We start from the raw sequence: 72089 nt of genomic DNA on the forward strand, positions 1-72089 counted from the left end.
GATCTCTTCACAAAAGGGAGTCTGTTGGCAGGATCAGGACCTTTTGAATAATTCTGAAATGACAACACAGCTGGAGTGAGGAGCTTGACATGTGTTCTGTGTCTATGGGTGGTCATTGATTGCTTTTGGTTTTACACAGAAAACAAAAACATCTGAGGTCATTCTCCCCACCCCTCTCACTACACAATGCTAAGCTACCCTCAAAACCAGGAGATATCCTAGTATTTTACCTTAAGACCCTGGGCCCCAGAGTCATGGTAACACACATGCTTTTCTGCCTTTTCTGCCTATAACTACTTCTATAAATAGCTAGCCAGATGACTTCTAGATTTCAAACCTTCTAGGAAAAGTAAACCCCATGAATACTAAAGCTTGAAAAACACAGATAATATAAGAAAAACACAGAAAATATTTATATTATATTATAAAAATTATATTATATATAGTCCTACTTTCTAAAAAACTACATCAATTAATGTTGTCCTTCCAAGTTTTTGCTGCCTATTTTTAATATTGCAGTATTTAAGTTAAACTGATAACCTGTGAACAGCTCAGGTCAGCAGGAAGAGAATTGGCCTTGCCTGATGGGAGAGTGCACCAATCTCTGGCATTTAGAGTAGAATTAATCTCGTTTAATAACATTTAGATTTGGAAGGTATCCATGGCAGGGGGTTTGGAATTAGATGATCTTTAAGGCCCCTTCCAATCCAAACCATGCTGTGACTCTATGATTTGATTCTGTGATATATAAAAATAAGATGTCTGCTAAAAGACAATCATTAAAACCCTCATCTCAACTATTTTAGACTTTCATATCAGTTAGGTTGAGCTGCCTTCTGCAAATGTGTGCTGCTGTCCTTTGACTGCAGCCAGTGTTAAATGAGCTGCTCATGCAGTTAAATGCACTCTCATTTGTTTGGATAAATGGCTTCCATCCACAGGCTATGACTACACTGTAGAGTGATGTAAAAATAATAAGTTACCTTCAAACAGATGGGTTTTGTCAGCATCATTTTAACTATTTGTACTTCCTGGAAAAAAAAAAAAAGTGAAAGATTATGGCTTCTTCATGAAAGATAAAGTTTTTAAATGATTTATATTGGTGTATTTATTGCTCTTAAATAGATGATATTGTCCTTCAGGACAGGAAAAAAGAAGAATCAGCTGACCTCCCATGTGACGTACCCAAAGCAAAATGGATCTGGCTCAGAGAAGTATTTAATGGGGCTGTGAACTCTCAGATGCAGGGATCAACTTCTTGTTTTGCATTTGTGCTGTGTGTGAAACATTGGATTCTTAACCTATGACTGATTGCAAGTAGTGTTATAGTAACAATGTGTAGTCAGAATGTGTCTCTCCCTGTAAAAAATAATTTAGCATAGTTCATGGAAATGAGACATTGTCTGAATAGATAAACATGTCAGCTTTGTTACCATCTCCAGTGCTGGATATATGAAATCATGGAAGTAATTTATCTCTACCTTAGTTTTGATTTTATACCATTTTTTTTCTGCTGGAGATCGACTTTAGCTCTCTGCTAGAAAAAAATAGCATGCAAATCTGATCCAGAGAATCTTAAAATTAGGAAGAAACAACCTAATAAGAAGAATTTATTATATGTGGAATTCCTGCAGTATTGCTGAAGACTTTTCTAAAAACCACAATTAAAAGGAAGTCCCAGCCAAGTGCCAGAAGCCTCTTTTGTGTTTGTCCACTCTCAGAAGTGACTCATCTGCCAGCCCAGCCCAGGAGAGTGTGCTGGAACACAGCTCCTCCATTATTCAGATTATATCAGCTGAACGTTCAGCTTTGCTAACAAAGGAGGTGGCAAATGTCTCTCCCTTTCCCATTAAAATCTTCTACAATTGCCTCAGTGCGTGTGAGTAGATATAATAAGCAGATTGCAGAAATTAATTAATTATGAGAGTTAACTTTTCACTTTCACCCTTCGCTGAACCTCCTTTGTTCCTTAGCCCTGGCTTTTGTAAAATTGAAGTAATTTCCCAGGGTGTGTGGCTTTTAGGATGGCTGTGTCCTGTGTTTAGCTGCCACAGCACACCAAGCATGTGGAATGTTTTAACAAGGAGTTTTTAATGAATCTCTGTGAATAAAACACCCTCAAAACCAAGACTTCAGTATGTGAATAATTATATTCACTGCAGCAACAAAACTACAAAAAACTACCAAAAAACCCACCACAACCTCCAAAAAAACAACCCAAACAAACCAACAAATATTTCCTATTACATTTGAAACCATCTTTAATCACAGCCATTTGCTGACAGGCAAATTTGGATAACAGCTTCTTTCTGCAAGGCTGTGAGTGAATTATTTCAGACTTTTGGATGATTTGCTAGAAGGATGTGTTAAAATGCTGGTAATTTGAACACCAGCAAGCAGTTTGCCTACTCCTGGCAACTTTTTAAATAAATGCCATCACCTATTCTGTATTGCCCTCAGCTTCTCACACTTGTGTCAGAAGGAAGTGAGAGATTTTTAACACAGCCAAGGAGTTCAGTGCAAAGTGGAGAGGGGCAGAATTTCCCTCAGGTCTTAATCCCACTAAAGGTTCAGGGCACTGCGTGGTTGTAATCAGTCACTTGTCTTTCTGAATTACTTTATTCCAAACCATGGGCAGCTCTGTAATGTCTTCTTTTTCTACCATCAGATGAACATTATGTGGCAAGAAAGCAAAATTAGAAAAGGGGCAATAAGGAATATAAAGACAGAGGATTTATACCTAGAGTTTCTGCTTGTAGGCCTTGCTGCTGACTTTATTCAGTATATATTTAAATTATCAGCATTCGTTCCCTGTGGCCTTGTCTCGACTGTTTTAAGAGTTAGATGAGCTGGTGTTTGCAAAGAAATTTCCTTGTGGAAAGCACTGCCATTTTCACAGAGTATTGAAGGCTGCAAATGAATTTCTGTCTTGAAACTGCTGCTTCCCTTCTCCCAAGCTCCAGTTTTAATTAGTCCTGCTGATTGCACCACCACCCCTGCCCTGGCTGAGGCACCATCTCCCTGCCTTCCTTGCTGATAGAGAGGGTGAGGAGAAATTGGGTAACAGACTGGAGGCTTTTAAGGCAAAAGAATGAAGACTGATGGTTTCAGACACAGAAGTCAAAGCCCCTTTTCTGCTGCTAATGATCTGTCTGGGGGACAGTAAATTATGTCTGTATTTCAGCCAGAGCCATTCCACGACTTGTAAGGTGAAATGGAAATCCCTAAACTAGGAATAGGTGTAATCACCAAAGTCTGAACAAAACTTTTTGCATTTGTGGAAGGTTCTTTCAAGGCTTTGTCAAAGCCACATAAAAAATCAGGACAGGAACAAAAGTGCTATGAACTTTTCATATTTGAATTTAGACTAATTTTTATATCCCTGAATCCACAGAGGATTTGAAAAAGATACTAATGGACAGGTCAGCTTTCAAAAAAGGATAAAAAAACTAAACTGTCTTGTACAGACATAGGAATCTTCAGCTCTAGGCTGCAGAATAATTCCAAGACATAGTAAATACAGAATAATATTAAAGTTTTATGCCAGATTTGTGTGTGAATTCCTGTGCATTCACACACACACACACTCTTGTGTATTTACTAACTCTGGACTTTGAGACAGTGGATCAGAGTCTGAAGGTGGTTGAAATCCTTCATTCCTGGTCAGGTTAAAGCTCCAATTGTCCTTGCTTTCTCTGTCAATAAGTGATAGAAAATGTCTGTATGACAGCAAGATCAGAAAGGGCTAAAATGGTATTACTTTCCAGTTAGAGAAGTCTAGAATGAGAAATTGTCTCTTTTATGGTTCTGTGTACTACATATTTGGCTTCTGACTAAGCCAAGCAGAAATCCTGCAACCATCTGGAATTCCTCCATAATACCAGACTTTGTGGCAGCAGAAAATACCCTGAAGAACAAAGAAAATCAAAATATTTTCCCATTTTCTGTTTTCCTTCTTGGTCACCAAGAAAGGGCTGATTATGAGCAGGCTGCAGAGGCTGGTCCCAGTTAATATATATGCATTTATACAGGATGGATATATGGAAGCTTACTAGGATGAGCTAGAATAAACTGTGATCTGCTTTTGGAAAATGTGCATAAAAAACTGAAAAAGCATTTAAACAGAGTTTTCCTGCAATGTGCTGTAGCTGTCCTCTGACTGTTTAGGAAACATTTGCCTTCCCAGTTTGGTGAACTTAATTAAATTTTTTTTGCCTAAACCATTTAGCAAATTCAGTTTAAAATTTGAAGATAGGAGTTAGTCAGAACTACGATTTTAGAAAGAAAATTGTTCAAATGAAAATTGTTTAAATAATCTTGGCCAGCTCTCCAGCAGACTTTGCAGTTCAGGTAATTTTGTAGATTAATTTACCACTTCAGACTTTGGAATTTTCCCCAGAGATCTTCAACACTGACAGAGTTTTTATGACCACAGTCACTGCAGATTTAGGACATAGTCCAGCACCTATTAATTCAGTGGAAAAACTGACTTTCATTCAGAAAACACTGACTCAGAAACCTATTAGGACTGATTAGGAACTACAAACTCTTGTAGTTTGTATGGTTCTGAACCTGCAACTGTAAAAAATATAAGTTAATGTCCATCTAGTTCAAGTATGCTGGTGGAATTAAAGAAGTAAGAGCTCCATCTGAAAAGGGCGTTTGTAGCATGTTTTTTGCAGTTTCACCTTTGTTGCCAAAGGTCTGCAGTTCCATGAATTAAGGTGACTTAAAGCTCCTTGCCAGGCTGCAGACACAGGATAAGGGCACCTATCCATCAGCCCGTGACTGCAGCCAGATCCAGATGAAAGAAGGAAGACTGGGTGTTTAACAGATTACATTGCTTATTTAATTTATATAGCCTTGACCTTAACTGCTTCCATGAAGCAGCTCCTGTCCCTGCCACCAGCAGGGATTTGTTTCCCCCAGCAGGTTCCCTTGCAGAGCTGCAGCTCCACCACGTTCAGCAGCGCTGCCACCTCAGCCTCAATTCCAAGGGGATTTTCAAGTGGGATCAAACACATCCTCTTTGGATGGCGCTTGTTGATTCACAGCTGGCAGTGGCACAAAGAAGACTGACCTGGACAGAAGGTTGAGATCACATCCTTGTTGCCTGCCAGTCTTTTTCACCATGATAAACAGGGTGTAAAGCCCTTATTCCGGAGAAAGGAACCCTCTCACCCTCCTTGAACTCTTCTGAGAGGTGGCTGCTACCACTGAATCTGCCTCTGCTGCTGCTGCAGTGGCATTCAGCTCTCAGCTAAGCAGAAAATACAGTTTTGTAAATAATTACAATGTCTGCAGTGTAAATGCTTTCCTTAAAATAAAATCAAATGTGTTTTGTTGGTTGTTCTTCTTACAAATAATTTGAGTTTGGAGAGCTGTTTAGCACTTAAGTGCTGCCAAAGAGAAAACAATTTTTGTTCTGAGTACGCAGAGACATGATCTTGAGCAGGAATTTTCTCTCTTCAAAATGCTAATTAAACAAAACAATGAATTTTGATAAATAAGTACATCTACAAGTTCCTGGCCTCGGGGAAGTGTCACCACAGTATTTATTGTTTGCAAGAATGAGTATCTCACATAAACACTTTCCCCCATTAAAAAATACAAAGCTTGTATTTGAAATTAAAACAGCTGTGAGGGGTTGTTTGTGCGTGAGAGTGTTTTTCAGATGAGGTCTGAAAATAGATAGAGAGTCAATTAAATGGAAGAAGACAAGGAGATGGATGCTGTGAGAGGAGAATGTGCAGTGCAACTGGGTTGGAACTGGGAAACCCAAAAAAGTCTGGGGAGGTTGCCTCCCCAGCTGTGTCTCCTTGCAGTTTTCAGGGCAGATGCAGCCATAAGTAAGATCAGATATTTACTGGAAGTGGTTCATAAAGGCATTTAGAAATGCTCTGTATCTGCCTTGTAATTCCAATATATTCCTTTCTCCAAAGGTCAGACCCATGTTTGCTAATGTGGAGGTTTTTGTTTGAAACTTGGATTATTGGGCACATGTACAGCCACACTGTACAACAGGATAAAAACCTCCCTGCATGGAACCAGAAAGACTTAAACCTCATATAACAAAGCTAGTTTAACTAAGATATTTACCTTTATTAAACAAAATTAAATGCTTTCAGATTTTAGTAAATGGACTTGATTTTCATGGATTTTATTGTGATGGGGGTGGGACACCCCAAGGAACTGCACAACCAGTGCCATTAAATGAGTCCCTTCAGATTGATGTGACACCAAGCAGCAGCACACAGAACACTGAGAGCCCTAAAACAATTGCATGTTTAGTTACTTATTTTCAAGTAAACATCCTGGTTTTGTTTCACAGAATCATTTAGGTTGGAAAAGGACCTCCTGAGGGTGTCACCCCATCTATCACAGGCATCCAGTCCCAGAAATTTCATAAAAAGATAAGATGTTAACACCTTAAGATGAGCTAGCACTTCTACACTTTTCTATTCCCTAATAAGAAGCAGATCAATATTTATTCAGAACTTTTATATACACCTTTCATTAATATTCATTAACATTTGCATCACTTTATTCTTTGTACTAACAGTAGAGAATATAAATATTTTATATATGCACATATACATTTAAATAGAAAAAGTAAAAGCCTTTAAGAGATGTAGAAAACCCCACTATTGTTATTATTTTCATTAAAATATTTTCTCATTCCCTTCCTGATCTATCATTATCATCTTTTGATAAGCACACTGTACTTTATCAGATTATAGCCATAAAGGCCTACATGTGGCAATTTTAATGTTATTTATGAGAAGAGGAGGAAATATCATGAGAACCTTATGGTTTCTATGGCACAAACTTCTTTTGGACTTCCCTGATGGCTCAAGAGGGAAAATGAATATGTTGGTGCTCCTCGGTGTGACAAAGGACAGATCCCTCACGGTGCTGTAGAGAAATCCTGTCACCGCTCTGGTAATAAATTGCCATGATTTAAACTTATCAGAGCAGGACTCTCCAAGCCTTAATGGAGAGTGTATGGGGTTGATGTAGGACCCACGTGCAGAGCTGTCACAGCCTGACCTCTCTCGCCACAACAGCAGTGGGCTTTGATTGCACCCTGCACACTCCAGGCACATTTTTCTCCCTGTCCTGCTCCCTGCCAGATTTGGACTCCAGAGATGCTGAATGTCAGCACACATTTTAACTCCTGACAGCAGGCTAAGGGCAGCAGTGTGAAAAGGGGGTGTAAAACCTGCTTTGAAATATTTCCATGGGTGGGAAAACGGTAGTGGTTAGAGGAAAAGGAGTGTTTGTCTCCCTGGGGCTGGATGAGGTCTGGCACTTGTCATGACTGAAGATCACTAAGGACAGATGGGTGCCCAGTGACCCCACCCCAGGTGGGTGCCCAGTGACCCCTCAGATGGGTGCCCAGTGACCCCTCCAGGTGGGTGCCCAGTGACCCCTCAGATGGGTGCCCAGTGACCCCTCCAGGTGGGTGCCCAGTGATCCCACCCCAGGTGGGTGCCCAGTGACCCCTCAGATGGGTGCCCAGTGACCCCTCCAGATGGTGCTGGTCTCCATCCAGCCCTGTGGACAGGTACCTGTCTACAGCTGAGGTGTACAGAGACTGAGCTGTGCTCTCACCCTGCTGCAACAAGGCTGAAATAAATTGACAAGAAATCCTTCCCTTATGCTACCTAAATGTGGATTTTGTACCTTGTGTTTCTGGTATCTTCCCTGGGTAATAGACCCTTCAGAAAATATGATGAGTTTTATATTTTTTGCAAGAGCTTCACAGACTTTTTAGCAATGTTTGTCTGTGTATTTCTCAAAGAAGCTGTGCTGAGAGATCCAGAGTTACAACTGGTTGGGTTTTAAATTTACTCTCAATTCTACTTTGCATGCTGTAAAAAGAAAACCCAGCATATCCTTCTCATTATATTGACATAGAGGAAAAAAAAGCAGACCCCTCCCAATTCCTACAATCTTCCACAAAATAGTGTTATTTAAGTATTTATAAAGTATTTTCAGGTACTTTACCTTAAATAACATGTCATGAAGGGAACTGTATTAATGGAGAAATTTTGCATTAAAAGTCAGACTGGTTTTGACACAGACAAAATCAGTACTGAAGCAACACAGATTATTATCTGAGTGATGAGCAGAAGATGAGAAGCAGCCAGAATAGATTTGTCATGAACAAATCACATCAAACCAATCTAAACTCCCTCTGTGACAAGCCAACAGACTTTGTGGATGGAGAGGAGCAGGGGATATCATGAACCTTGGCTTTAGGAAGGCTTTTGATGTGGTCTCAGGTGGAACTCTCATAGGCAGCCAAGGTCTGGATAAAACTAACAGGTACAGAAGGAAAAAAAAAAAAAAAATAACTGCAGCTGTGGTACAGATACTGATGGGAAGAGACACTGAAGGAGGTTCTGCAATGATCTCTTCCAGGGCAGTCTCTGTCAGTGTTTTTGTTAAATCTAACGAGCCAGACACAGGAAATATATTTTGGAAGACAGGCTTAGAATTCTTAGAGATGCAAATAGATAAAAATGAAATTCAATTAATTTCATGGGGACAAGTGTAATATTTTACATGCAGGTGGGAGTAATTATCTTCACAGACAGAAATCAGGGAACAATCAGCAGTTCTAAATTCAGCCTTGGGATTATGGCTGATCACAAGTGGGAAGCAAGGCAATGATGATGTGCTGCTGCAGGTACCTTCTCTTTTTACTCAGCAGCAACTCACTGGGGTTTAGCTGAGCTCATTTTTGTACAGGACACACCTGCAGAAAGGAGGAACAATTAGAATCTGTAGGAGATCAGTGGAAAATCTGAGCTGGGGAAAAAATATCTGATAGAAAAGGATCAAATATGGTCTTTTAGTGTGAAGATATGATGGAGAGAGCAGCTTTTAATTAACAAAGAGTCTGCTGTTTAATGAATTCTTCATGGGTATAAACTGTAGCGAAACAGATTCATTTAGATGAGAGGGATGTATTTCTAGCAGTGTGGAGAGGCAGCGTATTTTTATTGATATTCTTCTGGGTGGTCTATCATGGTTGTCTTCCTGCACATGGCCTTCAGCTCATGAGTGAAGGTTGGGACACTCAGCTGAGGAGCCCAAGAAGGGATTTCCCAGCTTGGTTTTTGTATAAAGCCTATGGATGAACCAGATTTACCTCCAGACAGCATTTTTGCAGCAAAGTTCGTACTTCTGTAACTCAGAGCACCACTGAGGTCAGCATGGCTCATGTATTTTACCTCATTCCAGGTGTTTCAGGCTCCTTACAGGTATTTCAGGAATCAGTTCCTTCTTTTTCTGTGGAACTAATGCATATCAGTGCTGTTCATGCTGTGTGGTCTTACAGCAGGCACTGCTCACATGTACATTTCACTTCAATAACAGAATCAGCTTGAACAGGGAACTACACACAGGGACAAAGGCAAAAAAAATGGTCAAACAAGTGAAAATGGAGTGAGGAATCACTGAAATTGTTGAATTTTACAGAAGGGATTAAATAGAGGTGTGACTTTAAGAAGGGTATGTGAAAATACACACAACTAATGCAAATCTAGACAGCAGTGATGTGCCAGGGTAATCTTGTTCCCACCTCTGAGTTGCACTGCTGTGTCACATCCTGCCTTAAACCAGGTTAATGGTACCTGGTGAATTCCCACACAGGTCTCACAAAGGGCAGCCAGGTTTGGGAAGTTTTGGAGCCTTGCAGTGAATGTGACATATGAACACACACTTGAACTGAAACCTCTTCAGCTGTGGGATAGCTAATCTCACACTTCTGCACTTAATTCTGTATTTAATATCTTCTGTTCACAGAGGAGAAGGAATGTGCTTTTAATGAAACACAAATGTCAAAAATCCAACACTGAAATACTATCTTAGATGTTGCTGAAAGTGTAAGAAATACTGGTGACACAGCAATGTGAAATTGTATCAATCTTTCCTTACATTATTTATTCCAAATAATAATGAAAGAATCATGAAGGGTATGAAGCTACTGCTGATATTTCTCTCTGACAGAAAAAAACCCACAACAAACAAACAAAAACTAAACAAACAAACCCCAAAACAAACAAACACCAAAAAACCCCACTAATTATGACTAACCACTGCAGTCAGAATGGGTGAACAGTGCCAGAGAGGTGGAGGAGGTGAGGTCAGATGTTCCTCCATCGCTTGACTAAAGGTCAATTTTCAGGTTTTAGGCACCTAAATGCAATGTCTGCATTAAAATATAATCACCAAAATTTACAAATGTAATTGCTGTATCTGCAAGCCATGGTCAATGAGGAGATACTGGCACATCTTTGGAGCATTTTGGAGATTATGGTGTAACCTCTGAGTGCTTTAATTTAGATTTGAGTTATCCACTGTGGATTCTCAGTTGAAGTTTATCTCTCACTCTCTCTATACATACCTAGATCCCTTCCTTTCTCCCTGCCTAAGATGTGTGGTACTTGTTTGCCTATTGGGCTTAAACCACACCACATCCAAGTCCAAGAAATTTTATTTTCACAATTTCAATAGGAAATCAAGTCCATTACTTTCTTTTATAGAGCTCAGACAATTATTTCAGATTAAAAATATATTTTTATATGTCATGGTCACTTCCCTTCAAATACTACGAATTGTGATTTTTTTATCAGCCATGATCAGAGCTGTGTTCTCTCAATGAGTAAAAACTCAGTAAAGGATATATCTGGATTTTTATGGCCATTGACCATCTTTAACCATCTCACATTGCAGTCAGACTCCTAATACACAATTTCTTGTGGCACTCATCATGGGACCCCTCCCTTCAGTGGAATAACTAACAGTGTCACTGCTAATTTCAGCCTAATTTCTATTTACCTCAGTTTTGTTTTACAAATGCCTTGGATACTTTTGCCCTCAAAGGTTGAAAGGATTAATTGGAATCTTTCAATTACCTTTTCCTTTCGTTGAAATGGAGAGGACAAAAGCATCATAGTGACTCTGAATATAAATATGTTCATTGAAATTATAATTAAAATTATATCACTGCAGGGTTTTTTCTGTCTTAGCTGTCCATCTTCCCTGAAAATACATTTATTTTCATTTTAAAAGCTTGTTTGTGGATGTTTGTTATTTGCATATATATGACTTTTTGTAAAACACAAATACAACAAGGTGCCTTTTATTGTTATGGTCTCTAAGGTTTATTCACATGCCTGTTAGCACAGTGGGAAAAGATTTTTTTTTCCTATTAATTCTGCACCCTGAATCCTGCAAATGTTGTTGAACCTAAAACAACTGCTGAGGGCTCTGCAGTCCTCTGCAATTTGCTACACGTTGCTGGAGCACTCAGCACTTTCTATAGCTCAAAATACCTCCAAAAGTACAAATATTTCTTATTTATGATCTGCAGCTATGAACCAAACAAAGGCCTAAACCATTTTTTTAGTCTCCTTATACTGGCATTTATTTTAAAACTGCATCTCCCTTTATACTGTACCTGTTTGAAATAGGGTGTTTATTCTTTAAATGGTCACTGTAACCAAGATGATGGTCAATTGTGTGGAGACAGCAGTGCTGTGATGATCTCATTTTTGGTGCTTTTTTCCCCATTTTGAGGAGGAAAGGGCAGAAAATCAATGCAAGACAGATACAGTGGGAAACCCACTGTTCATTTTCATGATGAGCCTGTAACCTCTGAGACTTAGGAAGTAACACTGAAAGAACAGCCAGAGAGGAAACTGGTGAAAAAGTTTCTATTTTCATCTGGTTCCAGGCTTTTTGTCTACATGGAGATAACTAGCTCTGCCTTGGAAGAAAAGTGTCTTTTATTAAAAAAAAAAAAAAAAAAAAAAAAAAAGTTTAATTCTAAAAGTCTAGTGGAAAGAAACAGCACATTAAAATGTTGTTTTAACAAGTGCTGTCCTGGCAGGATATTCCTAAATAGTCATGGGTGTCTCTCATCATTATTATTGGACCTTGAAAAGTAAAGATCAGCTATTTTTATTTTTCAGTATTCTTACATTAGCTAAAGATCTCACATAAACAACAACAAAAAAATCTTTATTTATACTAAATTATACACAAGGTAAGTATGAATCCATGTATCCAAAGCTCTGTTAGAATTTTTAAAGGGAAAAATGCATTTAGAGACAGGTGCAGATTCAGTGTTCTAGTCAGATATTAGCTGTTATTTTATGAATGGCTTTATTAATTAAATAGGCATTCCTGATTACTTGACCATTTCTACTTGGCTTTTTTTTGGCATTTTAATGGACTTTACAACTATGATCACAGAGGTTTCAAAGAGATATCTATAAAACTTGCAAGAGGTTAAATCTGTCAGAGGCCTATCCAGAGCCAAGCTTGGCACGTGTTTATAATCTGGGATTTCCCCTCCTACTTCACACTTCCATCCTGAAAAAAAGCAATTGAGGCTGGTTCCAAACAAGCTTTTGGAGCTGTTTGGATGTGAGTCTGCACTGACTTTTTTAGGAGTCTTTATCTGCAGGGGCAGCAGGAACCAGGTTCCCACCTCAGCAGGAGAAATCTCAGGTCAGACTTTCCCAGCTCCTGTCCAGGATGGTGGCACAAAATTGGTTCTTGATATAACAATGTAAATTGAAACCTCTTAAACAAGGAACACACCAGTTCTATACTAAAGTTTCTATATTAAACAGTCTGTACCCTGCTAGGTATGTCAAGCGAAGGATTTCCTTGCTAAGAGCATCAGGGTCTGACTGGAAACAAAATGCAGCTATATATTTTAATAATTTTGCAGAAAATATGGATAGAGAGATTACAAAATGTTCTTGTTTCAAGAAATCTGTGTAACAGTCAGTGAATATTTATTTGCATTCTGGTGGTTCAGTGGAGGAGACTATAAATCTCATTTTAGCTTTCCTATTTAAGCCCTCACACTGCCTGTAAACCTTATCTGTGATATTTTTGTAAGGTAAAGAAGTCAGCACAGCTGATCAGAAACCCAGGGAAGGATCCTAAACTGGCAGGAGCAATTGGGTTATGAAATTATTGTGTTCTTCACATCATTCCCTGTGTATTCAGATTTGAGGACAGCATTTCCTTCTTTGACATACAGAGATGAAAATATATTTTCACTTCTTAACTTAAACATGAACCAATTAAAATGTCACAGCTTTCAGAGAGCAAGTTTGTGAAAGAGTTGATAATGAGGGTTTACTTGCTTTGCATATTCTGCCCAATCAGTACCAAAATTATATTGGTGTGACCCTGCTCGGGTACATTAGGAACGTTGCCCAACTGAATAAAATAATTTGGTGGTCTTTAGGTGAAAAGTGAAAATTCTCTACAGAGAGAAAGAGAGATAGCAATGTCAAGGCAAAAAATTGACACAGGAAACTAAGATCAGGTGAAGAGGGTCATCAAAAAGGTTTTTTGATACCTTCAAATATTTAGCATTGTAGGATGGAATTTTAAAGAATAACTCCTGTGGGAAATGAGGCTCCATTTGAGTTAGAAAAGCAATCAAGAAATAGTCAGGTACACAGAGATTCTGCATCCTGAGCTGCACGTAGCCCCACAGGTATTTCTCTTGCTATGTTTCATTTCAACACTAAGAAGGGAGGTCTTTAACCATTTGTCCTTACTATGATATCAAACCAGCTGTTTCCAGCTGGGGATGTCCTGCCATGCAGATCTCTCCTTGCCCTCTCACAGCCCTGCTTCCAGTGAAACTGAGCCTGCCTGACCCCTCTCCTGCCCACAGGGTCCCAGGTTTGACAAGGTAAAGTACTCAATGAAAAGTTTACACAATCTTCAATTTTTTTCACCCCTGCAGTTCTACCTTAGCTCAGCTTTACATAGAACTAGAGCTGCACCCCCTTTGAACAGAGTAAAATAACTATAGAAAAAGTCAAGAGAAATCTTGTATTTTGGGGAAGTGGCTGAGCTTGTGTTCTGTGGTGAAATAAAAGAAGGATTTTTTTTGTTGTTGTTTTGGTCATGTTTCCCCACAGCAGAAACCTGATCTGCAGAAGTACAGCCTCACTGTACATACTGTGACATCATTTACACAAAGAGAATGTTTCTAAGTTATTTTGAATATATAGTCAAAAATTGTCTCCACTGCATATCACAAGAGAGTAGGAAAAAAAAAGTCACTCAGCTGAGAATACATAATAAATGAAAACTCCCCATAGGCTGAATTTTTAAAATAAATAAATAAAATAAAAAACCCTTGCATCACCTGAACAGCATATGACATATCTGATTTCTAATTAAAACTTCCATGTACAGTCCACAGAACATAAATAAGGTTTGGACATTCCTTAGGCAGTTAAAAAGGCTCCTTTTCAATTTATTAAATTCAGCTAATAAGTTTTTTAAACAAAAGCTCTTATGCTGCCTTGTCACTTTAGATTATTAGCAACACACCCTGTGCAAGTGCAGTGCAGCTTGAAGACCTGTGTTAAGTGCCTGGATGGCTGCTGGGAAGGCTGGAATGAAGCTCATGGACAGAGAGATCATGAGAAATTGCTCTGACAGCAGAGCAAAGTTGGGAGGAATGTTTGTCACTCAGTTCTTCATCACCACGTTTGCCAGCTTATTTTTGTTACGCCCCAAAGGACTCCCTTTTGCAACCAGGTCGGGGCTTAAGCAGAGCAGGGAAAAACATGTCCATGGCTCAGGAATATCCTTAGGAGTAACCTGTGAGGCTGCTGTGGGTCTGACACACAGTTCACACTCTTTCATTCTCTCTATGCTGAACCATTAGTCTGCATCAATAATTCCTGGTGAAACATAACCCAGTGTGTGCAGTCTTGTCCCCTGAGTGCTCAAACCACGTTGCTGTGACTTTCCCAGGCAATGGTCTGGAGAATGGGTGTAATCAATCAGTAAGTTGTCTTCCCTGGGGAATTATGGGGAGAGGACACTGCTGGAAAATCAGCTGTTGGAATAAATGAGCCTGCATGGTCACCCTGAGCAGACAGGAGTGGCAGGAAACCAAGAGATGAAAGCTGAAATCTGATTGAAATCTCTGTCCTCGTGTTGGCAGGATGCTGGAATAGGAATCTGTGAACAGGAGTCTGGGAATAGAAAGGTGGCTGAATTAAAAGCAGAACATTAACCTGGGTTACCTCTGGTGGGTTTGCACCTCCAGAAAATGGAGTCCTGCTTCCGTCAGTGTTAACTGGGGTGGGAGGAGAAAATCTCCTTCCCTCATCCACACAAAGTGAAGAACCTGCACTCTGAGACAAAGCTGAGGGAACTTCAGGTCCATGCTATGCTTGAGCTATTCTTATTTATAATGAAAAAGTAATGAGCAGCAAAAGAGATGGAATACTTGCTGATTTTAAGAGGCAAAGCCACAGAGACTCCCCAGGCAGGTGCAGAGCAGAGCTGCTTTATTGCAAAATCCAGGCCTTTTGGAGCAGTTAGGCTGTTCTCAGTTTACATAGTTTTAAAACATAACAAACATAATTCAGTCAACTGGGCAGCACAAGACCCTGGCCAGGGCTACACCCAAGGTGGACCCAAAATGGTCACAAAATGGATGACGGGTCACGAGATCTCACACTTTAATAAATTGTGTTCCATTTGCCTATTGGGGTTTAATTGTCCAATTACAACTGCAGATGATGAAGTCCCATCCTTCTTGTTTTCTCTCTTCAGCCCACCATTGTTTGTGCTTTTGAGCCTAAAACTTGTACCAGTTGTCCTTGGTCTGCAGAAGGAAAAGGATTTGTTTTGTGTCCCTGCTCTGTGAAGAGCTGAGTGACCCTGAGTGTGAGCTCAGAACTGCACCCCTGGGCAGCACAGAGTCTGAAAAACATGAAAGATAAAACTTAAGGCATCAAACCCACCTCTCATTTCAGTAAGGAAGAATAAGGAATATAAATGGACTCATTTGGGTTTGAAAGCATTCATTGCTAGATTCATAAAATAGTTTAGTTTAACAGGGAACTCAAGAGTCACCCACTTGCCCCCGACTCAGAGTCTATCAGAGCACGTTATTCTTGCATATTTTCTTTTCCTGCAGAGATGTATGAGCTCAGTTATTACTGATGAGAATTCTACTCATCCAAACATTCAGGCGTCAATATTCACTGAATTCACTAAAATGGATTTCCGATAGCATAATGGAAAATCTGCAATTCCTGCTGTGTTGCTTTGCTGTATAAATCAAGCTGCTAAGTAATAGAAACAATGCTCTGTGCTTACAAACCTCATAAAAAAAAGGAGAAAAAATGACAAATATCGGCTATGTACTATTTGCAAGGGATCTGCAAACTAAGAATTATTCAGTAAAGTCATTTATGAATAATTTCACATAATGAGTAAATATTCACAGAACACCAACAGGAAAGACAGCAAAATTCATCAAATGAAATTATTTGCTGCAAATCACTCATAAGACTCCTGCCTTTATCTGAAACTTCCAAAGCATTTGCTGTGCTGTATATCATTCAAGCTGCTTTATATTACTGATTATTTCATTCTAGTCCAGATTTCCTTAAATTTAAAGTATCTCTTAGACAATGCCACAGAAAAATGAAGCTATTTCAAATGAAATCTCTGTTCTGAACATCTTCTGTTTCCATTATTAATCAGATTACTCACAGTGCAACTTAAAGTTTTCTGAGTTTCTTTGTAAATGCTAGAAAGATGTGAAAAACTGAACATTGGGGTTGAAGAGAATATCAGGAAACTCCATGGGGGAAACAAACAATAGGAACAGCAAGATCCAGACTCATTGCACCTAAACTAATTCAAAAGTATTTTTCCCTTATCCTTCTCTCATCAGGGAAGAGACAACTGACACTGCTGAGGTTGAATCAGGCCAAATGAGGAAACCCAGAGATATGGAAAGCTTTTCTTGGAAACAGTCAGAATCCAACCTTGGATTCAGCGAAAGTAAGCTGAGACTGTGTGTCAAGAATAGCATTTATACATCACCATTTTTGTCAAACTCTTCGTGCTATATTTTCACTCCTAATTAGTGCATTTTTGCTGGGAAGCCTGCATGCAAAATGACTGCTCATGGTGTATTAAAAAAAAAAAAAAAGTAAAGGAAAGAAAAACAGAGAACAAGGACTTGAAGAACATACAAGGTAAACAGGAAAGTAAGAAAATTAAAAAAAAAACACAACATAATGAAAGAGGAAAAAATTGTAAAAAAGGAAAATAACAACATATGGCAGAGGTGGTGTTGGAGAGGAGCAAGAGATCAAAGAGGAAATGTTGGAAAGTTTCACAAACCACAGGGAGACAGAATCCCAGCAGCATGTAGTTTGCTCATTAGTGGGATGTGCTGCCTGTCCAGCTACAACAAAGCGGGTCAGTCCTGTGTGCTTCCAACCCCAGGGATGTTTGGTCAGACTGAGAACTTGGCTCTTAAGGACATGGAAAAACTTTATTCTGTATCTGTCTACATCTACAGCAAGGACCCATACATGTGAATGCACACCAATATCTTCAAAGTTCTTCATTTTTTGAATAAATTTCAGCTGTTCTGATGACTTTGTTGCAACTGTTGAAAAAGTCAGTGGATCCATGGAGTGTGTGTTCCACCTGATTGATCAGTGTTATTAGTGAACCCATCCATGTTTTTCTTCTCAGGTCCTAGATAAGATGTTTTTAAAATTCCCGCTGAAAGTTGGATCTATTTGCTGGTTTAGGGTTCATTATGTTTAAAGGGAAAAGTAAAAAAATTCTAAAAATATAATATAATATGAGCAAAATCTGAAATGCAATTAGGTTCAGGTTGTGGAGTCATAGAGAAGTGATCAGACAAGTAAAACATAGATTTTTCATAAAATAGTATTTAAAATATTCTGATATTAAAAAGTGGTAGCAATCTTCTTAATATGCTTCAATCCACATTTTCCATATGAAACTTCCACTCAGAATCTCAATTAGCCACAGAGAATTTTAACAATCCACTATTTTCCAAACTGTAATCCCTGACAAGACTCAGACCTAGATTAACAATAACATTTAGTCCAGCATTAAATTATGACTATACTATAATATTTAGAGCCTGACTAAGCAGACTGCTGATAGCAATGCAGATAAGGACTGTTTTTTAAATAAATAAGACCTTTTATATGAATGCTATACAACTTCGGTTACCTCATGGCTTGGTCACTCAAAGAATATTTATGGCTAAAAGTTCATTGGTACGAGTGAGGAATCAGAACTTTCAGCACTGGACGTGTATCTCTAATCTCTGTTCTTGGAAAGCCATTAAGTTGCTTTTGAGTGACAGAAGAAGTTAAAAGGATATTCACTGCTCTTTTTTGAAAAAATCTGTGGAATAAATAATAAAGCTTGCAATAGAATAAAGCTATGACATATGTAAGTGAAATTCAAAATGTGGAGCATCATGCAATTGCAAGTCCAGATCTTCAGTGATGTAGCAATTTTTAACCCCCTCTAAAATATTGAAGGATTTTGTGGAAAAGAAAATTCCTAACCAAAGAACATTATTAAAAATGGTACTTTTAAGAAAAGGAGTGGGCTAGAGAAAGGAAAAAAAAATGGGAGAAAGAGAAAGAAACTTGTCCTTAGATTCTGTGAAAGAGAAGGGGTGAAATGAGTCCATGAAGAGGAGTGTCTGCTCCCTGCTTTGCCCACAAGCTGGGAAATTGCAGTTCAGGGTGAGTTACACTAAAGAACAGTGATTAAGTGGGTATTTCTGACCCCCAGGATCCTTCAGCTCAGCCTGAATCCAGCCCAGCCCATCCCTCACTGCTGCAATGCACAGCCCAGCTGGGTGACCTCCCGGAACTCAAATTGGCACGTTCCTCACAAAAGAGAATGGCTGGGAGCTGATTCATTTTTACCAATAAACTGCTCTTGGTTGACAACTACCTCACAGCTACATGGGGTATTTAATACTGAAATCATAATGAAGTGCTCCATCAGCCTCAGTTGCCCTGCAGTCTCCACTCTCATGGTGTTTCCAAATCACGGTGTGATTTGTTTCCTTTCACCCCCATAAACAATATGCAATTCCTGTAATACTATTTTTTTCTATTACTTTGATTCCCCTAAGGTCCTCAGACTCCTTCCACATTCACTCTGTTGGTATCTTCAGCTTGTTTTTTTTTTTGTATTTTTTTTTTTCCTTCGTAGCCTTGGCAGCATATTTCAAAATCTCATTCCTGTGTTGCCTCAGTTTGTCAGCAGTGAAGGTCCACACAGAGAGAGCACATAAACCAGGCTGTTCCTGCTGTTATTATTATTTCTATTACTGCTTTAGTGGCTTCCTGAACTGGCGTGCTCTTTTCAGAGCTGCTAAGGCAGCAGAGCTCCGGGGAAAGGCTCAGAAGCAGGGCTGAAATAGTTTTTCGTCTTTGCTCATGCTTGTTTTCATTTCCTCACACCATCTCATAATGTCATTGCTTCTCCACTTAGCAGCAGCGTTAGGGAATGTCACAGCTGCCCCACCAGGAGCTTGCATCTTAAAGCATCTGTGGTGCAGGTGAGATGATGCTACAGATTGCAGCTGCCTGTTCAAATTCAGCTGTCTTTTGTCTCTCTCCTCAGTGGGTGCTGTGAAAAGCCTCTGGGATCCCAGCTACAAGATTCCTCATCTGTGGCTTCAGCACGTGTGTTTTCATAATCAGATTTGATGTAATTTATTGAGTCAGTCCTCAATTGCCTGCAATTCACTTAAATCACTGTCTCTTCTCTCCCTTTATTGCCTCAAACCTGGGTTATTCCTCCTTTTTACTTAGTATTCCAGGATGCCATGGACTGAGTAACAAACACTTTTATAATGGAGTACTGTGTGAAAAGTTTCATTATTTTGGCATTTTTATTATAACAAATGCTTTGCCTTCCTTTTTTTTTTCAACTGCTTATATTCTTGGGAGACCAGTGCTTTTAACAGCTTTATTGTTTTTTCTTTATAGAGTGCAGATTAATGCCTTCTTTTTTTTACTAAAGCAGTAACTACATAACTCACTTTCACTTTGCTGATGCTGTCACTGATGGTGTAGTGCTGTAAGCAAATATTTCCCTGTCTTCTGCCTTTGGTCTTTGCTCATGCCTTGGTGTCAGTTTTGAATTATCTGGGTAATTCTCTTGCCTACAGACTGTTGCACAGCCTTAAGCACTACTGTTTTTATTATCCCACATTACTGCCTCAAAAGGAGGTTGTGTTATTCCTGCTAAACTCCTTGAGCCTTAAAGTCATTTAAAAGCAACTCACAGGGCTTCTCTGCCACTTGTTTTGCATCTGATTTGATTTGGAGTTCAGCAGGTGAGTGTCTTCTGCCACTGCAGTGTCCAACAGTCCTGGCTCCATCAGCTGCAGCCCAAAATCTCTTCTACAAGGCAAGGTAAAGGGAAGAGCATCACACAAACCAGTTCAGAGGTAGGAGGCAAGAAAACCTTCTCAGAATTCCCCACCATGACTTGAATTTGCTACGAAATCTAAGTGTCGTCCAGCTCTGTGAGTCTCAGTGGTTCCCGTGGTTTTCTTCATCTGGGTATCTCCATTATTTGGTGGTGTCTCCCCTAGTGCCAGTGGCATCCTGCAGAGATCAGTTCACAGCTGGAGCAGGGAAGGTGGACTTGAGCTGCCTCGAGCTGCGTGTGGTCCACAGGCAGCGCTTGCCCATCCTCCCTCTGTCGTGTTACCCCAGCCCTGGGAGCACAGGGCTCTGGGTTATCTGCTCAGCAGCAGGCTCTGATTTCTCTGGCTGAGTGCACTCTGTGTCTTTGATTCTTCCACTCGTGGCAGCTCCCTGGGCTGCCTGGCACCTGCTCAGCTCAGGTGCATTAACTCTTTCCACCCCCCCTTGCCCTCCACAGTGCTTGCGTTGGCCAGCCCCACCAGTGGCATATTCCTGTGTTTCCTGAAGGCCAGATTTTGCTTTTCCTTCAGCCACTGCCTGTTTTCTTAACGGAGACAGCTCACAGAAGAAGGGACCCACACAGTCTAGACCTGTCATATTCCCATCAGGGTTTCACCAGACATGTGCTTTGGGATTGATGCGTACAAGTTCAGAGCTCTGAGGTCGGCAGCTCAGCTGGGCCTGCTTGCCCATATGAGCTGCCAGATGCCTGGAAATCCCAGAAAACTGGGCAAAGCACTTAGAGATCTAGAGAGAAAAACACGGCATGTACAGATCTGCTGGACATATGGCAGCCCCACATGGGGCTGGGCAGACAGGTTTGCTGATAGCAAGGCATTATCTACATAAGTGCTGGTCAGCCAAAATATGCTCAGCCAGAACCAGCTCCTAAATTCACTCTCTGTTTTTGAACAGATTATGTTGCAGGAATACCGTGGATTTCTTGTATCTTTCACTCTGTAACCTTTATACATAAGAATTTTTCCTGCTACTGAGCCATATTGTGTTTTGCCACTGGATTTCTCAACAACCAAGTCCCTGATTATTCATGTTGCCTTTATTTTGCCCATACCCTATTCTGAATCAAACAACATGTCTCAGTGAACAGGGAAAATTAAATATAGAGCTTTACTTAAGGCAGAGTGTGTTGATGCCAGTGTATGATAATTGAAACTCGTGACTGTCAGATTACAGCTGCTTGTATCACATGTCCTCAGGGAAAACTGAAAGGGGGGGAAAGAGAGTTCTTGTTCTAGTGGTCTTCAGGAGGATGAGGTGACATCTCTCCAAATTTGGTTCTTTGGGTTCAGGTCTCCTTGCTTGAATATCCTCAGGCCAAGAGGAAAATTCAGAGCATTTATCTTTTAGATTTGCATGTTGAAGCCTGCACGATCCACAGTGCATCTGTGTCAGTGTCACCATGGTTACCTTCAGTATAGTTTGTTTTCTGATGCTAACACATAATTCTGTACCAAGTGCAGAAATGCAGTTTGTGATATTTGAGGTACACAGGTGTGGCACTGAAGAATCTCACCTCCAGTGCATCCATGGTCATGCCAATGGATGGTCCTACTCCTCAATAAGCATCAGCCAGATTTAGAGATGCTGGATAAAATAAAAACCTTTTCTTCTTTTATGAGTGTCACCTGCATCACAAACTTGCAGGGTCCTCTTGCTCTTTAACACAGGATGCACACTTGCCTCCTTCTTGTTAGAGAGGGGACAAAAAAAACCCACTGACACTGTAGGGCAGTTCTGAAGAGAAGAAGACTTTATCCTACAAGGGCAACACAATCTGGATCACAGTGTTCTGCAAAATTAGTTATCAGCCTTCTGCCCGGTTTTGAGGAATATTTTTTATTTCCACAGGAAAATGATGTAAAAAATAATAATGGATGCAGTAAAGCAAAGCTTTTAGTAGTTTGAAAATGGCAATGCTGTTTTTCTGCACATCTTTAATTGCAGCTCTCCAACTTGGTTTTAGGAGCCTTTTTATTCTTTATATTGTCACCTTCTGTTTCTTGAGTTATGCAGCATATAATATCAGAGTTAGGCTACTTTTATATCACCTCAAGGACATGTGTGAACTTCATACATATCACAAAGAATTAATCAGGATCCCCAAGGCTAAAGAAAAGTTATTTCATATGCTTAAGAATCAGGTGTTCTTTTTACATTTTACATCTAGCAGGATGTGTGCCAGTTTTTGTGGTTAGAAGAGTGGAGCAGAGCTCAGCACAGTCCTGTGTGTGTTATTCATAGACCCACCAAAGCAGCAACAGCCAGGAAAGGGGAAGGGCTTGGCAGAATTTTGTTACTGGCTACAGGGAAAAGAATTGCTCCTTGTGCAACAGGGAGCCAGAAAAGGCAATAAGAGAGAAAAATATAAAGAAAATTAAAGGGCTGTTATCTAGCAATATATGGATTTTCTTTGTTTCTAACTAGAAATATACATCCACGTGGAGCCCAGACATCTGATGGCTTTCTTATCACCCTTTACTCATACATAAATATTTTTGGGGCACTGTTTTCTACTGTTTTCTCCCTTCATAGGACTTACTCAACTGTTCTACCCAAAGCACTTTGGCCTGTGGAATACTGAAGAGTTTCAACAGAAGGTCAAGACAGGTTTCATTTCATGAAATGTCCTTGGCAAATACTATTACAGTGCCACTAATTTTATCTGAAAGATGGAGTCAATTCTTGGTGAAACAGCATAATGTCCTAAATTACCTATTTCTGTTAATTAACTAAATAGTTGGCCTAGGATGGCTGCCTCAGCAAGATATGTCTATGATGGAAACATCAGCACTCAAAATTCTTGATCTGTGCTTGACCCATGACTCATGTCTGCCATGTGTCACAAATTAAATCACCCCTTCTAATTATGGGGCCAATATGCACAGCACTTTTCTGAATTAATAATTTTTTAGGAAAAAAAAGAAGAAATTAGAAAACCCACAGTGTATTCTGTTTATTATAAGGAGAGCCATGTAATTCTTGAGTATGTCAGATATTAACATGTTTAAATATTTGTTAGATAAATAAACTCCTTTTATCATCAAGAAACAAAGCTCATTTTCCCAAAGTGAAATATTAACCTCCTACTTATGTATTTTGCATTTATCTCTTATAAATATTTAAAGCAATTGCTAAAATGTTATTTTCAGTCAGCAAAATGTGAGTGTTTGTTTTTGAAGACATGGGAAAAAAACGGTTTTCATATCTCTCTTTTTCTTGTTTCTCTCTTATCTGTGAGGATGGATGAGAAATTCTTTCTTGCAGACTAACTTTTCTTGATTTTGTACATTTAAGAGCTGATTTTGATTATTCAAGTTCAATCACATTAATTTTGTTAAATTGTGCAGTGGAGTAAGAGAAATAGTTATTCTTTCAGTGGAGTCTTTCAATGGGATGTAAATAGTGAGTTGTTTGAAATGTAAGTAAATTCAGAGCTTTAGTGAGAATACAACAGAAAATTTGAAATGGCAAAACAAGGCAGAAAAGGTTCCATGTACTCCTTTACACTGAGTTTTATTTTGAAGTTGTTTAGTGATGGCTGAGGCATTGCATAAAGCAAAAGTTCACAAAATACCAAAAATTCATTAGAAAGAAAAAATGTTCTAAAAAAATGCACCTTCAATTCTTCAAACGCATTTGTTAAAAGGAGGGGGAAAAGGTTGACTGGAAAAGAAAACCTATAAAGTCATAGCAAAATAAAATTGTAGGGAATGGGAGATGGACACGATCAATAATGTGAATTTCAGTGGTTGAGTTTTGGATCAAAAGAGAAAAGGTGGCCTGTAAGTCAGTGAAAACGAAATGTGAGTGTAAAAACCTCTTGAAAATCGATTGGAGGAGGAAACCACTTTTAGCAATCAAAGTCAAGAACTTGCCTTAGATCTACACTCTGCTGGGAGGGAAAGAGCATTTGAGAGTAACTCAGTGCGGGAGCTGGGTGAGACGAGAATTTTGGTTACCAATTTGAGCAACAGAACAGATTGAACAATGACCAGAACAAGTGGAAGTCCCTGAAATTGTTCAAGGCTGGTCTGGACAAGGTTCTGAAAAACCTCTCTAGTGGAAGTTGTCCCTGCCCATGGCAGGGGTTGGAACTGGAAGATCTTTAAAGTCCTTTCCAACCCAAACAATTCTGATCCAATGACTCTGTGGCTGGGAGAAAAATATGATCAGTTTGAGTGCTTGGTTTTATTAAAATGAACAAGAATTTCAAGCACAGTGTAGAAGAAAAAATGTCAGTAGGAATATGCCCCAGGCCAAGGTTCTGTAGCACTCTGTGTTTGTGTGTGTATCACACAGTGTGATTTTTAACAGGAACATAAAAAACCTGTTATTTCATACAGTAAGGCTATATTTTTCTTTCTCTTGCTTCACTCCACACAAATGATAAATACCTGTAAGATCCTGTCAGTGTTTAGACTCACTGCTCTGCTGGTGAAAGCCTTGTTTCTGATAGACTGATTAGTAACTAATCAGTTAATTGAATGTTTAGACCTGAAGAGAGAGTCTGAAACTTGTGTTTATCTCTACTCAGGAGCTCTTTAGACAGTTGCTAAAATAAGGAGTTAATAAACAGTTGAAATATTTTTGATGTTTCTAAGCCTGTTTCCTGCATTATAAAGCAACACAGGAATCTTGCCTGAGCTGGTGTTTGTAAAGTGAAACAATGGAGGCAAATCCCAGCCATCCCAAACCAGTGAAATAAAAAATTCTGTTGCTGTGCTGAGAACTTGCAGGAGCTTACCCAGAGAAGAATGAAGTACTGTTAAATTACCTGCTTTGTAAACACTAAACATAAACATAACCTAGGTTATGTTTATCATATCATATAATAATAATATCATATTATTAATGATATAATTGGCTTTATATCATTAATTTCAAAGAGCCAGATAGTCTCACCTGGCTAACCTTAGAGTTTCTTCCTAATATTAATAGAGAATTTGGCAGTGAACTGTGTGGCAAAAGCATGGAACCTGTCTCTAGTGCAGTGTGATTCTAAGGTACTAGGAAACATTTGGGCAGTTGAGTTCAGTTTTAAGGCATAGGATGCAAACTTTGGGCATATTCTAAATATTTTATATGCTACAGAACAACTTTCAGGAGTCTTGGTTCATGTCCCTCTGTCAACTATTTTTTGGAAGATTATCTCTGATCTAGATACCAAATCTAAGAGTCAGCAAATGATCACACCTGTGGCTGGTAATCTTTCTGTTATGCTAGAAAAAAAAATTAAAAAGTAAATACGCCATTAACTAAGATTTTTTTCCAGAGTTATCACAGGAGTTGAACCTGCCAAAAGCACTGCATGTGTGTCTGCAGCAACTGAGGAGGATCCAGTGTGCAACCCATGTGCTCTGTCTGGTGAGTAACGTGAAGATACCATGTTAGTGTCATGATTTAAAAAGCACAAAACATCAATTAAGTAAATTTTTTTGTTAGAATTGGTTATCATTGCACACAATATGCATGAGATGAGCGATATCTACTAATCTGTCACCTTTTGTGGTTCAAACTAGACCTGCTTTTTGCTCCTCACTTACCCAGCACTCCAGGTAGGCTCTCACAAGGGCAGAGTAGGGGGGGAAAGATTTAAGTTTTGTTTATTGTCTCAAAAAATATATTATAAAAATAAGATTATGAAAATTACATCTAAAAGAATGAGATGGGCGAGAAGGGGAGAAACCTCTTCTTGAGGCTGATTCCCATCCTCAGGCTCAGGAGCTGAGGATTTAGGAAGCAGATCAGATGTCTTAAGGTCTGTGATAAAGTTGTAAGTTAACACAGTGAAGTGACAAAGAAAAACAAATCATGTTCAAAATTTCTTTATTTGCTAATTTATTTGCATCAGAAGAAAATCAAAGTCTTTCTATAAAGCATCAGACAGGATCAAAACGTACCTGTGATTTATGCATGAATTCTTCTGAACTTTAGGGTTTAGGATTAGCTTGCTTGTAACTGTCTAAATCCTCTGTCAGCTTCTGCTTAGCCGCAGTCATAACACTGCATGAAAAAAAAAGGAGATTAACAAATATTCTTCATATTTTTTTTCTCATCTCGCAGTATTTTTACACCTCAGAGCCGTACTTCCTGGGGGCTATGAATCCATCAGATCCCAGGCAAAAGCCTGGCTGGGTGAGCTCTGCAGGTTCACAGAAGAAGGGAACCTGTGAGCAAGTTCTGCTCTCAGTTAATTATTCAGCAGAGTGCCCTGTGCAGGGCTGCTGACCCTGGTGGTACCCAGCCGTGCCTCCTGCGTGACAGGAAAAATTGCATTTCTAATCACTGATGGTTACCAAAGGACACGTGGCGTGCTTTGCAGAGGGGAGATGATGAGCTCCGTTGTCCTGGCTCGCTTCCAGTTGGAAAAGCTTCATCCACTGAATACAAATCTACAGGGTAATTTCAAGTACAGCTCCTTCTCCCCTCAAATGTCATGCAGCGAGTTGCTCTGAGCTCTGAACAGCTGCCATGCTCCTCTGTGGAGATGGCTGCTGAGGAACATGTAAAATCATTTTAGAGCTCTGGGGATAATAAAAAAATCAGTATTAAAAAAAGAATCATTATTATTAGAGGGATGAGAAGAAGGGTAGAGAGGGACAGAAAGATTTCTGATTGTGGTAGGAATGAGAGTGGAAAATGGAAAATGCATCAAGTAGTGAATAAGGATAGCTAATGAAATATTCTGGAGTATAATGTAAATGGCAGGGATTGGGGACAGCTGATTCCTCAAAATGTTGGTTTTTCTTTTTTTTTTTTTTTTTTTAGAAATCAGAATAATTTTTAGGTATTCAGAAGTCATCCATAAATGCTTACACTGACACATAGTTTATTAATATTTTTAACTCCAATCTTGAGAGAGAAAATGTCCTATTTCTTTTAGAATGATGGCTTTGTGCTTAAAGAAGTCAGAATCTGGATCACACCACGCACATCTTCAAAAGGATGAAGAGAACTTGGGAAAGACCCAAAATCCCAGAAAAGGGGCGGAAAAAAGTGGAAGTCTGTGTATAATGGGCAGTTGCATATGAGAGGCACTGCTTGAGAGCAGCTTTATGTCCAAAATGAGTGGGTAGAATTGGCTGCTTCAATTCTGCAAACTCAGGGCCTCTATCAGTGTGTGATCCCCAACCATCTCCAAAGGACATTTCACATCTCTGGGCCACAGGTGGCACTGGAGCCATCCTCCCATCCTCAGGTTTCTCTGGGTCGATGCAAGACATCATCCCAGAGGAAAAAAACTGCTGTAAAAATGGTTTGGACTGAAGTATGGACACAGAAAATCTGCTGCTGACAGATCTGAGGAGTGTGAGGAGGTGAGACACATTACGCTGAGTAAATTTTTAGCTGCTAGGGACAGTAAATTCTTTATGTAGGTCAAAGAATCATGGAAGGTTTGGAGTTGGAAGGGACCTTAAAGATCATCTAAATTCAACCTTCTGCCATGGGTAGGTTGCCACCCACTGGACCAGGTCCTGTCCACCCTGGCCTTGAAGACTTCCAGGGATGGGGCATCCAAAACTTCACTGCATCCTCTATATAACCACACAACCACAATCTCACAGGGGGCTAAAAAGCAAGGTACTTGTATGGAAGCAGCTAAGAAATGAGTCTGTGCACTCAAATTATTTTAATTTTACAGATGTTATTGAAAATCAAGGAAAAGATGATCTGACTGAAATATGTAGAGTCTCCTTCTCTGGAGATACTCAAAACCTGCCTAGACATGATCCTTTGCAAGCAGAATTAGATGAACCAGCTTCAGCAGAGGATTCAGTCTAGATGAATTTTAGAGGTCTCTTTCAATCCCAACCATTCTGTGATTCTGGGAGACTTTTGTCACTATTTTTGCTGTTTCGATTTTCAAAATTTTATGTCTTTTTTCTGAAAGTTATTTCCCCTAGGTAAACATCATTTATTTTGGCTTTGCACAAAACACATGGGAAGAAGAAATAACTTCAACTATGTGTTTAGTCCTACCATAAGTATGCTACACAGGTAAAAGACTGTATCAGGTATGTGGTTGATAACAGGGTTTGAACATTCAGATTTTATATTTAGGATCACTGTTTGATCCAGATAACGATTTTTAGAGTAGGATTTAAAACACAGGATACCCAGAAGTTTGATTGCATTTTTACTGTTCAAAGAAACCCCAACAAAAACACAACCTTCAGTTAATGCCTGATATTGAAGACAAAGAAAACAAAGCAGAGAGAAATAAATGTTTGCTGTTTGCAAGGGACAGATTTCCCAATAAAGTCCAGAATTCCTGTTTGTTTCCTGTCATCCTGCTCTGATGAGGATTGCTGAACAGTTCTCATGCAAATACAGTGGTTGCCTGTGGTCTATGATCCATGGTTTTTTCTTTTTTTTTTTTTTTTTTTACATAAATCAGGCCATGATTATCCCCCCATCAAAGCTGGGGTGTGCTAAGCATTCCCATTACAAATCCCTACTGAACTGCAGAATCCTCCTGAAGCCACTGTGACAAAGCAAAGAGCACTGAATGAAGCTGAGTTTCCAAAATTCTCAACAAAGTGTCTTGGTGCAGATACCAGACCAGTGGCAATGAAGTGAGTTTATTCAATCAATAAACATCCTTTTGATAAAATGGCTGCAACACTGGGAGTTATTTTGCTAGAAGGCTAAATAGGGTTTAAATACTTAAGGATTTCTTTGAAACAAGGGCATTGTTCCTAAAATGGTTTATTTATTTTCCTTTTTTTTTACCCCTCACAAAGCATCTACTGTGTTAATTCCACAATGTCAGTGTTTGGATATTGCTTGTGTGGATTCCCAATTTCCAATCACAGTCTCCTTGGAGACAACAGTTTTATTTATGTATTTATGTTTCATTCAGATAGGCTTGGATCCTGAGACAAATCTCAGAGGTACAAAATGGTGACACCCCTGAGTGAGAAGGCTTGGGAGGGAGAACAGAGGAATAAATAAAATGTTTCATGTCTATCATTTTAGCTTAGTGTCAGTGCACTAAACAGAGTTTTACTGCAGGTATGTGCAAGGATAACCTTGTCCTGTAGCATTACACCTGTATGTGAATATATGTTTGTGTACATATGTGTGGATATAAACACCCACATACATAAGGTGAGTATTTAAAGATCGTGGAGGATTGCAGAGTTGGCAATGCCACATTTCTAACTAGGCAGCTCAAAGAATGTAAATCAGCTGTGGGAGCTGAGGGTCTTTTTCTTTCTTTTATGTCAAAATCCAAGGGCTGCACAGAGAGATCTAGTGTGAAAAACCAGACCAGGACCTCCACGGGTGCTGCTCATTTAAAGGATTCCCACTTTGTTTTCAGAGGATGCATCCAAAAATTACATGACAAACCTGTGTCCTGAGTGCCTAATATGAAATAAGGGGAACGCCTTGGCTTTCTAAAACAAAACACAGTTTGTGGAAATGCAGCTGATAAATGTGGTTTATATTGTCCACTCCAGACAAATGGAGCAGCTGAAGGCTTGGTTGAAGAATAGTGTGATTTAATATAGGGATTAAATCAATAATTTGAGGAAAACCAGGAGAAATAGGATAAACTGATAAAAAAGCATTGCTGTGAATACAATTTCAAGGCTATTCCACCATATATCCAGTCCAGGACTCATTAGTTGTCCTGTCTTGTCTGCCAGCTTCTCTTTTTAATATATGTATGAAACTCACTTTTCCTAACAGTTTATTGAAAATAAGTAAAATTGTTAGAAATGCATCTTTATAGCAACTTTAATATATTTTCAAGCACGGGGATCACATTTGAGTGACAGATGATAAGCTGCATGCCTGATTTCTACCAATAATTAGCTTGGGCAAATAAAGTAATTGCATATGCTGGTTCTGACAGAACAATTTATTTTTCTCCCTTCTGTGCAATCATGATGCAATTGTGGGGCCAGTTGTGATTTAAGGCAGGGACTGCTTTCTATTCCAGTCTTGCACTCTTCCTAAAACTAGAGAGATGCATTTTGGCTGGTCCCTTGCCACTTCCATGATTAACTTGATTAGATGGAATAATTTCACAGCATTTCACTTAACAGAGGGAGTCTATTGGTGCTTATGGAATCATAATGGGCAATGCTGGACGTTTCCACCCCCTAAAAATCCCCTGTGATGTAATGAAACCTGCTGGATTTGTATTGTTAAAAGAAATGGGTGTTACTGAAAATGATACAGAAGACATCTTTTAAAAATTGAGTACATATGGGGAGAAGAGTGATTGGTTAGATATTCCTCGAAATGTTGGCTTTTCAGAGTTTCTCTTGAAATGGAAAACTAATTCTAGCAAGAGCTTTGTGGCCAGCAGTAAAACTCTCCAATTTGTGATGTGTTTTGCTTCACAGAATGTATCTCACAGGAGCACCACTGCAATCAGTGCACTGCCACAGTTATGCTTCCTAAATCCTGCTTGCAAATATGAAAAGGGTCCTCCCTTTTAAAATGCCTGTCTTTGACCTCTCTTCTGCAAAGGCAGCTTCCAAAAACTAATTCTCAGCTCAGACAAAAGATGTCCATAAGGATGAACTGTTTCTCCTGTGATACTGAAAAACTGGGGGTGGAACTCTGACCCAGGCTGAGCAGAGATATCAAACTGAATTTCCTACATGGCCTGGAGTGCTCATCCACTCATTCTCCACCTCATACACTCCTGATTAAAAATGCATTTTCTGCTGGAAAAGAACTGTCCCCTATGTGGGAAAACATTGTGAATTCTTAGAGTATTTCCTGAGGATGTCTCAAAAGCAAACAGAAACCTGAAAGATCTTGTGAGAAACAATTTTGATTTCTTGATAAATGAGCACTTCTTTTGGAAGGTTTCCCTTGGGATGGTGTTTATAATGTGGTCTTTTGGCGCACATCTTTCCACCACAACTTGTAGACATCTGAAAGGGAGCTGGCAGCTAATATCAATTATCCAAGTTTCTTCTGCCATCAGTAATGGGGTAGGTAACTCCATAGAGGGATTTACCTTGTCCTGAGATAGTTGTCTGAGATAGAGGGAATAAATTGGTCTCTGCATCAATTTTCCTTGACTTAAAATGACACCAGACAATTATCTGTGGTATCTGAAGTTAGGTGGGCTGTGATATTAGGATCATATCCTTATCCATTAAAACTGCTTTGTGTTTTTATAGAGAAGGCTCTGCATAAGCAAACAGAAAACTCATATTTTTTATTTTAGTTTTATATTTTTATATTATATTTATATTTAGTTTTATATTTTTTCTGATCTGCCTCACAATCTTGGGTAAAGTCATGCCACTCAGTATGTTCCAGTGTTTGAGTCCTCACTTTCTAGTTTGCTTACTTAGTCAACAAATGGGCTGGGGAAAAAGAAAAAACTTTCTTCATAAATGTAGGTAGGGCTTGATTTTCAAAGACACAGATTTTAGAGTGGAAAGGGATTAGTTAGCTGGGATTTATATAATTTTGGTAATTTAGAAGTTTAGCAGATTTATGGTAATCACCCATGGCCCTTCTATTATCCATGGAGAGAGACATGGAAGTTTGTGGAAACAATGCATGTCATCTATAGCACATGCATTTAAAGCTAACTGAAATGAATCCAACCATAAAAGATAAAAATCTGTCAAATTGCCTGATTTTTATTTCTAACACACAGTTGTTTTCATTGCTACAGCTCATTTGAGCTGTTGTGACTTTAGTTATTATTTACTCCTCCTTCAATAGATGGAAGTTGCCTTCACGAATCCAAGAGGTTAAAAACAATTGTGAAATCACAAGAACTTGGAGGTCTTTCGTTTAGGACATAAGAGGGAACAAAATTAAAGCACCATTTGCCTACTGAGCAGGAACTTGTCTTCATTAAGTGAAAAAATTCTGAAGATGAATTCAAGACAGGGCATGTCCCTTGGGCCTGACAAAAGCAGAGGGAGAACAATTAGGATTAATGGGAATAATGTGAATGTGTCAGCAAGAGCAGGAGCCTGCTGCTGTCTGGGGTACAAGTGTGCAAAGTTCCCCCATCAATAAAATTCAGCCTCTGCCACAGCACCAGGAGGAATTTTTGTCCTTTGTCACAGCAGAGACTCCCCAGTCAACACAGCAGAAAAAGTTCCTCACTTTTGCTGTGGGTTCTTGCAGGCTCACAGAGAGGAAAATGAACATATCCAGAGCACAGACAAGTCCCACTGGGCTGACAGGAGGAAAACTGTTATTTCCCACTGGAACTGAAAATGAACACAAGCTTCATCACTGTCTGGTTCAAATGCAAAAATATTTTTTTTTCCTCCTTGTGTAATGGGAATATGATAAATATCAGACTGGTAAACCCTTAGAAAACTGTGCAGAAAGAAGAGCCTTTACAGAGTTGAAAATAGCAAGGAAAAGGCAGAAGATAATGCTAGTGAAGGGAGTAAGCCAGTCTGACAAAAGCTAAAGCAAATGAGTTTGGCAGCAGAAAATAAAAATAACTCAGAAATAAAATATCATTTAATTTCAGAAAAATAAACTTTTTGGACAGGGATGCAAGTGCAAGTGTCCCTTACATAGCATGGGGGACATCCACAGGACTTTTTTTTAGGTTGTTGATGAAGAATCACTGAGGTAAATGCCGTCTGCTTAAATCACCATGAAGAATATTTAGCAGACATCTCTGCTATTACCTTCATATTTGCTATGCAGCATTTTTGGGGGGGTGAATTTATTTGGAAGGGTAGGGGTTTTTTTTTGTACTCATGGTGGTGAAGGCTTAAAAATTATCAGAAGAGACTGATTTTTTTTTTTTTTTTGGAAGCTGTTGGGAATTCAGGAATTCTTGAGGTGTCCATGAGAAGTTTCTATGTCAAGATGTTTGCATGGTGGTTTTTCTCCCTCTCTTACCCCTTCAGCAGTACCAGAAGGCACCAGAAACACTTCTCACACAGCCTGACACTCACTTTGGGATGAGTGACTCTCATACCCCTTTAGTAACTTGGCCACTGAAGGAAAAGAACTTGCAGAATGAAAATCAAATGAGAGCCACTTTGGCACAGCTGGTTAGCAGAAGTGTCCCTCTCATGGAAAGATGGCACAGCCTGCATCTCTCCCAGTGAAGTGGAGCGTGCTTGGGAAGATTCCCTGGCACTGGAGCAGCATCATTTACTCCAGTAATGTTTCCTGGCATGATTTTGGCCCACTCAAACAAGCTCTTTCTCTGAACAATCCCTGGACATGCTTTGGCAGCTGGAGGCCAGGAGCCAGCTCCAGCAGGCAGTTTGCACACAGACACCCTGCTCCAGAGCCTGGAACAGTTTGTTAGGAAAGATAAGAGATGCCCTGTACCAGTTGGCCTCCTTGCTTTGAAGATATCTCTGGATACATTTAATTTGCTGCTGCTGTAGATGTAGCCCTTGAGAAAGTTGTTCTGACATGTTTCCGAAAAAGAGAATAAACAGACAGAAACAGAGTAAAAATCTTGGCTGAAAAAGATATCCTCAGAGGAAGAAATGCTCAAGATAATGTTGCATTTGAGATGACTTTATTGCACTGCTTATTTTAAAACCTCGAAGTCTGATCAAGAGTTACATTAAAAAAAAAAAAAAGCATTGTGAACTCAGTTCAGGCAGTTTTGCCATTGTTTCTCTAAAATGGAAACTGATTTTTGGAAGATGGCACTATTTGGAAGATATCACAGTGTACACTGATTTTACTTCCTCAGAGTTAAAGACATTTTTCTGCACAGCTTATTGCACCTATAAAAAAGAAGTGAAATAAAAATCATACATGCTTACTGAAAGGGATTGAAATATAAATATGCCTGCATTTGATGTAGAGAATTTAATGGGGTTCACTGAGCAGAGTAAGGTGAATATAACAGCCAGGAAAAGCAGATAGATGAAGCAGACAAAAAGAACAGACTGTACCCAGCAGTCCTGAGGAAACAAACAACTCTCCCAAAATAAGTAGCCGGTGCTGTATATCGTGATCTCATGGGAGTAATTACTGCAGCTGACTTGCATTCTATTAAAAACTTCTGCATCAAAATCCTGTCTGTCACTTCTGAGACTGCACCAGGGGCGTGAAGGACACGCTCAACTCCTAGAAAAAACTCTGGGTGGTTTGGTGGGGGCTCCAAAGGGGCAAATTCCTGAGCTGTGGTGAGGTCAGGAACTTCTGTAGCCCCAGCCTCCACTCTGAAAACCCACAGAGGAGTGGAGGGATCCAGTGAGCATCCGTGCAGATGAGCTTGGAACAGGGACCGTGCCATTAGCACGTGGATAGCAGGTGGCTTTTCCAAGACCCATTCATCAAGGAACAAAGAAAGGAGCTCCAACACTCACTGCAATTTGAAAGTTTCTGTTTATATCATATAAAGTTGACTCTACCCCCTGCTATCCCTCAATACTGACCACAGGGTTGTTTTTATGAAGTGAATTTAAAAAATGGTAAAATATAGATTACTGAGGAGAAAGTATCTCAGGGGAAACAAAGCTTTCAATAGACATATCTTTAAAATGTTTGCACCACTGAGATAAGACAACACAGTTTAAGGTTTGGAAGCATTCTGAGACATTTATTAGAGGATAATGATTTTCTGAAGGAAACAGGCATGAGTGTTACTCTATTTCTGGTCACCATGGCATTAAAAAGGTATTATATCACTTACAAATGTGTGGTGAAAGCAACAAAACTAATTTGCTATAAGGACTTATTACATTTATTTCCAGTGGAGTAATTTAAGAGGAATTAAAGGGAAAGAGGAGTTAAATATGAGAGTCAATTGCTTTCTGGAACACACAGCTGCCATGAAATAGGTATCAGTCATCATGCCAAAGAACCGTGCAGTAACTTTGGTGTCATGGATTGAAAAATGTAACCAAAAAAGTGTATTCTATTTTCATCTGTTGAAGCCAGTTGGGAGATATTGTTCTTTCTCTCTTGTAACTCCAGGGATGGAAAGAGGGCGGATGCCTTCTGTTAATGGACACCTGATAACAGCAGATAAGGCAGGGCCTCCTTATCTCCTCCTCCACCCATCCTCCTCTGAGGGACATCCCCTGTGAATGGGCCATTGAAGGCTCTCACAGGACTGATAACATCACCTCATCCCATTGGGAGATGCTCCACCCAGCGGGAAGAGCCAACCATTCCCTACCCAGATAAAAATGGGGACACAGGGACCCCAGATCAGCTGGTTTTCCACTGATTTCTTAGAGGAAGACTGGACCCATCTCACCAGCACTGGACACTTTGTTCTACAGGATCATTTCTACTTCACAGAACAACATCTGTCACTCCAGGAAGATTTATTTGGACTTCAAACACCCTGACAGCAGGGTGCCAGGTTGTATTCCTGATTCTGTCAGGGTTTTCTAGGATTTTTGTTTGGTTTTTTGTTTGTTTTTGGTACTACTCCATTTGTATTCTTTTTTATATTCCTCGTAAACAACTGTTATTGTTCCTATTCCCATATATTTGCCTAAAAACTCCTAATTGCAAAATTGTAATAATTTGGAGGGAGGGGTTTTTATATTCTCCATTTCAAGGGAAACTCCAGTTTTCCTGACAGATACCTGTCTTTCCAAACCTAGACATTTGAACATGGAGAAAGGGACATGGAATGGAATGTCAGTGGAAATCAGTGGTCTGAGACACAAAATCAAATGTTGCATATTAGTGTGTACATTGACCATATCTGTGTATGTATTTGTAATTTGTGTTATCCCTTTTAATAAATATCCCCCAGAAAACACTCAAGGAAATGCCTAATTTCCCAGAATGTTCTTTTCTTATAATTTATTAATTACTCACCTTTGAGTGAAGACCAGGAAGTGCCAGAAGATGTTTTGTAATGTACATCCTGTAGACACTCACAGGAGTTTGAGCAAGAGCTCATGGGAGGCTAAAGTGTTAGGTAAAGATTAATTCAATGCACTAACTTTAGTTAGTCCACGCTGACTTTATAGGCAAGAAACTTCCAAATGTTTCTAAGACTCATGAGAAGCCATGAGTGAAGCTACAGGTGCTTTTGGTCTCAGTAAACACCTGAAGAAAAAGAGGATTGGATGGCCTGGCCCCTGTCCACTGCCCCTGTGAATTCACAATGAGTTTATTATTGGCAGGGTGACCTTTGAAAAGAGTTTCTTTAGGAAAAAAAAAACAAAAAAAAAACAAAAAAAAAAAACCAACCAAACAAAGCTGAGGCAGAGCAACAGCTGTGCCAGGCCCACCTGTACAGCTGGCAATGCCAAAAGTGTATTCAGAATTATTGCTTAGCTGTCATTTATGTCTTGTGAACTCTCCATGTTGCCTCATAACTAATGGAAGGGGAAAATGAGTGTTTTAATAACAGTATAGCATAAATTACCACTATTCTTAGCCCAGATGAAGAAAAATAAAATTAGAATAAGTATTATTTTATGTTCTTAATCACATTTTGATCTATAGAGCTCTCAACATTACTCTTGGGATAGCATGGTTAAAGACAACAAAATGCTGTCAATTATTATGTATAAGTTATTTTAAAAGAATATAATTTAAAAAAATAAAAAGGGAATGCAAACAACCTTAAGGCTTTCATGTTTTCCTCATAAAGAGCTTTCAGTTGGGATTAGTCCTTTGAGACAATTTTCTGCTTCTTTTTCTTTTGAAAAGCAAATTTAAAGCATAATTTTTTTTATTTATTTATTTTACTTTATCTTTGCAAAGCAGTAGGGTGCATTAAAAATATCATGATATCCTTGACAACTGGGTATGTTACACAAAGAGACAAAGAAATCACTCATGTCAGGAAATCTGTGTACTTCTTAGTACATCATCCATATACAAAATTGCTTTTGGAAGAGCAAGCTGCATTCTCCAAGTCAATGAAAATGTTAGCACAGCTGAGTGGGTCGGGCCCCAAAATTCTAGAATTTTTCATCAAAGGGCTATTGTTCCCCTTCCAGCTTCCAAAACAATGCATCCAAATGAATGACTCAACAGCACGTTCATGAGGCACTGGGGTGGTTTGTGTGGAAGGCATTGTTGCAGGTTCTGCACAGATTTTATTTCCAGCAGGTATTGGAAAAGCTCAGATAAAATGAAATAACCATGATCTAATTCAGGATTGAAGGTCAGCTTTTTCATCCTAAATTTTTATATAAAAGAGGGCTATCACCTACTTAATTTTGGTTATTTTCACGTCCTCATAAGGGTTTGGGGTTTTTTATTATTATTTTGGAGATGGCCAAGGCAGAGAAGACCAAGGCTCAAGGTGAGCAAAGGACAAGGCTGCTGGGAGCAGGGGTTGTGTGTGTTTAGGTGTGTGTTTGTTGGGAATGCATGCTCAGTCTCCCTTCTGGCTGGACAAGGGGCAGGGAATTCCAGCCTGGCTGTTTTGGGTAGGGATGTGAGGGTGCTCCTGGTGCAGAAAATCTGCTGCTTTTTGTCTCTGCTGAACTGGGAAAGAAAAATTCCCCAGGGCTTGAAGCCTTCTAGAGGTGGAGTCCCTTACAACACAGAAGCATAAAGAATTTATTAGGGGGAAGTTCAGATGCTGGCCTGTAATCCAGTCTAAGAAAGACACACCTCCATCTAGTTCCTTAAAATCACAATATTTTCTCAGTATTTTCATCCAGTGTAATATATACCTTTTCCTTGATTTGAATTGATAGTCAGTCCTTAAATATAAGCCTCTTTCATGAAAAATTCAAAGCAAATTGATCTCATCTTTCACACTTTCCAATCCCAGTTGCTATATTTTTCTGTTCAACAATATGATTTATGCATATTCATTGGCACAAGTCAAAGTCTCAGTTAAATGTCAAAGCTGCAGCACTTTAAAATGCTTTAACCATTTTGCATTGTGTTCTGCCATCTCAGAAAAAAAAAAGACTCAAAGCAGGAGTTCTGGAACTGCATAAAAATGTATGTATAATTCATGTATAAAATTACTATATAAAGAATATAGCTTAATAGGTCAAGATCTTGTTAAAAATGCAGTTTGTAATAATCTTTGACATCCTGTACCTCCCTGACAGCAGAACAAAGCTCCACAGAATATATTACCTCCTTTTATGCTATAATATGATAACAAGTGAGGTTTCACACTCTGGCTTCATGCCCTGCATTTGCCTCCTGATCATTTTTGCACCTCCAAAACTTTTTGTGGCCAAGTGGTCTCTGATAATTTTGCTTTTTGATAGCTTTGTGCCTTGGCAACCACCCAGACTAAATCTAAAAGCTTTTGTCTTTGCACTCTAAACTTAGATTTAGATTTCTAAATGAGCAATCTTCATGTAAAGACCTATTTAGCCAGTAGTGAGTTAAGTCACTTGTTGTCCTTTGTCCACTGCTGAGTTGAGGATTAAATATTTTCCTTACTTGAAAAATACATCAGAATGCCATCTTTATTTCATATATTTTCTGTTGAGTGTGAGTAACATTGTTCCTTTCAGTCTACAGGTTTTATCAGACCTGAAGTCTGTGTACTTAAAGAACAACAGCATTATCAGTATCTCAAAGGTAATACTATAAACTTCTAATTCTTTTCTGTAAATTAATTCATCAACATTTTCTAAGCCACCGATAGGAGAAAACATCCTAAAATATTTTGGTTTGCAAAGGTATCTGGTGAGATGTATGACAGAACCTCGCCCTGAGAATGTTCTTTGTTTTTTCCATTCCTCTTATTTCCTTTTCATTAGAAGTTCTTCAGACTGAAAGTGTAGAACTCTGTCATGAAAAAGTAATATTGATGATGCACTTAACTGTCATATATTTTATTATTAATATATCTAAAATATTTGGATATAAGCCATCCCTTATGTTCACTGTCTTCATCAGGATATAAGTGTCATTTTTAGTCTACCTTATTAGTCTAGTTTGGTTCAGAGTTTAGGTTTTGGGGCTTTTTTTTCCAGAATTCATTATCTCTTTTTACAAACTCTAAAAAATATGTTAGACTTATGCACCATTTTTATATTATGACTTAAACTCTGTGAACTAGAATATCTCTGACCTGACCCAAAATACATTCTACAATGCTTTCCAGATTAGGCAGAACCAACACTGAGGTTTTTTCCAGGACAAATTCCCCAGCTGCAACATTTCCTGTCATCTGTGTCTCTGATACAGTCTTAAAAATCATGTGATTTAAAGACACTGGAAATTCATCCCAGTGGTGAAATTTCTTCCACAGTATGATACTCATTTATCTTCTAACTTGATTTACTACCATTCTAAATAAAGAAAATATAAAACAAAAGAAAGAAACCAGAATTTCAAAAGAAGCAATCTGAACTGTCATCCAAAAATTTAACAGAGTAAGACAAGATGGTAACTAGTGCAAAGAAACCTGACAATCTAATTTGTATTTATATGAAAGACCTCAGTGCCTGAAACTCGATGTAAAACATATGCAAATCAATCAGGCTTCCTCTTAAAGTTCAGTCTTAAAATAGATTTGTAGTTGCTCAGCTTTTTTTTTTTTTCCTCTTTTTCAGTAGAGGACTACTCAGATCAAGAGAGGTCTGTAGGTACCTTATTCCCAAAATGCTGCTTCTTTGCCACAGGAAAACAATGTGCAGGAACTCATGAATTTGTTTTCTGTGCTTTGTTAAAAAACACAAATAAATGTACATACCACTCTGCACTTACATATCACTAAAACTGCCTAAGAACAAAATTCAGATCTCTTAACAGATTTTTCTTCCACGTTTTTGTCCCATCTGCCCATGTCAGAGACCACGGTGGAGCAGATCCCCACAGCAGACCACGGAGAGCCCCTTGATGGAGCAGAGGGGAGTTCCTGGAGGAAATTGCTCTGTGAAGATCTCATGCTGGAACAGATTTTTGTGAAGGACTGCAGCCCTTGGAGAGTCCCAGGAAAACTGTGAGAGTTGAGATCCATCATCACCTGCTGTACCCTCCTCTCCTCACCCCTCCGGGCTGTCCAGTGCCAGAGAGCAGCCAAGTGAGCAAGGGAAGCTGAGCTTGGGAAAGGAGGAAGGAAAAGTGTTTTAATATTTTTATTTTAGTTTCTTGCCACCTTACATTTAGTTAATGCTACCCTAATTAATTAATAATATTTTTAATAATTAAAAATGCCATAACTGAATAATTATTTTTATTGGCAATAAATTAAATTAGTTCCACCCCCCCCCCCCCCCCCGCCCCACTCAAACCAGTTTTTCCCTCGATAGTAATTTGAAAACAATCTCCCAATGTTTTTCTCAGCCCACAAGGTTTCTCATCCTTTTTTTTTCCCCCTTCCCCACTGGGGAGGGGGAGAGATCGTGGAAAGGGTAGAGGAGTCTGGCTGGAAGCCAAGGCTAACTCAGCGTGTGTCAGGTAAGATTGGTTTTCCCCATTATATCACTTTATATTTATCTGTGTTGAACTTCATTTGACATTTTATTGCCGAGATACTCTGGCCTCTGAGGTCCTCCTCCAATTCTTCACAGCCTGTTCTGTTCCTAAGTGCCTCATATAACGTGGGATCATCATAATTCACATCATATTATCACCACTCAGATCATCCCTCTTCTGTAGGTCATTTCTTGACAGACTGAACAGAATGAGTTCCAGGACAGGCTCCTGCACAACTGCTGTGATAACCGTGCTGCATTGCAAGGCATGACCTTTTGCAGTTATCCTTGAATTCCTGCCTTTTAGCCAAAGATTAGTGCATGTGAGGGTCTTCCCTCTTATGCCATCACACTCAGTGCTCTGGCAGCCTGTGCAAAAGCCTTTGTTAAGATTTTGTAGGAAATTAAAACAGAATATAAGGCTCCTGCCACTTTATCCCTCATGTCTCTTGGCCTCTTTAAACAGCACCCTCAACAAAAGCCATGATTATTCTTCTTAAATAAAAAATAACAAAAAAATAACAACAACAACAACAACAAAATCCAGGATCTATTCTACAATTTTTAGTGTTACTATTATTTCTTCCCAGTGAAGATCTTAGGTTTGAAGGACTGTTAGTCCCTGAGCACACCTGTAAATTTTCCAAGAACTGCTTCTTCATTACCTGTTTTTTTGTCTTAAAATACCATGAGGTTTCAGTATATTTATTTAATCTGTGTGTTATTTTAGGACTCTAGAGGCAATATCATCTGGTTCTGGTACCTTTTTAGTGTTCATTATGTGTATTTGTGTTACAATCCCTTTCTCTGTTGCTTTGCCAGGTAGCTAATGCTGCAGTGACCAGAACAATTCCGTGTAGCCTGGTAATCCCATGGTATGTTCTGGTCCAGAAATATTTTCCCTGCCTGTCTGCACAGTGCAGGAGATGATTCTGAAAACATCAGAGTGGATTGGCACAAACAGCTTTCAATTCTGTCTTTAATTCAATGTATTACTGGTTGGGAGGTATCTGACTTCCATCCTTTGCTGGTCAGGGTTAAACTTCAGACTTCCAATATTTCAACCCTTCTGTTTTAGGTATTTGAGAACAGAGCTTTTTGAGCCTCCTGCTGAAACTGCTAGGCTTTAGAGAACAACTAAATATTCATTGGGCAAAAGACTCTGTGATCCTAGTGATTAGGGTATTCATGTGGCAGGGGAGACGTGAGTTCCTGACATTCTAATGAATATTTACATAATTTTGTGTGAAGTATTCACTGGAGCAGAAACAGCAAGTTGCCTGATCACTTACCTACAGAATCATAATTTTCTCGCCTTTCAGCTCAATTAATTTTTAATTGTGCCTCACAAAGAGGGATAGCCTCAGGAGGAGGAACTTTCCTCACAGAATGTCCCAGCACTCTGAAAATTCACCTAATGTTAGTTTCCAAACTCTCTCAAAAGCTGAAGAGATTTAAACCTGTTGCTCAGACTTTCTCAGGGTGCTGGGCAACAGGAGGGCATCACCTTTTCTTTCCTCTGGTCATATTTTTTGAAAAAATGTGTACTTTGTTGACAGTTTCTTGGAGGAGGTTCAGCATTTTGAACAACAAATGGAAGATGCTGTTATAGTCTCTGAGAGGAGTACAGGTTATTTCTTATTTTTTTATACCGTGGTCCCTAGCTGGATGCAGCAGTTTCCCATCTTGGTTTCTAGTATTCCTGGTACAAATCCTCAGTGTTTCTGCAAACCACTGCTCAGTTTATTTAGAAGGTGTATTTTTAGGAATCTAGGGAAATGGGAGCATCCAAAGATTTTTAAATGACAGCTCCGGTTTACAAAGAACTTGGTAAGTAAATGTCTCTCTGTGCTTTGTGGTGTTTCATTTTGTTTCTTTTAATTGCTATTTTGAGGTTGCTTCTAAGAACTGGCTGCAAATGCAATGGAAAGACTCAAAGGAAAAAAACAACAAAACAACATTATAAACAAACAAAAATGGCCTTGGAGTAGGGATTTGTTTCCCTCAGAGTACTTCAACATGGTATTGTTAACCTGCAAAATTAAACTTCTCAATTAAATTCCCAGAGCAGGTGAAATGTCAAGATTTCAACTTTTTAGCCTCATGTAAGCCAAGACAAAATTCAGAAAAACTATTGTCACCACAAGGTGAAAAACTATTGTCACCTTGTCACAAAAACTATTGTGCTCAAGATTACCAGTACTGTATTTGCCACATTCTCTGTGCACCAGTGCTGCCATTTACAACTTGGGAAGCTCCCCTTTCCCTAAATTCCTAAAAACACACCTGCATAAACTGAGCAGAGGTTTGCAGAACCCGGAGGATTGTACCCCAGGTATTCATGGGCAGGGAAGCTGTGAGCTCCTGACTTTCCCCAAGACTACATGCACAAAGTATTTATGACAAGGGAGTGACAAATGTTTGTAGCTCCTGTGTGTGCTTAGAGGTCTGAAATTCTGCAGCAAGTCCTTTTGTGTTACCTGCAGTGCCAAATTTGAACTCAAATATTTGGCTTACCTATTTTGTTGTTGTTGTAAGTTTGGGGTGGGTTTTTATGTTTTGTTGCTTTTGCTTTCTTTTAACAAGAAGTGGAGCAAGTCCCTTTCATGGGGCTTTTCTTGCTGGTTTATCAGATACCAAATCCAGAGTCCTTCTGAGCTGTAAACATAAACTAGAGATTTTGCTGTGGCTTGAGGTACTGGAATGAACCCAGCTAATGAAGCAGAGGGAATTCAGAAACTGTCTGAGCACAGGGAGAGCGTGTTCATGAGACTGTCAAATGTTTATGCTCATGTATTAATTGCCTCAGATGAGCTGCTCACCTGGATGAGCTGCTATCCAGACACCTGCACCAGCTCCTTGCAGTGATGTCTAGGCAATGCCCTTCTCATAGTTCTTGAAATTAAGAACTTGTGCTTCTTAATGATTTTTCCATTCAGCCTTGTGTTTAATCACAGGTAAATTGATGTAGTACACCCTGATATGGCTGGTGCTTGTTTCCAGCTGCATCCTCTCACTGTCCAAGTCAGGTGTCACCTGGCAAAAAAATGAAGCAGTGGCACAAATCCAACAGTACAGACAGAGAAGGGAAGCAGAAAATCTGTTTATCACTTCAGACTGCATGTATAGAGATTTTACCTCTCAGGGTAAAAGCTATCAGTGCAAGTGGTTATTTCTGAGGAGGAGTAGTGAGAAGAGCAGGTTTATTTTAGACAAGATTTGGGGGGTCCTTACTGTAACAAAAAGGAGAAACATGGTCTATCTTCTACAATATTGCCTTCAATAAGTGCTTTATTATCTTCAATAATCTTGAGCCCAAGAAAAAATAGAAGCAGAGAAAACCACAACAAAACACCAGAGATGGCATCTGAGATTATTTCAGTTAGATCTGAGATTAATGTTTCCCTGTGACACACTGAGCATGACATCTGACACAAGACTCAAAAGACCTCAACCCAATAAATGAGATTTGGACCAGTCTTTGACCCAGAATTCCAAATTTTCAGTCTTGAACAGTACTGATTTATCTCAGCCTGTGTTCCAGCACATTTTGCATTGCCCAAGCCCGTGCAGAGTTTCCAAAGGAGGATTTCCTGAGTAGCCCATATACACAACTCTTGCAAGTACATGGACAAAATGTGTGTATTGGTTCCTGTGTGCCCCAGAAAATGTAGCAGTGGCTGCTTTTCCAGGGCAAACTCACGGGGACATGGCAGCAGATCAGGAGCCAGCAGAAGTTTGGAAGATCTGAGCTCAGCTATCTCTGCTTAACAGGGCTCAACTCCCCACTCCTTGTGGTTTTGGCAAGTAGGTCAGCCAACAGATCCAAGGCTATTTGGAGGGAGGGCAGGATGCCTCAGCAGTGCCAGATGAAAAACCTTGCAGTACACAGGGAAAGAACTCAGAATCCACTGGACTGGAAAGAGAACATGAAAACAATGGCAGCTCCAACAGAGAAGCTGGGGACGTCCTCTGGGAGGACAGGGAGGCTTCAGCTCCACTTCCAAAGACTCTTCATGTGATTGTTCCCAGTTGTGTTTTCATGTAAAATGCATCTCCTGTTAGCAGGGGTTGGGACCTCAGTCTGGTTTTGCCCACAGTCACCAGTAAGTGCAGTAAGCAATAGACTGCTCTGTGAAGTGGGAATTAAAATGATCCCGAGCACTCTGGGTCAATCCTCCCTCATAAAAGTTGTATTAGGCTCCCTAATGTCTCCAGGTATTGAAATAAAGACCATCAGTTCGAGTTACCTCCTCTACAGCTTTTGTCCCTCACAACAGATGCTCCCTTTAACCAACTCTTGGCAACAACACCATCCCTATTTATCATCTTCAGACTTTCTTTTTCCGAGTCACTCTAGCAGAATCTACAGAAGGTTCACAGAGAAGACACAGCTGGTGTCTCAGCTGCCTGACTCCTAAATGGCCTGAGCCAAAGGCAGAGCAGCCTGCCAACCCTCTGGAGCCAGAGCTGCCTTCCTGTTCACCATCAGATTTATGCAAATATCCTGGCACTGGTCTAAAAATACCTGGGTTTAGTCAGGGGAGGCAGAGAAGTGTAGAAGGCTAACCCATCATCACCTGCCTGCACCATGTGTTGTAGCTGGACCAGTTGAACCAGGGCTGTGCTGTTACCTGGGCACAGGTTTATTTCCTGACAAAAACAAAACAAAACAAAACAAAACAAAACAAAACAAAACAAAACAAAACAAAACAAAACAAAACAAAACAAAACAAAACAAAACAAAACAAAACAAAACAAAACAAAACAAAACAAAACAAAACAAAACAAAACAAAACAAAAAACTAAACAAAACAAAACCACAAACAAACAAACAAAAACCCCAAAAACCAAACAAACAAACCCCCAAAAACCCCACAAAAAACCCCCAAACAAACAAACAAACAAACAAAAAAACCCCAACAAACCCACAAAAAAAACCCCCCAAAAACCCAAAAAAATAAAACAAAACAAACAAAAAAAAACCCCCTTCCAACCTACTCCACAGGAACACAGATTCTCTGTCAGAGAGGAAGAATTTCACTCTCTGCTTGTTGCTCACAAGTGCACTCTGAGCTGGTGCTGCAGCCAGCCAGGAGGGATCAATGCACAGACACAGGGCAGGGAAGCTGCTGTGCTTGTGTTGGATGATCAATAGTGCCAGGGAGAAACTCTGAGATGTCAGAAACTGAACTGCATCTCCTTGGAGATGAATGGCTCACTATAGCTCTGGTCAGCCATAGGTAATTCTGGTAAATAGACTGATAATTACTTTTAAATTATTGAGAGTCACAGGGAACAGACTGAAATATTCCTGCCTTTCTTTGGTGTTTTTTTTTTTGTGACTGGGGAAAACATGAGAGCTCTTCCATAGGATGATCCAATTGGCCTATTGTTGATCTTTATATAAGCTACAGATTACATGCTGGCTTGGACTATATGCTTTGCATTTAGCAATTAATCTTAAAGTGTATGGTCTTTTGTGGAATTTTAAGGTTGGAAATCCTAAGACTTGTGTCAGATCATAAAGCTTGTAATATTAAATCAAATTATAATTGTTTTCCCCAAAGAAAGGAAATTTTGCTTGTCTTTGTTTATCTCCACAAGTGAGTAAACAGGCTGTAGACCTGGATATTACAAGGAAACAAGATTATGCCCCAGTCACCAGTCTCCAGAGGAGATGATTGAGAATAAGGAACAATCCATGTGTCTTTCCCTTGCTGACAGGTTTATAAGTGGAAAAAGTAATGGACAACACTCAGTGAGTTGGTGAAATCATTTTAGACCCTGCCAATATAGCACAGAAACCTTTTTCCAGGCTATAGTTCAAGCAGAAACCTCTGACCAAGTGTTACAATCTGTAAACATCAACAATTTCAGGGGTGAAACTATTTACTCTGTACAAAGGTACATTTGAAATTTGCTACCTGAAGTTCAATGTAAAAAATGTCACTAGAGGAACCAATCTCTTAAATCATTAGGACACATAAAATCAATGAATTCTTCATCCATCACTGTGACTACAGTGATTTTTGGAGGTTGTGAGGGACATGTGTTTTACAGAGCCCAGAACTGGTCCTTAGACCTGAAACTTAAACTCCCTTGCTCAGTCAGGAGGTCCATATTGCTTGCATATAAATACATTATCCTGTGAGCAACCTGGACATTATTTATTAACCTATGGCAGGCAAGGGAGGAGCAGAACAATATCTCAAAACTTCAGCATTTCAGTGAAAAACAGGGGTTTGTCCCAGCCTCCCTTCCCTCTGACACGAGGGCATTTTCCAGCAGGTGCTCTTTGGTTTCCTGTCAAAAGCAAGGAGCTCTCCCCGTTTCCCATGGATTGCATCTCTCCAGTTCTTCCTGAGCCATGGCAGTCCACAAACTCCTATTTACATGGCAAATGACAGCTTTGGCTTCTCTGAGCCTAACAACTCCCTGCAGTGCAGCTTTGAATAAACAAAAAAGTTCTGCTCTTTCATCTGGGCTCACCCAAAAACGCTGAATGCGTTTTTCTGTAGTACCATAAAGTAACACAATTTTTGCACTGCAGGTAGTGGTCATTCCCCTCAAATGCACTTTTTGAGGCTGTTTACATTATCATGTGTGTTTCTTTTCCTAGAAACAACACAGAAACCAGCATGAATTTCTGTAAGATGTATTGAGGGCTATCCTGCTGTTCTATGAAGAACTCCCATGAAGGCCTGTTATTTCCAGAGCACCATAAGTGAATTAAAAAAACCTTTCAAACACACACAGAGACCTGGTACCTGCTGGGAGATACTGATGGCATAGTTCAGCCAAGTGATAAGAAGGTATAAGAACTCTCATTCAATACACCAGGCAAAAACAACACTTTTTAATTTATTTTATTTTTAATGACACATTACAGTTCTGTCCATCTTTTTGTTTGCCTTCTACTTTTTTTTTTTTTTTTTCCTTTGAGAAGATGATGAAATCTCATGAGGAAGAGAGCCATGAATTTGTATAATGAAATAAAATCCAGCTCCCCTTTCATCCCATATTGCGGATTTCCTGACCTCCCTAGAGAAAATGCTTCTACCTGATTTCCATGCAGCAGAATTTCTGAACCATTCATTCTGAAAGCCCTGCACATCCCACATCATCTGTTCCCTTCTTGTTGCATACATAAACTCATCAGATGTGAGAGGAGATGAATACAATTTAAGTGAGAGGGTTGTAGAGCAATCTCCTAAATGCTGAGAGAGAAATGCAAGGCTTCACTTCTGATTAGAAAGGTTTGCTGGTTGGTCTCTCTAATTGATTGGCTTTGCTCTCAATGTGTGTTTTAGCTTTAAGAAGAATTGAGTGATCCAGCTAAGCAATACTGTGGATACTTAGCTTTGCAGAAAAATGCAGTCTGCTTTTTTCGATCTTTCAGCAATCAAATTCTCCTACAGTGAAGTTAAGGGTTTGCTTAAAGTGGAGTTAACTAAACAGCATAGGGCATAAATTATGGAGATATTTGGTTTATAGGGTAGAATCAACCTCCCCTTTTCCAGTATGGACCCTAATCTATACTTCCTAGCCATTATTTAGGGGAAACTTTATTTAGGGGAAGCCTTGTTGGGATGGCCTCAGTCCCTTTGTTCTTTGAGCCACGTGGGTGTGCACAGCACAAAGCTTCTGCTTTCAGGGATAGGAGGCCGTGAGTTCTGCACACTCTGTGTTTCAGAGGTGTAATTACAGCTATTTCAATGAAGTAGGTCCTGGCTGGTTTCTGAGTGGGTAATAGAGAGAAGCAGCTTTGGCAAATGCAAGAGCACTGACAATTTTCAAGAAGTGGTTTTCATTATTGCCTGATCAAAGTGACTGATGAATACCCTCGTACGAGTCTTATTTCAATTCTACAGAAAGGGATATCACACCTTTTTATAACATTCTTTGAGACATTTTGATGAAAAAACCTCAGCAAGAGCCAAGCAGAATTGCTGATATTACAACTGGACCACATGCAGAAACAAATCCTTTTCTTTTGAATTTGAAAGATTGTATTCAAGCACTTTGTTTTTTCTGTCTCATTGTACTGTGTATATTGTATGGTTTGCTTATTACAACAGCAAAGTCATGCTGAGATTGCTTCCTGCAGAAATACTCCCCTGTTCAGAGTACATTTGAGCTACTTAAGAATATTCAGGTAATTATCTACCTGTTTGCTTTCTCTGTAGGAAAACCTTATCACTGTGACCCCTGCAGTGTGGCCTTTCTCACCGTTGGTACTGACATTTGACTTTCTGCTTTTAATGCAGAGGTGAAGACCAAAAAATACCTGAAACAGGCTGTTCTCATGCTTGTCACAGAGCAAACAGAAAATGGACTTACACGAGAAAAAAAGCTGTTTGGAGGTTAACAGATTAACTTCACCCTCAGAGAGGTGCAGAAAATTAAATTATTTTTATTTGGAGCTAATCTGGATAAGGCAGAACTCCTTATCATAATAGTTAGAGACGCTTATGCAATCTAAAAGGCTTTAAAAAGCTATTTTAACAGGTGGCTGCACAGTGACAAATGTACACTCACAACATCAGTGACATCAGCCTTTATTTTGATAGGGCAACTGCAGCTGTAATATCCTTGAAAACGTCCCCTTAATTGATCTAAATGGTGCAACATCCTCTAAAAGAGGGGAAAGCATTAATGAAATATTCTCCTTTAGAACCAAAAACTCTGTAATTTATTTTTTTCACCTGTTCCCCCCTTTTTTAGTTGATGTGTCATAACATTGGAAGTGGAATGATTTTATTCAGGGGCTAGGTCAATAGCCATGAGTATAAAGAAAAGAAGCAAAAGCTTCTCCCTAGATAAACAGAAAGATTTGAAACCTTTTGCACATTCAAATACCAGGGAAGTACAACGGTAGCCAATGAAGGTTAATCTAATAAGAACAATATTGATTCTTGGATATTATTTCTATTATTGTTAGATTGAAATTAGTGAAGAACTCCCCTCTTAACATTTCCCTGAAGTACTAAAAACAATGATCACATTACACTGGAAATCAGCTAGAGCTGTTGCAGTGAGAGTATAAAAATCCATTTACTTCACACCTTCCTAAATCCTCTTAGTGCCGTAACAGATTAGTGTGTGAGGGGGAAGCAAGAGGTTTTATTTTAATTGAACTGGATGTTGGCTCTCTCAGGGAGGTTTGATGAGGAGGTGAGTTCTCAGGAGGGAGGGTCCTCAGTGAGAAACCTTCTGGTGAGAGGCCTCCTTTTCATGGTTTGACAAGTGCAGGGAAGGACACGTTCATCTTATGAGTGCTGCATTTTGTGACTCTGAAATGAGGGGAACTGCATTACATTTGCTTTGTCACAGTGATTTCTGGGGGGAGAATATTCCCCTTATTAAAGTGTAAGCATATATGTCAAATACTTTGGATTAAGAGAATTGAAGTAGTAGCCTTTCTACACTGCTTCTTTTCAGAAAACTAATTAAGAGCTGACTCCTATCAAACCAAACAAAATAAAAATGGCCAATGTTTAGAAAGTTTCTTTCTGCAGAAATTAATTTCATTCCCAATTTCAGGTGCAGTGACCAGTAGCCTTTATTTAGATCTACCCAGCAGTGTTTCTTACTGCCTGATTACAGTCTCTCAACAATGATTTCTATTGTTTTTCTATAAAATTATGGAAACCTTTGGGTTGGAAAAACCTTCTAAGGTGACCAAGTCCAACCATTCCCCCAGCACTGCAAAGGTCCCCACTAAACCATGTCCCCAAGTGCCACATCCACACAACTTTTCAATAACTCTGGGGTTCTATGGAGCCAGGATTAAAATCTGTTTGCTTGCTTGGCTTATTGTACGTGGCTTTCACATCCACCTTCAGTAATGCAAAAGTGAAGTGTTTAAAAACAATTTATCATAACTTATTTTCTGCACTGGGGACAGGGATAAGTGTCATACCATGTAGTGTCATTTAGACAGAAATCATGATTTTCGTATGGGAATTGCCCCCTTCATCACCCCTTAGTAAAGTAATTTGGTTTCTTTAGACTCCCATCTGGAAGAAATGCAAAACACTTGATTAATTCTGTTTTCTGAATAATCTGAAGTCCATGAAAACAAGCAGACTGATGTCCCCCACATGTATGGGACATCTGCAATCACCTTGTCAAGAAATACATAAGTACCTCAACTTATCAAGATGTATCAGAAAGAAATTTTTTAAATCAATACCACTGTTCAGGGCTTCTGGGAATGGAAGATAAAGTGCATCTTTACATAGATAAGGACACTCAAATGTAGCCTTTTTGTTCCTATTGAAAGGGAAAACCCAGATACAGTACACAGGAAGGGTGCATCTGGATTTAAAAAAGAAAAACAACAAAAACAAAATAAATTGAAAAATAAAAAATAAAAAACAACCCAACCAACCAAAACAAACAAAAAACAAACAACAAACAAACAAACAAAAAACAAAACAAACAAAAAAATCCCAAAAAACAACAAAACAAAACCAAACACACACACAAGAAAAAACACCCCACCAAGCCAAAGCCAAAAAACCTCCAACAAGCCACCAAATAAAAATAAACAAAAACCCTACAATGAAAACAAAGGTGACAAAACCAGGAAAGTAAACCCTCCCAACAGTTCAGGGAAGCCACAGAAAGTATCATACCCCACAAACTAATTAATTGAAAATTGGGTGACCTTTAGATTCCCCGCAGCCTTAAGAGGCTCTGGCTGGCTGCCATGGGAATGAGTCACTCCAGTCCTTTGGGTATAATTACTGGTACTACCAGGCAAATCATCTTAAACATTTTACTGATCTCTTGCCTGAAACAATAATCCTCCTGCCACCCTCCAGCAGCAGGTTCTGAGATGTGCACCATCACTCTGCAGCTCCCATCTGTCCTGGATTGCAGTGGAAGATGTATATTAATTACTATATATATATATATATATAAAAAATATATAGTGTGTGTGTATATATATATATAGTTATATATATATATATACACTATAAATAGTGTATATATATATATATATGTATACTATAAAGTAGAGTTTATTGATTTGGATATGATGCCAACAGTAATAGAATACATGTTTTTGGTTGCCCAGGACACCATCTAAGCTGGCTCTGTAGTTTGACATCTGAGTGCAGCCTTCTCCCCATCCCCAGGTGATCTGGTACTGATAGGCCTTTTAAATCCCAGGAAATAAATGACTTTTAGCCACATGAAAATTCGGGTTTTATGTGACTCAGAGGAATGAAGAGTCAGCAGTCCTGTAGGGAAATGTTGGCTGTGATTCCTTTTGTTGAAAGGCATTTGCTGTGCAGTTGGGTTTCCATCTGGCAAGGCTGAAGGATTGGCAAATTCCTCCTGACAGGATCCCAGTGCACGTCCAGCATTTGCCAACCTTCCCAGCCTACAGGCAGAAGGGAAGGGTCCACTGGTGAACAGTCTGTGTTGGTTTTGGGAATGGTTGCTTGTGGGAATTCCAGGCCCAGAAAATCCTCAAAATTTTGTGCATGCAGGAACAAATACAGAAAAAAATCCACCAAAAACCAAAACCAAAAACCAAAAACGAAAACCAAACCAAACCAAACCAAACCAAACCAAACCAAAACAAAACAAAACAAACCCCAAAAAGCAAAAAAAAAAAAAACAAACACAAAAACAAACCAAACCACAAAACAAAAACAAAAACAAACCAAAACAAGACAAAAAACCCCAAATAACAACAGCAACAACAAAAAACAACACCAAAACCAAAAAACAAAAAACAAACAAAAAAACCCCCACAAAAATCCCTAAACCACCACCACCACCCAACAACAAAAAAACCCCCACAAAAACCAAAAGGGGAAAAAAAAAAGAAACCAACAAAAAAACCCCAAGGCTCAACGCTCAACCTGAGACCTTGGAAAAAGCTTCTAAGTTTAGAAACTTAGTTTAGTTTTCTAAACTTTCTTAGCTTAGTTTTTTTAGAAACTTTAGTTTAGTTTTCTAAGTAAAAATGTGAGTTTTAGGTAGAAACACATTAAAATAAGTAGTGGGAAGTTTTAAAGTTTAAAATCCAGAAGTAGTTATAAAGGTAGTAGGAAGTTTTAAAGTGCAGTACAGTAAGTTTGTGTGTCATTAGATAATGGGTCAAGAGAATCTGCGCTGCAGCAGAGACATGTAAGACAAATTAATTAGGGATTGGTGTGGTAGTAAAAACATTCTTTGTGGCAGTAGTTTATTGGCTAATTAACCTTTAAAAGACCTTATAATTTGTGGTCTTGGGACCACTGACCACAGACTTTCGGCGTGGGGTGAAGACGTTCTCACCCTTTGATGAGATTACAGCAACAAATAATGTTTTAAAATGTCTTGAAGTATTCCCATCTCATAAAATCCCAACAGTTGTTATTTCTGGAAATGGAAAATAATCTGTCTGTACCAGTAAATTCTGGAAAACAAAAAATACAGTTGCTGCCTGGCCTCTCCAATGATTATTCAGTGGCCTAAACTGCCCCTGTATGTTCAGCGAAATCGTCAGCTCACTTGGTATCTTGGGATACAATTAATGAGTGAATAAAAAGATTTGAAACTTATGATTAAGCTCTAATGCTCAAGTATTTGTGTTAGATATGAAATTTTCCACTGCCTCACAAATCCATCTTGTGTAAGCAAGAAAAGCAGGGGCCATGGGAAGTTTCTTATCCTTCCTGCTGAACTCTCACAGGACAAAATCTGCCCAAAATTGAGAATCTTCAGGCTGCCTTCCTTAATGGATGTTTTTAACTAGGTACTGGTTTTAGAGGGAATGAGTGGCTACTTGAACATACCCCAAATAATACAATAAACTTGCATGCTAGTTCCAAACTCAACATTGTACCTACTTTATGATGAGTTATTGCCAGTCATATCCACTGGTGAAAGAGGGGCACAGTGGTGATGACTACTCTGGCTACAAGATAAAAAAAATGAATCTGTGCCTTCTGCAGGGCAAAGGGGCTGAGTTTGTAGCCCAGAACATCAGAGATTTCACTGCTCTCAACTTCAGCATGTTTTGGCCTCTGGAGACTACCCACTTAAGCTTGTTTCTCATCTGAGGCATGCAGAATAATAATTGTAATAATAATAAAAAAAAACCCTCTCCCTTTAGGGCTTTAGGTACAAGAGGTAGAAAAATCTTATTTATTAGAGACTTGGAGATAAATCTTAGTCCCAAACAATGGATCATCACCCTTGGTTCTGGTAAACAAATCACAAAGCCAGCAAAACTTGGCCATCTAGATTAATGAAACGGGTTTCATCTTCACACAGAAACAAATAAAATCAGGACAAACAAAGCGTGGGGGTTTTTTGTGTTTAAAGCCTCTTGAATACAGAAACAACAAACTCAAAGCTCTCAAGACTGAAGCATGTGAGATTTATTCTGTTTCTTCAACCACAAAGGGACCTTTTCTGCCTTCTGGCTTCAAAAATCCTGCTCATGAGTACGGGTTCATCTTCTTTTTTGGTCCTGACATTTTTCTGGTTTTGCCTGAGGAACTGGAGCAGGGTGAAGTCGTTTAGGGTTTGTACTTGTTTCATTTGTTTTCTTTTAAACTGACAGGGGCTTTGGGCACTTGAAAGAAGACAGCACTGTTGCCTGGTAGTCACTTTTGATATTCTGGTTCTACCTGTTTATTACTTATTTCTTTTCCTCCAGCAATGCCATCTATTTTATGTTGTACCTCAAATTCACACTTGTTCACGTATTTGAGGAAAGACTCCATAGTTGCTTGTTTGTTGTTTTTTTTTTTTTCTTTTTTTTTGTTTTGCTTTGTATGGAGTGGGTTTTATGGGTTTTGTTTGTTTTGTAGTTGCTTGTTTTTTCTTATTAGTTTGTTTGGGTTTTTTGTTTATTGGTTTGTTTGGGTTTTTGGTGGGTTTAATTTTTTTTTTTTTGTAGTTTTTGTAGTTTTTGTAGTTTTTGTTCTTTGATTTGTCTGTGGTTTTTTTGGCAGGGATATGGATCACATCCTCTGAATGGGATTCTTCAGTTTATGCATATACACACATATTCATATATAACCACATGTATACATGTCCACATTTAATTTAAAATAAGAACTGGAAATACTAATTGCTTTTCTTAAAATAACATAAGAAGACCACCATAATCATCCATGGCAAGCATTGTCTGGAAATTGCATAAATAATAAAATGTGGCTCTAAAATGAAATCTCTTTCTATGGCAATTTTTACATTTTACTCAGAAGAAACTAAAGGAATAATCCTTGATGATACAGGGAAAAATATCAATAAAATTGTCAAAGACCTTGATTTTCCTCATTCAGTTTTTTCACTGAAAATAGTCGAGACTAATTTCTTCTCATTCTGTCATGGCCCAAGCATGTAAGCAATATAAGACCAAGATCCCAAATGAGAATCTTGTACATACAGCACCCATTTTTCTGTTTAATGTACAGATGTGATCCCAGGGGACCTTCTCACAGTTTAGAAATTTACAGAGACCTAGCAATGTTCTGATGGAATTGGACTAGGTTTGTGTTTTATCTGCTGTATTGCTGATATTTATGCGAGGTGCAGATTTTCCTTATTGCCCCTTAATTATGTGCTGTTAAGCAATCAATGAACAGCTTTGATCCTGATCTGTTTGAATTTGTACTTGCAAGTGTTGCTTTTTTCCTGCAACCCCGATCCATAGAAGAATCACTGCACCTAAGTTTTGATATTTAACTGAGATGTCAGCTGAGGAAATTGGTCACGCTGGGCTCCCTTCCAGCAGGCAGTGGGACATCCTGGTTCTGGGTGGAGATTTGGTTCTTCCCATGGTTGTGGGAAGAATCTTCAGGCACCAAACCTTTGGGAAAATGCCCCAACCAGTGTGAAAGCAGCACACAAAATGATAACACAGAGGCAGGAGCTCTGCAGTGCCTCTGCAGAGCTGCTCCCCAAAAAGAGGGTGAGCCTGTTTATTTCTTCCATTTTTATACATTTATGGGTCTGGTTGTGGATTGGCTTCTGGGGTTACTACCCCTTCACCCCACTGGCCAGACCAGCTGTTAACTAATATTATTTTCAGGCTAGAAATATGTAAACAAAAGACAGAGAACAAAAGAAAGTTTGTTTATGTTCCAAGTCATGAGAACCTGAAAAAAACTGCTCCTAATATTGTGCAGAAACTAAAGAACTGACTCCATCTTATGTACAATGCAGAAGGCTTAGAAAAACTCAGAAAAACCAGGGCAACAAACCAGGTGTCTGGACCAGTGCTGGAGTTTATACCTTAGGCTGGCCTTTTTCTGGGCTGGAAGAAGCTGTTACTCTCTAACTGGGATCCACAGCCTTTAATTTAGGAAAAAACAACTTATCTGAAGGCAGCCACAGGCAGCCCTCATTTGCTGAATAGATCAGTAGTCAGGGGCTGTGACCAGAAGCTGAAAAAGCTCAGATCCCAAATCTGCTTACGAGCACTTGGACGTATTATTTTATGCAAATCACTTTATTATCAAAACTGTGGAATCCCGTATGATTGGTAGACGCTTTATTAACACTTACAAAAATGAATTAAGAAGTGCTTGGGAATATTCCTGACACTGGAACCTGACTGTAGATGTGCTTTAATTGCTCATCTCTGGCACTGTTTTGGTCCATAGTTTGTGTGGAAATTGCAGTTTGGGAGGAGGAGGAGGGTTATTTACATGCCTTATAGTGAGAAAACAATCCCAGGTGCCTTTAACATCCCCACGTGCCCATAACCTGCCTGCCCACTCTGAGCTGGCATCTGATTTGCAAGAAATTCTGATTGTTTGTTGGAGTGTGCTAAGGGAAGTCTGGGTGTTGCTCCATGGAATGCTAGCAAGGTACAAAAGGTTGTTTTAAAAAACAAGGACTGAGTGTCCCAGTCTCTGCAGGTGCATATTCCATGATACCAGCTCACCTTCATGAGCTAAAACTTGCTAAAAACCATTAGAAAATCCCATCTATGGAGGTGAGGAATTTGGCCACCAGACAGACACACTTTTGTTGAGATTGTGAGCAAACCTCACCTGCTGTCACTGACAGCAACACAAATACAGCCTTGTGACAGCACAAAGAGGGGTTAGGCAAAGCCTCATCCTCATGGTTCATTCTACTGAGGAAAACCAATTTGTAACAATGAGCGATGAAGATTTGGGGTGGGTTGGGTGGGGTTTTTTTGTTTGTTTGGTTTGGTTTCTTGTTTGTTTGTTTGGAGGTTTTGTGGGGTCTTTTGTGGGGTTTTGGGGTTTTGTTTGTTTGTTTGTTTTTGTTTGTTTTTGTTTTGGGGTTTTTTTGGTTTTTTGTTTTTGTTTTTTGGGTTTTGTGTGTGTGTTTTGGGGGGCTTTTCTTTTCTTTTCTTTTCTTTTCTTTTCTTTTCTTTTCTTTTCTTTTCTTTTCTTTTCTTTTCTTTTCTTTTCTTTTCTTTTCTTTTCTTTTCTTTTCTTTTCTTTTCTTTTCTTTTCTTTTCTTTTCTTTTCTTTTCTTTTCTTTTCTTCTCTTCTCTTCTCTTCTCTTCTCTTCTCTTCTCTTCTCTTCTCTTCTCTTTCTTCTCTTTCTTTTCTTTTCTTTTCTTTTCTTTTCTTTTCTTTTCTTTTCTTTTCTTTTCTTTTCTTTTCTTTTCTTTTCTTTTCTTTTCTTTTCTTTTCTTTTCTTTTCTTTTCTTTTCTTTTCTTTTCTTTTCTTTTCTTTTCTTTTCTTTTCTTTTCTTTCTTTTTTTCTTTTCTTTTCTTTTCTTTTTCTTCCTTTCTTCCTTTCCTTTCCTTTCCTTTCCTTTCCTTTCCTTTCCTTTCCTTTCCTTTCCTTTCCTTTCCTTTCCTTTCCTTTCTTCCTTTCCTTTCCTTTCCTTTCCTTTCCTTTCCTTTCCTTTCCTTTTCCTTTCCTTTCCTTTCCTTCTTTCCTTTCCTTTCCTTTCCTTTCCTTTCCTTTCCTTTCCTTTTCCTTTCCTTTCCTTTCCTTTCCTTTCCTTTCCTTTCCTTTTCCTTTCCTTTCCTTTCCTTTCCTTCCTTTCCTTTCCTTTTCCTTTCCTTTCCTTTCTCCTTTCCTTTCCTTTCCTTTCCTTTCCTTTCCTTTCTTTCCTTTCCTTTCCTTTCCTTTCCTTTCCTTTCCTTTCCTTTCCTTTCCTTTCCTTTCCTTTCCTTTCCTTTTCTTTTCCCCTAAAAGAAATCCCACAATAAGTTTAGCACTTTTTAAGCACATAGCTAGATTCATCACTGGTTTCACGAGAGACAGAAACAGCAAGGCACCAGGAGAAGACAGCAGGTCAGCCAGAGAAAAATCAGTGAGACAGCCTGCAAAGAGCATGGCAGCAGTGGGACTTTTGACCTGAGAGTTAAACCTGACAACAACAGGTCCACAACAACCCCAAAAAACGTCAGCAGCATGTTCAGCACTAACTGGCAGCCCTGCTGACATTTCAGTGACCTGCCCTGTTGGGGCCACAGGTGATGGGAACTGAATGTGCACGGTACTAAATGATCTTTTTATTTCTGGCAATTCAGTAGGGAACCAACAAGTAAATTTGTCCATCGCTTGCTATTCTCTGTGGCAAAATCCATGGCTTCTCATGCCTCCCACCATGAACATAAATTCATTTGGAAAACAAACAACATAGAAAAGGCAAAAAACAGGCTCTTAATGCAAATTGCCTTGTACTGAGCAAATAAAGAGGCTAAGAATAAGTGATAGCAGTGCAGACTCATGCCTTTGTCAAAAAGAAAGAAGCTTATTGGGTATCATTCACATTTACAAATTAAGACATTACAGGAATTTCTTTCTGGTTTGTGCAATTGTGTATCATGAATCTTCACTTTACATCCATATCCAGGTCAGGAAATTCTCTCATCTTTGAATATCCTATGATAAAATCACCAATGAATTTGGAACATCATATATGACAAAAAAAAAGTTCCATATGACCAAAGCCTCACCCTAAGTGTCCCATGAAGTTGTTCTGTATAAACTGGTTTCTAACAGAGTCAGGCCATGTGATCTGCTGCACTGACAATGCTGGAAGTTAGGGAGATGTCTGAATGAATGTAATTTGCCAATTATAGTCAGTATAAATCATTGTTATATTCCAAATTGTTATTATTTACTGTGCCAGTATGTAAAAAATGCTGTCACAAGTGATCATCATCTAAATAATCAAAGCAAGTTTCAAGAAAGAACTAACTCAGACAAGCTCAGGACAGAAAGTCTTGGTTATACCAGTAAGATAAATGGGGCCTGGGTAAGGGTTTGTCCACAGCCAGGAGCAAGATTTTGGCCCATGACAGTGAATGTATTTTTGGAAATGCTTGGTATGGAACCAAATTCCTGTGTGCAACATGAACACACTGCCCTGAAGGGATTTGGGAAAGAGGTTTTAGCCAAATGGACACCAGCTCAGCCATGCCTCCTGGCATCAGAACCAGGCAACACGGGCAGTTCCTTGCCAAACAGTGAAGAAACATCTACAGAGTCCAGGAAAAACTGCACAGAATTCTGAGGCTGCTGAAAGGTCTTAGCTTTAGCTGTGGTTCAACTTTTATTGCTGTTCTGGAGTCTTTGAGATGATTTTTCTTTGCAAGTGGTTGTGTATCAGGAAAAGGTTTTTCCCCCAGAGGGTGTGTGGGCACTGCCCAGGCTCCCCAGGGCAGTGGTCACAGCACAGCCTGGCAGAGCCCAGGGAGTGTTTGGACAATGCTCTGGGGCACAGGGGTGACTCTGGGGGATGGTGCTGTGCAGGGACAGGAGCTGCACTGGATGGTCCTTGTGGGTCCCTCCCAACTCTCCTTGTTCTGTGATCCTGTGATTCTGTTTTCCCTTAACTCTGTGATTTGGAAGAAGAATTCCCAGGAGACACTCTCCTCTCTTCTGGAGAGGAAGACAAAAAAACAAGAACTATTCTGGGTCTTTTTCTAGGTCCTGAATACCCTGGTTATTGCAACCAATATGCAGCTTGAAATCAGATTAGATGGAATTAAAGAAATAGAGAAACAGGGCAATTTTGGTAATACAATTTTTGGTTATGTAATTTTAGAAATAAAGGAGCTGTGGCCATGAGGGGAGACTGTTCTATATCAGTCATACCTAAGGCAATGGAAAGTGCTGGATCCCTCAGGAAGGGAGGGAGTGCCTCCCTGAATGCTCCTGGCACATCACCCTCAGCCCTGGCACTCACTGCCTCCACTGACAGTGGCTGACTGCACAAAAATAAACAATTGTCAGCACAGAAATAAAGAAAATCAGAGCTAGACTGAGCCCAGAGGTGCCTCACAGTGAAGAGGAGATATTTCTGGAAGTTTATTCTGCCTGGACTTTCTCAAGGTCCTGTTGACTTTGTGTTTCTTTTCATGGATATTCTGATTCCTACATGTACAAATAGGATATAGCTGAGTACTTACCCCTTTCACAAACAAAAAGGGGTTCAAAAGTATGTTAGCAATCCAATTTATCGGGATTTGTTTTTTCTACTGTGCAATCCGTGATTTATAATTTAAATCCCTCTGCTGTGTAGACTCATCTCTCAAAGGAAATAAAAAGTGTCTTGACCATAATGGCCTACTATTTGCAAGATTCACCTCTGAAATTCAAAGCTCTTTCCTTTATTGAAAACACTGATAGTTTTTTTGAAGATGTCTCCAGATTAAACTTAAATAGTAAAGAAATCACAAACAGTCCAATTCCCTTAATAACAAAATAAAGTAGTGCTGACGTTAATTTCCAGCTTAACTGATTAAATGAAATCCTGCAAATTTTATGAGTTTTTCTCAAACAAAACAGGCAGATTTTAATGAAGCATCTCCTTCACTAATGGCTATGCATTCAAAACATATTAAAGAAGGAAGTGACTCTGTAACAAAATTAGATTAATTTCTATTGATAAAGTAAATGGAAATGAAATGAAGTGAAGGATACTTTTATCTTTTAGTCTATGAAACTTCAGTACACTGACATTTTGTGACATATTGCAGACATCGTGTTGGCTGAAACATTGGGATCATGAATGCTTGATGATGATCTGCAACTTTATTTTGTTTTTACGTATAAATATTTACTTGGGTCATACTAATGTCTCTGACAGCTCCCAAACCATTCCGGGCCAGTGTCTGTCAAGCTGTTGGATAAAACTCTCCTTTAATACAGATTTTGAAGTTTATTCATACAGCATTTCCTTGTTCTTCAGTAACTGTATCAATAGAAATTTTATCAATATTTACAGATCTCCTTCTTTTGATATTTGACCGTTATTGCTTGCCCTATCCACTACTGTATGGAGAACACTTTATTTCTTCTTCTTTTCTTCTTCTTTTTTTTTTCCCTGCAGTTGCCTTTATAAATTCTTACAGTTAACTTGTTGCTCTTGGGTTTTGTATTCCCTCTTTTCCCAAGCTCTAAAAATTACATTTCTTTCAGAGTCCTGTGAGTGCTATTTTCTAGATCTCTAGGATCATTTTTGCTTCTCTTCTCTGGCCTCCTTCCAGCTGTTCACAACTGTTTTAAAGTCTGTTGTGTAACACTAAGGAGACAATTTCAGCCAAAGCCACTGAGTAGATTAAAAGGATTACTAAGATTACCACATACGTCTTGCAAGATACAATTTTTGCTTTCACATGACCTAAATTGTTTTGGCTCTCATCCCTTCTTTTTTCATTTCACAGATGCAAAACCTAGATTCAGATAGATTATGTGAATCACCCCATTTCACACAGGAAAATCTGAGATCTTGGAATTGAGTGAACATATGCTAAGTCTGGGAGAAATTTTATATTCCACGAGCCATATGTGGGGTTTCAGTGTCGTTTCCCTCTGCTTTTCAGTGGTTTCCCTGGTCTTTCTCACCTTTTCCCCACTGCCAAACACTCTCTCTGTGTCTTGATTGTCCCTTTTATCTGCACTAAAATTACCAGAAGGATTAATTTCTCTCCCTGGTTACAAGAACCTCACCCAAAACGGACTCAAGCATTACCTGCTTGATCCCCTTTTCCAGCTTTTGCCTATTTTAGTGCTATTCTGAACACAGAATCATTGAATGTTTTGGGTTGGAAGGGACCTTAAAGATCATCCAATTCCAAATCCCCTGCCATGGGACAAACCCTGTTTTAATTCTGAAGCATAACAGAAGAACAAATGCTGACAAACTGAATTGCTGCCATACTTCTGAACCTCTGCTTGTGAAATGCTTCCTATTTGTGCATGTAGAAATGCCATGGGCAGGAAAAGAGGAAATTAGATTCTCCTTTTTGGCTATTTGGGAAGTACCTGCCATGTATTGAATGTTCCAGCAAAGAGCAGATGATGTTTTTTCACATTTGATTGTTACCATCTGCCATTTTACAGGCATTGACTTTAGTGGAGTTACTTTTGCTTTGTATGAGTGTAGAAAAATAAGGAAAACTTTATTGTTCACAATAAAAAAAGAGAGACTTCACTAAAAAAATCAGAAGACCAAGTGGGCATGAAAGACAGAGTAAGTGATTGTTATTAATCTAGTTATTTTTCCTGCAAAAGTAGAACTGGACTAAAATTGGGGTATATTTTTTTCAGCATCAGAAATGTTTTCAGTCCGTTAGCAAGTGATGAAATTTCACAGCAAAGAGATATCTTGTTAAATTGTGAGAGAAGAATACTGTGGAAAACATGAGAAATTTGATGATATTCCTAAGTCATAATGAAAGTCCTTATATTGGTAGCATTGGACCTGCTCAGAATGAGAGATATGAGAAATTTGGTGCAGGACAAGTGTCCCTTATGTGCCACTCCTGTGACACAGGCCATGAGAGCACAGGTTTGTTTACATGAGCAGGGAGTTCTCAGCCTGGTAACAACAGGTCAGTGATCAGAAATGGTTGAATTTAGAGAAAAAAAGTCTTTCATCCTGCTCTGAAGTCTGATCTTCCAACATGCAGGCATGCTCCTAATTCAGTGGGTTTTCAAGTCATGGAAAAGCTTTGAACAAATTAGTCTTATTTGACTTCTTCCAGATTATTCTTATTCTAAACATGTAGTGTTAGCATTTCCTGGGTGTTTGGTTCCTTGCAAAAGAGGTTTCAATGACCAGGTGATTCTGACCTAAATAGAATTTTAGGACAAGATACTAGAGAGACAGCAATATGAAATGTCTCAGGTACTTATGGTTAGGAGGTTTTTTATTTTGAGTTTTGGTCTGGGTTTTTGTAAATATTCACAAAATTAATTACAAGCACTTTAAAAAAAAATGAGATTTTTTTTCTTTTGTAGCGTAATCTTGGTAATTGAAGTGAGCCTTCTTTCCCCCCATATTTTCCTGGGCTGTAATCCATTCTAGGGTTTTGTTATGGCACATGAAATGGATCATCTGCCCTCGAATGGAGGCTGTGGTGATGAAGTGCCTTCCGTTTTCCCCCATCATTTTCTCAAAGAAGACTGATGAATAAGATCCTCAGAAACAATTACAAAGAGGGAGATCCATCAACAGTCAGGACTGACCTTTTTTTTTTTTCCCAAAAGTTTTTTTCTAGGTCAGTTTGACTTCATTTCTAGAGTTTTGAGCATCATTTCTTACAGACATTTGTTTACAGAGTCTCCAGTAAAACCAAATTAGTCAACACAGCCAATTTTGAAGTCCATGTTTGACATGAATTAAGAAAGCCAAATTCAAGTTGATGATTCCTTACATCTATTTTTTCTTCTTTGCTAAAAAAGGGTTAATCATTCTTATCTTACAAGAATGAAGTTGCCCTCATTTCCATAAGACAAAAAGCAAAAATAAAATAATTTAAAGGAATTTTATTTTTGTGGAAGGATAGTCTTTGGCTGCTTTATACCTCTAAAAGCCTGCAAACTTTGCTTTTTGAGAACAACTTGCTCTTCCAGAGGTACCTCAGGTTTTGGCAAATTTCTTTCCACAGTTCCCCATATGGTTTTGCCAGCCAGCCAGGAGAACGTGTTCTACAAATTCCCTTACAAGCTGTTGTTGTAATTATTTACTTAATTGCGTCTATTTTATATCTCTTTTTGTCACAGCACCTAAATAAAGCCAGGATTTTCTTTACAATGGAATATGGAACAAGGAAATGCCATACTGTGGCATTCCTCTGTTGGTGCCTTGAAGGAAGACAAATCCCAGAGAAAGGAGCTCCATATATTCTAGTGATGGCTGAAATAAATTTAATGCACGTTAACTGTGCTGTGATAATCATCTGTATTTCCTCAATTTTTGAGGAAAAAACCCAGTTGATTTGTTAAACCACATAACAAACTCCCCATGTGGAAGATGTTTCGGCACACTGGCAGAAAGAAGGTGAACATCACTAAAAGAAATGCAGTGGCATGATGTAAAGCAGTGAGTTCAGAGAGGATTATTTTTTCCTTTTCTTCAGTTCTGCAATGAATCCTTTGCAACAATTCCAGCTAAATTTGAATTTAAACTGAAAATAAATTTTTCTTATTTCATGTGTTTGGAAAATCAAAATTTATTAATTCTTCAGATCACGTGTTTGCTACAGGTAAAGTAGTTTCCAAGTTTAAGGATTTAGGTGGTAGAAATAGAACATCTAGAAAACACTAATATAGTCCACATTGTCCTGAATGTCATTGAAAATTGAAGAATAAAGTTCTTCATTTTGCCTGGCTTGCAGGATAAGAACAGATTGTGTCTTCACTACTGATTTGTTTCTGGCCAAAACAATTATATTCTCTCCAAAATCCTTGCCACTGGGAGTCAAGATTAGTATTTTCTCTGGCTGTTTTAATGAGCATTTTCTTACTGTGTGACATATTGTGATGAATCTCCACACAGCACTGCTAAGAGCACTTGTGAATCATTACTGACATAGTAAATACAGAAATTCATGTATATGAATTTCACCAAGACATAAACACATTGCCTGTTCTGGACCTGGTTCTCAGCACAGCAAGGAAAGGTGGGGTGATCCATGGTAAATACTGGAAACTGGCTGGGTATTGAACAAACCCTGTGTTTTCTATGAGGTGAAAGAAAATGCTGTACCTGGCAATAGATAGAATGTACACATCTGAATTTTAACAGCGCTGAGAATGGGATCAAGTCAATTAAACAGCAAATTGATAACACTGTACTTTGACTGAGTCAATTAATCCTTGTGGCTTTTCTGGCTGCAAAAGGTGAGAGCAAGACACAGAACTAAACTCTGGCTGCAGCAGTAGGGCTGGGATCAGTGGTGCAGACTTTCACCGTGTGCTCAGTGCTGCCAGACTGGGAGAAATTATTGCTTTTTCCAGGGGGTGTTATCTCTTGTCTTTCTGACATGTGAAGATTGTTGCTCATGTTCTAAAAGTCCTCAAAGAAAGCAGGAGGGGATGGCAGTAGGTAATGTTTCCTCTGGAGGACTTTAACCTTATTTAAAAGCTCCTCATTGAATACCCTTCTTTCTGTTTCAGACATCCAGAGTGACATCTCAGCTGCTTCTCAAGTTGCTGTTTGCAGCCAATGAAGAGAAGACAGTGGGAGTCTGATAACCTGCTTTATTGTCCCTTTTAGCAAGCATTAAAAGCCATTCTTTATTCCCTTGTTTAGAAATGCAAACTAAACCAGTATTTCAGAGATAAAGGTCCACATGCCAGCTGTCCAGAATTACCTGCAGGGGATACCACCCAGTGTTGTGGGTAATACTTTATCTCCTGTGCTGGTTTTGTCTAGGATAATTTTCTTCATAGCTGAGACATTTCTGGAGCTATTGCTTGTATGGCAATGTCTCTCAACCAAACCCTTCAAAGGTTATGTCCACAGATTAGTTTAAATTCATATGTGTATTTTTATCCTCTCTACCTTTTTTAAATTTTTTATTTAAAGTGCCTTGTAATTTGAGTTTTAAGTCTTTGCGTGGTGATGCAATTAAAACTCAAACCACAGTTTAGGTCACACTGCAAAATGAGCAAAGTAATCACAAAATACTCATCTCATTATTCCCTCTGACAGGTCATTTAATAGAACCAGCAGAGAAAAATTCTTTTTACAAGTAAAAAAAAAATTAACGAAGGAATACATCCCAGAATTCCCTGGGAAACATAGAGTAAGACATTTAGAAATTTTCTCTGGGGATTTTAAGATCATAATTAACTAAAGTTGTTTCAATCTGCCAGACTAACTGTATCATCAGCATTAGCCCCTATCTTATAATTGTGACTGGACTCAGAGAGGCAGAATTTTTGTCAGTAATATTCTCAGGAGGATACAATTGGATCAAAATGAAGCTGACTCATGCCCTCAATGGGCTTAATTAGCAAGTCTAAATGCTTTTCAGCCTGGATTAAATACCTGCCTACTCTTGCCCACATATTTCAGCTTAGTACTTTGTGGACATTCCTCCGATGCTTTTGTATCAGCATTCCTCAAATTCCAGGCAGGTCTTTCTAAAAATCTAATATTTCTTAGCTTGGTGTAATCCTAAATATTCTGGATATTGATTGTGGATTGGGCAGAGCATGTGGTCTCACAGGAGAGTGGATGATTCCGTGTCAGATTGGAGAGAAGCCAGTAGAAAAAACTGCAGGAACAGAATGGACACTGGTAGAATCTTTGGCTCATATGGGCAGGACCAAAACCACTCTCTTGAAAACTGTGAAAATTAAGGTTTTCACACAGGTTTTAACTGGTGTCCTGAAGGACTGCATCTCTGCAGTTTCATTATATGTAAAATATCTTCATGGTCAGATATTTTCAAGAAAAATGGGTCGGTGCCTTTCACATGTTTTCATCAGGTTCAGAGAGGGAGGTGTTAAATAAAAAGAACCACATGTCTCAGGAGAACTCTGTAGTAATTCCAGAGCTTCACAACCTCAATAATAGGTCTGTAGGGAACCTCCTTTTGCTTCAGGGGGTCTCCATGACTTTTGAATACTCCAGTAATTTTAAGTACCTCAAAACTCATCACCTGTGAAGAGAATGCCTTCAGTGCCTTATCTTTGTAGTAAAGTAGTTTAGCAGAAAGTATTCCCACATATATGATGGGAAGTCTTAACCTGCAATTTATAATCTGTATTTGGAAACATACAAACAGAGCAAGAAAGGAATAAACACAGAAAGAGAACTCTAAGGTGCTCAATTCATCAGATAATCCTTTCTGAAAAGGAGGTGTTAGCTAAAAAAAGCAGGGTGGGACCCAAAGGGGAAACCACAGTGCAGCCTCTGTGCCACATAAACAGTGAATTTGGGGGCTGCAAGGAGAATGGATGGATGAGCTCAGCTCATGTAAAATAATTGATGAGCTGAGCACAGTTATTTGTGGCTCCTCTACAGAGCTTGATTTGTGATAATGATCTTTCATCCAAGCATGGATGTGATTCAGCCGTGGCTGGTTAGTTCTGTAATTGACAAAATCCTCTCCTAAAAGGAATCTCTTATCTGATCTTGCTGTCCTTTATTTGTTTTGATAGATATTTAGACTGATTTTCTTTTGGCTCTGTTCACTTATATTTGTGTAAGTGTGGTCTTTTTAAGTTTGTGCTGGTTCTGTTTAGCCATTGCCTTATTTTCTTATAAATAATGTCCAATTTCAAGATTTCAGACATTTTAAACCAGACTATTATTATTATTACTACTACTACTTTTATTTGTAAATTCCTGGTACATACACTTAACATTTCTTATATTCCCAGTTCTTGGTTTTCACACAGCCCTCAAAGTAACAGAACGAGGCCAGACTCTATTCTAATTTATTTTTACTGGAATGAGTTATCATATTTTAAACTGCTTTTAATTCTAACAGTGCTCCAGCTCTTGGGGAATCTTCATTTCACTGTTGCTTTTGTTAACTTGAAACCAGGGGTAAGATGTTTGTGTGAAAAATGGGAATCACAGGTTTAAAGTCTCATCTGTTAAATACCTAATTCATCCTGGTTTTGGAGTAAGGCAGTGAATAAGTGGCTGAAGGAGGGTGTGGTAAAAGTATTGTGCATTCTTTGCAAAGCAACTCAGTCATGGGGAGCCTGCCTGGGAATATGTAGAACAAGACTCTGAGTTAAAAAAGGATTCACAGCAACAGTGGCCAAAATAATGCCTGATTCCTAGAAACTGGCTGAGCTCTGGAAGGACACCCTGGTTCAAAACAACAGAGGCTGAGAAAATATAATTTCACTTGATATCTCCTTCAGATAAATTCTTTTTCTGGAATAAGGAAGCCTGTGATTCAGAACATTTCCCAACACTGTTTCTACAGAGGTCTTGTAATTTCTTAACATGTGACCCTATGAATCTTGTAGAATTTGTATTTAATCCTTCTTCTACTACCACCTCCTACCACTAATAAGCAGGACCTGAAAGAGGGTTTTAGTCATTTTCTTTTAGAAATACTGCAACACACACAGATTAGATGTATGTTTTTTTGTTGAATGTTGTTATGTAGGTCTGGCCAGCTAAATGGAAGAGATTTTTAAGATATTTGCATGTCAAAAAAGAGAAGCAGGAAATGGAAAAATAAAACAGCAAAACAAAATCAACCAACCAAAAAAAAACCCCTTCTCAGATGTTAGGAATTTTATACTTTTAAACCAATATTTGTCTGCATTTAACTGGCAGTGCTTGCTCTAAGAACACCTTTCTTCCTGTAACTTGTGCCATTAATAATTTCTTCAGTGTACTCCTGAAGTGAAAACAGTACAGACTTCATGAAGAGAACAATTGTTCTTTGTAGATGAAGGTTAAACTACCAGTGATGAATTACTTCCTACACAATGGGAGAAGTGAAAGATTATAAAATATGCCTCCTGTCAAGTAGACAGCCTTAAAACTTCTTGGTTTTAAATGAATCCCTTGAATTGATAGTTCAGGAGCATTGCTTGTGCTTCACAGGACTCAGCTCAGTTATAAAACAAGCAGATCCCTCCTATTTATGCAGAAAATCTGGAGGATGCAATTTCTCAAAGCAGTTCTGAATAAATGATGCCACACTTGTGATATTGAAGCTCCGTGTTCATGTGGTAGTAAATACTCATCCCAAAAGAGCATCCATGTTTTGGTTTGTTTACATTTTAGAGCAGGTGGAAGAGGAAAATCAGGAGGAAAAAGGATATCAGAACATCAAACTGTATTTTTTCAGGCCTAAATAGAAAATTTAAAGGACTTGCCATATTGGGCAATTATCAGGCTGACTTCTTTTACTTGCCAGTATTTTTATTGATGTTACTGGAGTGTGTTCTAATTTCCACTGATCGTACATTGGTGGTAGCTAGAAAACAGAACTGAAGCAAAAAAAACTCTAGGGCCTTAGCAAGCTTTAAATTAAGTATTCCTCATAATTTGAAATCAACTCACTCAAAAATATTTTAAAATGGGACTCAATTCAGGCTAATCTGAAGTAATTACCTGGAAATGGTGGAGCCAGTGACCCTGGAGGTGTTTAAGAAAATATTGGACACAGCAGTAGTTGAAATGGAGGTGTTTGGTTATAAGTTGAATTCAATGGTCTCAGAGGTCTTTTCCAACCTAATTGATTCTATGATGCTGTAATTTCTGAACATTTAAGAAGTTATTTACTTACTGGCAGCCTGCTTTAATCTGGGGAAAACTGAATCTACATATCCAGCTCTAGGAGGTCAAATCCCTCAATTTTTACCTCTTCTGTGTCAGAGGTCATTGAAAGCAAAGTATAGGGCCTGAACTTACCCTCTGAACTGAAAAACACAGAAATCCTCTGGAAATGCTACTGATTTTGATTATATGGTTTGTCAATTTATGTCACTTCTTGCTTCGTTGCAAATTTAATAAATAATACTATTAAATATTATTTCTATTAAATAAATTAATATAATGGTAATAATAACAATAATATATTCCCAGTGCTGATGAGTAGGTCCAGTTTTAGCTGGATTCTAAGGACTGTGCTTGTCCTGCAGGTTTTACTGCAAAGGCAGAAGTGATTAGAAGAGCATGTGATGCATTTGCTGTCGAGCTCATTTTCAGAAGACTGCATCAATTTATTGATGCATATGTCATGTTTTCCTTAAGGTAAGCCAAGGGGAAAAGTTGTAATATCTGAGGGATGGACAAAATAAATGTTTACTAAACTAATCCCCCATCAGTTTATAGAAATTACTGTCACTGCTTCACTCCTCCTGAGGATGGCCATGACTCAGTAAAGCTGTCTTTGGGTCTGAGGTGTATTTCCAAGAAGGGTGACTCCAGGAGCAGAACGTTGCTTTGTTCTCCCTGTGTGTGTTGTGCTAACCATAATGAGGCTAAAGCTGCCAGGTAACATTTACAACTCAGAAATAACAAGGTTGATCAGCAGTGCACACAGCCCCAGGCTGTGTGGAAGGGAGGGGTTCACCTTCCTAGTCCCAGCCTTAGAGAGAACCCAAAGTCCTTCCCTCTGCAGCAATTTCTATTCAGTAAATCCCAGGATGCCCAATGTAATGAAAATTTCTCAGAGCCTAAGCCCCAGCTGAGTACGGAAAGCATCCTTCAAATAAAGCTGGTTCATAAAACAGAATAATCAGAGAAAACATCCTGCAATATGAGCTCATAGTGTTCTAGGAGTTGGTGCTATAAAAAGGTCTGTACCAGTGCATCCCTTCTTCCCGATAACTGGGGGGTTATGATACTGCAATACACTCCAAAATAGAGTCAATATCTAGTACTACAGTATACATTTCTTTGAAATACCAATTCTTGCTTGCTCACCTCTCCCTAGAGTTTGATTTTGCCCTTTGAGCTTATCAGTATGTATTTTGTTGGATTTATATTTTTCTTTCAAAGTCCTGCTATTGCTCAGCATTTATTGAACAGGTTTCTCTTTAAAAAAACAAAAAAAACCCCTTTATTAATCTTCAAAAATGTTCATTAATACATAAACTGGTGCTGGTATTTAGAAGTGCTCAATAATACATGCATAGAAAAGATTATTTAATTTCTGTCTTAAATAACTAAACTATGTCCACATGCTTCAGTCAAGCTCCTTCTCATCTCACTGAAGGAAACAGTCTCTAAATCAACCTGAGTACATTGAATAGTCAATGTATAGCCTTTATCCATAACAGAATATGGAAAAAAAATCAAAACAAGTTCTGACAGAGAGAGGATGATGAAAGCAGTGCTGTGTGCAGATATTTGGTGCCTTTAGCTATCACAGTGATTCCTTTCTTCTAGCCTGGGTTGAAAACACACAACTGGCAGGCTTCTCCTGAATTTTTTGTACCTTAGTCACGGCCGGGATTTCACTTTGGGTACTGAAATATAAAATTTACAGGTAGGGATATTAGATAAGGGGCATTTGCCAACAGATGGAACAAGGAAGGGAGTTTGCAAGCATGGCCCATAGGCTGCTGCTGCCTTTGCTCTCCAGGAGACAGCAAATTAATTTCTTTGCTTCTGCATCTGCAGCGTGATGTGAGCAAGGCCACCGGCTCAGGCAGCAGCCCAAACTTCCCAAACAGGTGGAGCTCAGAGGGCTCCAGTCCTACAGCCAAGCACCAAAGCACTTGTGTGATTTGGGGTTTGTTTTGTTGTGTTCTGTTCTCTGCCTGTGGATCTCCATCTCCTTCCCAGCAAGGCTGTGGTGCTGCCTGTTGAAAGGCTGGGCAGGACCTGGAAGATGCTCAGCTCGGGGTCCTGACAGGACAGCGTGGCTCCCTCTGTGCCCTGAGGAGAATAAACATGGACACAGGCAGCTGCTTTAGGGAATGTGCTGATCTTTCTGGCTTATCCCCACAAAGGAGGCACAGAAATGTTTTTTCATCTGTGCTTTCTGTGATGTGCCTTGTACATCTGATTTACACAGAGGAAAGATTTAATTGTGCTCTGGGCTTTGTGTTTCTGAATGATAACTACCTAAGTATTATGGACACAGCAGTTGCTCGAATCCCTTGTATATCTTTTTAGGTAGGGAGTAAGAGATAAACAGTTTTGGAAACACACAGCTGGAAATTATTTCTTGTTATTTAAGGAGGAGTGGAGTTTCCTGAAGGAAACATAGGTTTACTCTCTTATCATTAATTTCTCTTTTCTTCACTCTCAACAGGAACTTCAGAATTATTTTGAGGTATCCCTGGTATGATTAAAGCAGGTGTCCACAGCCCAGCTGAGTGATGAACTGTCCATCACTTTTAATTTTCTTTCTTTGTCTCTTCAATGACAACAGAAAAGACAAATGAAAAAAACAATCAGGTGTGAAAGAGCTGCTGAGCAAATGATGTTGGGGGTTAGATTTGGTTTTTTTTTTTTCTCTTCTCACAGAATTTTTTCCCATAAGTTTCCAAAAGCCTTGATGACTACTTAGTCAGAACAAAAAGAGTGCTTGAGGGATATAGCAGCACGAGGCTACACCTATTGTTTCTGAGTCCCTGGGAGTGTCCCTCAGACGGGAGAGATGATGAGCTTTGGGAAAGGCAAAAAGACAGATCTGGGGGAGGGCACTCTTGCTCTCAGCGCCGAGGAGGACGGTCAGGCTGCCCTCTGCCTCTGCCTCGTCCTGGGAAATCTATCGTCATCTGCTGTGTACCCGGGAATCCTGAA

This window comes from Prinia subflava, chromosome 7 (genome assembly GCF_021018805.1).
Source record: "Prinia subflava isolate CZ2003 ecotype Zambia chromosome 7, Cam_Psub_1.2, whole genome shotgun sequence".
NCBI lineage: Eukaryota > Metazoa > Chordata > Aves > Passeriformes > Cisticolidae > Prinia > Prinia subflava.